The 72,089-nt window shown below is 41.5% G+C and overlaps 1 protein-coding gene and 2 pseudogenes across 1 annotated transcript; 2 read left to right on the top strand and 1 right to left on the bottom strand.

Annotated features, from left to right (window-relative positions):
- The first annotated feature begins 6,284 nt into the window (after positions 1-6,284).
- Positions 6,285-7,104, top strand: LOC137937296 (3-ketoacyl-CoA thiolase 2, peroxisomal-like; annotated as a pseudogene).
- A 23,385-nt stretch (positions 7,105-30,489) lies between these two features.
- LOC137937295 (nucleosome assembly protein 1;3-like) lies at positions 30,490-34,917 on the top strand (annotated as a pseudogene).
- Positions 34,918-41,783: 6,866 nt separating this feature from the next.
- LOC137937294 (serine carboxypeptidase-like 42) lies at positions 41,784-42,326 on the bottom strand. The gene has a single exon (XM_068782374.1). The coding sequence runs from the start codon at positions 42,324-42,326 to the stop codon at positions 41,784-41,786; it is 543 nt and encodes a 180-aa protein (XP_068638475.1).
- Positions 42,327-72,089: the final 29,763 nt, after the last annotated feature.

The raw sequence follows: 72,089 nt of genomic DNA, 5'->3' as shown, positions 1-72,089 counted from the left end.
ATCAAATACGAGTTCACCCGACGGATATGGAGAAGACTGCCTTCCGCACACATCACGGTCATTTTGAGTTCCTCGTCATGCCCTTCGGTCTCTCCAATGCACCATCCACCTTTCAGGCCCTCATGAATGAGGTCTTTTCATCACTTATGCGTCACTATGTGTTAGTCTTTTTTTATGACATTCTGGTCTACAGCAAAAATTGGGAAGAACATCTCCACCACCTCCATCAGGTATTTACCATTCTACGCTCTCATCATTTGGTTTTGAATAAATCGAAATGTTTTATGGGTACATCTGAGGTGGCATATTTGGGCCACATCATATCAGTTGTGGGCGTGAAAGTTGACCAGAGCAAGATACAGGCAGTTACAGATTGGCCGATTCCCACCTCCACCATAGCATTAAATGGAGTTTTGGGCTTAGCGGGATATTATAGAAAATTTATCCAATCTTATGGCCAGATAGCAGCACCACTCAACAACCTGCTAAAAAAAAATGCCTTCCACTGGTCTTCTTCAGCAGAACAGGCCATTAACCTGTTAAAGAAGGCCTTAGCCTCAGCGCCAGTCCTACAATTACTAGATTTTGAGGCAGAATTTGTGGTGGAATGTGATGCCTCCGGGGGAGATATAGGGTCAGTGTTACAACAATTGGGACACCCCATTGCTTATTTCAGCCATCAGTTGGGACAACATCACCATAAGTTAGCTGCATATGAGAGGGAATTGATTGGTTTGCCAAGGTTGTCCAACATTGGCAACCTTATCTTTGGGGACGACCGTTTCTCATTCGTACAGATCATTGCAGCCTCAAGTATCTTCTTGAGCAGCGCCTCACCACTTCCCGACAGCAGCATTGGTTAACTAAACTCATGGGCTTCGATTTTACGGTTCATTATAAGCCTGGTAGTTCGAATTTGGGGGTTGATGCCTTGTCACGTCGGGATATTTCCGCCACACAAATTTATGCTATCAGTCACCCACGTGCACTGCTATTAGATTCTATTCGTGAGGAAGTACATCAATATCCGGATCTCATGTCATTATATCAGGATATTCAACAGGGGACAGCTGCTCCTCATTGGACGATTCAGGATCGTCTCATTCTCTACAAAAATAGGATCTTTTTGCATAATACATCCCCCCTTCTTCACACCATCCTGTCCTCTATCCATGATAGCACACATGAGGGTCGACAGAAAACATATTTCCGAATCAGTCGGGACTTTTACTGGAAGGGCATGAAGAGCACAATTGCTGATTATGTAGCTGCTTGTCAGAATTGTCAAAGAAACAAGGCCAAATCTTTAAGTCCGGCCGGCCTACTGCAACCTCTGCAACTACCATCTCAAATCTGGTAGGATATTTCCATGGACTTCATTGCTGGACTTCCCATTTCATCAGGTAAATCGGTGATATTCGTCGTCGTTGATCGGTTTTCAAAATATGGGCACTTCATTGCTTTGGCGCATCCATATACTGCTGCTCAGGTCGCTCAATTATTTATGGATAACATTGTCCGATTACATGGAATTCCCTCATCCATTATCAGTGACAGGGATGCCATTTTTACCAATATCTTTTGGAAGGAATTATTCAAATTACAGGGCACCCAATTGGCATTTTCGTCTGCCTATCATCCACAAACGGACGGCCAAACAGAGGTTGTCAATCGCACGATTGAAATGTATCTTCGTTGTTTTGTGGGGGACGCACCTAGAAGATGGGTGAAATGGCTTTCATGGGCAGAATTTTGCTATAACACATCTTACCACACAGCACTAGGCACTACTCCTTTCAGGGTAGTTTATGGCAGAGATCCACCTCGTCTGTTACCATATGAACCTGGGGCATCCAAAGTAGTCACTTTGGACCAAGCATTAGCTGAAAGAGACGCTATGCTCACTGAGGTACGTACACATCTACAGGAGGCCCAACACTCTATGAAACGCTTTTATGATAAGAAGCATCGAGAGGCATCTTATTTCCCTAGAGACTATGTGTGGTTAAAGCTTCAACACTACCGCCAGCTGTCCCTGACTGCATCAAAGCGCCATAAGTTGTCTCCTAAATATTATGGTCCATTTCAGATATTGGACAAAATTGGGCCCGTGGCATACCGCTTGCAGCTACCACCGGAATCAAAGATCCGCAATGTCTTTCACGTCTCCCAGTTGAAGCCCTTCCAGGGTGACTCGCCCCTACTGCACACTCCACTGCCGCCACTACATGAGGGCAGAGTCCTTTCTATTCCGACTCAGGTAATACAAGCACGCCACATTCAAGGTGATTGGGAAATTCTTGTCCAGTGGGCAGATGTCGATCCCAGTGACACCACATGGGAGCCGTTATCAGCATTTCAACTTTTATATCCTTCATTCGAGCTTGAGGACAAGCTCTTTCTCCAAGAGGGGGGTGATGTTATGGACTCTATAGCATCACGAGTTACCAATAGGCGTAGGAATTAATGAATGTGTTTTTCAATTTCCATGTAATTGTTTCTTGGTTTGGTTTTGTCTTTGGTTTGGGTTGGTTTAGCATTTATGGGTTTGAACCATTGACCCAAGAGGTCTTTAGGGTTTTGGACGTCCTCAACCCTATTTAAGGGGACGGTTAGGGTAATGAGAATTATGAATTGAGTTCACTTTAGCTAACGTAATTTAGATAAACAGGTCAAGAGCTCCTTCAAGTTCTCTTCCGTTTTTCCCCCAATTCTCCTTTTCGAAATTCAATTCCCTTCAACCCCTCATTCCATCTCAACGTCAAACATGGTAATGGAAGGAAGAGAAGAGAGGAGGGTGACAAGATCCATGGCTCGTGAGGATCCTAACAAGCTCCAGGAAGAGGATTGGTGTATAAAAAACATGGGCACTTCAACATAGAAGGCTTCTCAGATGCAGATTGGGTTGGATCTCCTGATGATAGAAAATCTACATAAAGATATTGTACTCTGGTAGGGGGAAACTTGATTACATGGAAAAGTAAGAAGCAAAATGTGGTTGCAAGATCTAGCGCCGAAGCAGAATATAGAGCTATGGCCCATACCGTTAGTGAACTTTTATGGGTCAGGACCCTTCTTACCGAACTAGGTTTTTATAAAAAGGGGTCCATGAATCTGCATTGTGATAATCAAGCAGCCATTCATATAACTTCAAATCCAGTTTTTCATAAAAGAACTAAACATATTGAGGTGGATTGTCATTTTATACGGGAGAATTTTCAAGCAGAAATAATCTCTCTCACACATGTGTCATCTCAAGAGCAAGTAACTGATATTCTCACTAAACCCATTACATCTAAAATCTTATCGTATATATGTGACAAGCTGGGTATTTATGATGTCTTTTCTCCTCCAGCTTGAGGGGAAGTGTTGGAAGATGGGCTCAAGCCCACAAGCTCAAGACAAGAAGCCCACACGTCAAAGGAGTGTAAAATATGGTACTTTTCATAAAGATGGCATAGAAGTGTAAATATGTGTTCCTTTTATGTCTTTTGTTTTATCAAGTTGTAGCCCTAAGGGCATTGTAAAACTATAAATAAAGGCATTGGCTAAGAGGTAGAGCATTGAAGCACTCTCCTCTCTTTCCACAAATTCTTCCAGCCCTCATTTTTCTTTTTAACGCAACCCTCTTCTCCCTTAATCCAAACTCTCTCCTTTCAAGTTCTTCTTCTTCTCTTCTCCTTCTCTCTTCTTCTTCTTTCTTGTTAATCTAAAGTTTCTTTCATGAGATCCTAAATTCTACATGATCATATGATAAAGATGCCAACTCGTGGTTATCATTGTGAGTCCCACTTAATCTTCTAACTCATGTGATAAGGATACCAGCTCGTGGTTATCTTTATGGGTCCCACTTGATCTTCAAATATTCCAACTAATTCCAGCTTGTGGTTCACATATTCCAACTCATGCTAGCTCGTGTGATGACTCATCATGTCATCTCACGTTCTCATGGTGGGTCCCAGTTATCCACGCAATAACATTGCTAAGTTATTTAGTGTCTAATTATTTTTTTTTTTACTTTATTTTATTTCAGCTAAAGAAGTAATAGGCTATAGGGGTATTTTTGTATTATTTTATCTTAAACTTTGTAAGGGTGAACCCTATTTAAGAGATAAGAGTAATGAGAAAAATACAAGAATATATCTTGGGAGATATATGGGCAATGTGTTTAGCATTGGAAATAGCATGGCGTGAATCTTCCATTAAAATTTCTGCAAGGAGAAAAGAAGATCATACACTGTCTCAGACGGAAAGAAAGCCACGGGCTAAAAAAATTCAAAATCTCCAAGCAGGGAAGTCTAGAGCTAATATCCCGAGCATGGAAATCAGACATCGGGGACTCAGAAATTCCAAAAATTGGAGGGGTATCCAGCACAACCCTCGTCGGTAAGCCTGATTTGAGTTCTGCATCAACAATCCCCTTCTCACGGGAAGCAAAACGTCTCCCAGAAAAGGAGACGAAAAAAATCCGAGAGACTTCTATCTCGTAAAATCTCCAAACGGAGAAGCCCCAAAGGGCTGCTGTTCACCATTGGAAAAAGGTGAGGCTCCATCGAAAAAAGGTCAGGTGGGCTTTGGCTTCAGGATTCTCCCTCTCAATCTCGCTCTTGGTAGCCCAGCGGGAAACCGAATTCAACGATTGTTGGAGTAAGCTTCTCCGACGACTTTCTTTGATTTTTGTCAAGCTTATTTTCAAGTCCCTCAATTTTTTTAGAACACATTCTCGAATTGCGTTGAGGGGGTGCCGTTAGACGGAGAAACAGAAAGGTTACTCCAATTTTGATGGAGCTCCAATTTTTCTGTTTGCAATTCGAGATGAAATTTTTTTGGCTATTCTGAATGGTCGAGAAATTTCTATGGGGGAAGAATTAATTTTCTGTGGCTGGGTTGAACAGTATGACAAATTGTCAACTTGCTGCTGCTATTGCAATGCAGATAGGAAAATGGGTTCATGGTTATATTATTAAGAATAGAGTTTCCTTGAATTCATTACAAGGAATTTCTTTGTTGGATATGTATGTGCAATGTGAGGACCTTAGACTGACCAATGGAGGCAGCTTCACAATCCACACTTCTCCAGGGCAATACTAATGGAGGCAGCTTTACAATCCACACTTCTCCAGGGCAATACTGCATCGTAGACTCATCCTCTGCAACTGGTAGCTATAATGTGTATAACTCTTCTTCATCTCTCAGTTTCTCAACTAGGGGAAGGCCGACATCACAACAAGAGTCTCAATCATATCCATTAGACCAACATCACTCACTAGACATTAATTACGGTTCACCTGTTAGTGGGTCTTGTGTTATTGAGGATGTACATGGTTTGCAGCACAAGCTAAGAGAATTAGAAGCTGTCATGTTGGGTCCTGATTCTAACATAGTTGACAACTTTGAGAGCACCTCTCCTGGTCCTAACACAATGGTACCCAACAAGTTGAAACAATTGTTGGAGATAATTAGAGGAGATCTAAGAGAGCTGCTTATTTCTTGTGGAAAAGCTGCCTCTGATAATGACATGGTTAGTGCCGAATGGTTCATGGCTGAATTCAGACCGATGGTTTCGGTTTCAGAGGAGACCCTTCAGTGGCTTGGTGCCTATATGCTGGAAGGTTTTGTTGCAAGGTTGTCCTACTCAGGAAGTTCGATTTACAAATCACTAAAATGCAAGGAGCCTGCAAGTATTGAACTTCTCTCTTACATGCACATACTTTATGAACTTTGCCCATACTTCAAATTTGGGTATATGTCAGCCAATGGTGCCATTGCTGAAGCTTTGAAGGATGAAGATCGAGTCCACATAATCAACTTTCAGATTGTTCAAGTGCCAGACAGCCAAGAAAAGAGTGTTGTTGTGGCAATGCAGAAGATAGTGACAGACCTAGGTTTAAAGCCTCCTCAAATTACTGTAATGGCTGGACTCTTGATTAGGAAGACATGGCCAGCACTTGACCTTCCAAGGGAATGGAAACACTCACTCCCACCCGTTGACAATGGGGCTGGTGTGCAGAAGTTAAACAAGCAAAGTTCAGCACCCCGTTATGTGGATATGGAATTGGATTTTTGTAACAAGAAGTACTGTGCCTTTTTACGATTATACAGTGACGACAGTGCTTACTAGAAGCTATTGTTTATATATTATGTATGCAGCATGCTGGCCAATGTGGTGAACTTGGATGGGCTTCAACGACTGAAAAATGTGACTATAGGGTGGTTGTTCTCAGTACAGCAGGGTATGCACCTAACAGGCCACCTGAAGAGGCTCATGGTTCTTCCACAATATGATGTCTGCAGCCATAGTTTTGGGGTTGGATCATCATGGATCCTTAGACGATGCTGCTGGTTTTCCAGCCCATGTTGGCATGCAGGTTTGCAGGATGCAATCATTCTAAGCTGGTTTTCCAAAAACTGTGCCAATCAGAACTGGGAACCAGCAGGATTCTTCTAGCCTTCAGGCTATTACAGCTGTTGCTGCAGGTATACAAGCTGGCTTTGATGACATAGGAATTGGAGCTGGATTTGAATTGATGACTACAAATCCTATGGCATGGGAAGGCTCAATACACCCTAAGATAAAGAATTTCTAGCAAGCTCCAGATTTTCTTCCTCTGGGTATTCCTTTTGAATCTGTTGCTCATCGAATTGGTGTCACCAGGCAGGAGCAAGACCACACTACTGTTCTCTTACCATAAGAAAACTGCTGCAATGACTACAAATATCATTGACACTACAAATCAGGAGGAGCAAAATGTTGTGATTTCTATGGATGATGGTTGTCGACATAATGCATTTGTGTCCGACCGGGCCAAGCTGAAGCCTGTTTTCAGGAAGGATGGCACGACCACTGCTGGTAACTCAAGCCAAGTAAGTGATGGTGCAGGTAAAATCCTCCGTATGAGCAGATCAGTAGTAGAGCAAACAACATTACCAATTCTTCATGTATCCAGGAATTTAGTTGTTGTTGGTGTGGACCCTTCAGTAATAGGGATAGGTCTACCTGTTGCTATTCCTACTGCAGTGATGGTGGTGGATGAGGAAACAGTTCCTGCTTTCTATTTGGAGGAGGTGGTAATGGAGCTAAAAGGAAGCTTGTGGTCAACATGATAATGGGTAGTATGATGAATGCTTTGTCTGAAAATGGAGCACACATTTCTCTATATCCATGGGTGGTCTTTTCACCAACTTCTCAGCCCAATTCCAGCAACATTGCTGCTACCAAGTCAGACCTCCAATATACTTTGGTTGATATGCTAAATGATCATCCACAATGCCAATTGGCCAACAAGACTAGTGTACACTCTGCATTGCTTTTGATTTTTTGTAGTGCCATAGCAGCAATGCATGCACAGACAAGTGAAGGACCACTGGATGAACTTGGGCAGCTAGCCGTAATTAGGAATCAACACAATCCAGTTATTGAGGTTACCAGGGACATGCTGCCTTTTGGCCATGAGCAACCGTTGGGGCATATCACACAAGGGTTGTTAATGTAGAAGCCAAAGTTGCCAGAATGGAGCCGGTGATAGTTCAACTTGTTGTTTGGTTGCTTAACCGTATTGGGGTGTGCTACAACAAGTGATGCTAGCAAAAAATAAAATAAAATATAAATAATAAATAATTTTGGTTCTCAGGTGGAATGCTCCAGTTTTGTCGTTCAAAGGGCTGACACAGATACCGCGAATGCTACTTGGGAAGAGGTGGAGACGTCGGCAAGCAGACCCTACCTTCGAGCTTGAGGACAAGCTCTTTCTCCAAGGGGGGTGTAATGTTATGCATGCAATAACATTACTAAGTTATTTAGAATATAATTAATTGTTTTTTCTTTACTTTATTTTATTTCGGTTAAAGAAGTAATAGGCCACAGGGGCATTTTTGTAATATTTTATTTTGAACCTTGTAAGGGTGAACCCTATTTAAGGGGTAAGAGTAACGAGAAAAAAAAATTGATTTAGAGTAAACAAGGGTTTTGAGTTCTCCTCAACGAGCTCAGAGGTGTGCATTCTATTCAAAGAACCTAGGGTTTTCAAGTTTCCCTTCGGCTTAATTTTTCGTCTTTCTCTTCTTCCTCCCTACGAATCTTTGTGTCAGATTTGGGATCATAACAGTCTCACAAATTCGTGTAACCATGGTGGGTCCCACATTGTAACAAAAATATACTTTTATTGAGATATATAATCTGATAGATTTCGGTCTTTGTAATCTGGCCGAACTAAGTACTCATTCTCCTTTTGCCAGCATGACCATTGACTCTTCCAAGATCAATATAAAAACTCAGATCGAGAATTGGTTGAATAGGTAAGAAAATAGACTCATAGATATTTCTTGTGATATATAATTCTCCATATAAAGTCTTATTCTTTATAGTATAAAATAGCTCGGAAGTTGAAGTTTTTTGCTGCTGCTTGAACCTCTTTTGCAATCTGACCTTCACTACTTCAAATATCGATTTCTCTTTGTAGATAACTCCGATTGGAAAAAAAAAACGTTTTTCCTTAGAAAGTAGACTCGAATATATTTTTATCGAAATATAATTTGCAATATGAAAATATTTGTATAGAGATGAAAATTTAAAGCAAATATCGGGTATAGGGATTGAAAAAAAGATAAATATGAATCTAAACTGCTAGAGATAATAAATTAGAAAAGATCACATTATCTCTGTGGGTTGATCGAGTCAATTCATAGAACCTACTCTAATACCATGTTGAATTTATGGAAAAGAGAAATACTTCATTGACTTTTTTGTAATCTGAGTACATGAAGCTCTATTTATAATAGAGGACGGTAGTAGACTCCAATTACAATTAAATTACATTTGTCCCAATTACACCCAAACTCTGACACTTAAAGATAAGTCCTATTATAATTAAATAACCCAATATAAATAGAAAACTAACATGACTAAAAAACCTTTAAATTGAAACTCTTCTGTGAGACCTCCTTCCATAATAATTGTGGCTCTGTAAGACTTCTTGTGTAAAACTCCTTAGGCCACCTCATGTGATCATGGTGGGTCCCATATCTTATGGGTTTAAGCCTATCTTCCAACACTCTTGGATATGTGGGCCTTCCTTGATCTTATGGGTTTGGGCCTATCTTCGAACACACTTGGATATGTGGGCCTTCCTTGGTCGTGTGGGCTTGGGTCGATCTTCCAACAAAGATGATAGATTAGAAAAGGATGACATTATCTTTGTGGGTTGACAAAGTCAACTCACAAAACCCGCTCTAATATCTTGTTAAATTTCTAAAAAAAAAGAGAAACTTCAGTGACTTATTGTGATCTATGTACACGAGCCTTTATTTATAATAGAGGAAGTATGTAGAATCAAATTACAATTAAACTACCCTTATCCTAGTTACACCTAAAGTTAAACACTAAAAGATGAAGTCCTAGAACAATTAAATAAGTAAACATAAATAGAAGACTAACATAACTATAACACTTTTAACTGAGACTCTTCTATGAGACCTTTTCCTATGAGATTTCTTTTAGAGTCTACCATATTAATTCTAGCCTTGTGAAACTTCTTATTGCGAGAGTCATGTAAGACTCTTCCATATATATTCTTCAATAATAATTATTAATTACCATTGACCCCTTGGCACGGGTAGGGACTTGAGTCACTAGGGGGGTTAGTCAACATTGAAGTTGAAGTTGAAGTTAGAGTTCAAATTCAAGACAATGATTTAATTCAACTTCAACTTCAAGTTGTGTGTTAGTGCCTCAAAATGAAAACAGAGTTCAAGTGCACTGGAAAACAGATTCCAGTGTTAGTGCCCCAAAATGAAAAATATGTTGTATACAAGAGAATGAGTAAATTTTTATAATATATTTAAATAGAACATATACCTAAATAGATAATTAACCAAAATAAACATGGTTTCTACACTAATAAGTAATTTAGTGTAGTATTTTGATGTTGGTCTGATCCATACAAATACCAGATCCTCTTTTTGAACTGATTATCTCTTGGTCCTAATTTTTAAACATTTAAATTGGTTGTAGTTCAACCTGGCCAACTAGTTGCCCAAGGCCAAGACTCCATGCCTTGTATGTACTACCCATAGTCTCGTGCCCAAGCGTCTCCACCGACGCCTTCAACAGGTTTTCCAGGGGGCGGGGGTGGGGGGGTTATTCCACAATGAACTTGAAATGAAATGAAGATTTCAATTTATCTTAAATGAATTGATTCAACTTCAACTCATCCTTGGGTGTTAGTATAATAGATGAGTTCAAGTGCACTGGAAAACAAATTCCAGTGCTAGTGGCCCAAAATGAAAAATATGATATAAACAAAAGAATGTATAACTTTTTGTAATATACTTAAATATAAAATATGCCTAAAAAGATAATTAACCAAAATAAGCATGGTTACTACCCTTAAAAGTGATATAATATGTAGTATTAAAATATATTAATTAAGTAACTCATTAAAGACGATATTATATGACTTAATGATTACTGTTTATTATAAATTAATATAAAAATTATGTGTAATTAGAATAAATTATAAAAAAAGTAAATAAAAGTAAAAAATAACATAAGCGAATATAAAAAAGAAATATATTATTTTTTAAAAACATAAGATATATTTTAACATTAGAAACCACTAATTTAATAAAATAATAAAAAAATTAATATAATAAATAAATAAATATATTATTTTATCGATAACATAATATATATTTTTACGTGTTATTAATTAATAATATATTGTCACAAAATTTAAAACCATTGGTTTAATTAATTATAGAATTGTGATAATTAAACCAAAACAATTAATCAAATATTTATTTTAAAAATATTTTAATTATGACTATTAAATCACTAATTTAATAAAAAAATTATAAAATGAATATATTGAATACATAAAAATAATTATTTTATAAAACAATATGGATTATTTTTTAATAACATAAGACATATTTCAAAATTAAAGACCACTAATTTAATAAAGTAATAAAAATTAAATTAATAAATAATGTTATTAATAATATAATATATATTTTTACGTATTATTAATTAATAATATATTATCAAAAAATTTAAAACCATTGGTTTAATTAATTATAGATATGGCATAATTAAACCAAAACAATTCATCAAATATTTATTTTAACAATATTTTAATTATGACTATTAAATCACTAATTTTATACAATAATTATAAAATGAATATATTGAATAAATAAAAACAATTATTTTATAAAACAATATGGATTATTTTTTTAATATCATAAGCCATATTTCAAAATTAAAAACCACTTTTTTAATAAAGTAATAAAAATTAAATTAATAAATAATGTTATTAATAATATAATATATATTTTTACGTATTATTAATTAATAATATATTATCACAAAATATAAAACCATTGGTTTAATTAATTATAGAAATGGCATAATTAAACCAAAACAATTCATCAAATATTTATTTTAACAATATTTTAATTATGACTATTAAATCACTAATTTTATACAATAATTATAAAATGAATATAATGAATAAATAAAAACAATTATTTTATAAATAAAAAATATAAATTATTATTTTTATGACATTGTTTAATTTTTCCTTACTAGGAAAAATTAAACCACTTCGTCTTCCTCATGGCTCATGTCATCTTCCTCAGCTCCGATAATGGCGGGAGACTATGGGGGCCAGCGAGCAACGGCAACGGAGGCGGCGCTCCGACGGTACGCTGAGAGGGAAAGAGAAGTCGGGAGGGCGAGAGGCTTTGCGATAGAAACTCAGCCTCCCGTGCTCTGCAACGGAGGTTGAGAGGGAGAAGATAGAGGGGAAATTTTGGGGGAAGGAAAACCGAGCGAGAGAAAAATTTTCGGGGGGATTCCTTCGCGGTGGGGGGGGGAGGTGTTGTTGAGGACTCAATAGCTAACGAAGTCATACAACGGAGGCGCTCTGAGTTATAGAGTTTATAGCTTTCTTTCCATATTATTTTAAATTCGTTTTTCATGCATTATTTAAGTTAAATTGCCATAGGGGCAAAATTGTAATATTTAATCCTAAAACTACGGGTGTCGTCAAGCCTACTTAGGGGGCAAAGGAATGAGAAAAGGGCAAGTCTAGAATTAGGTAAACAGGGTTTGGAGTCTCCCTTGACGAGCTCTAGGGTTTGGAGTTTCCCTTGACGAGCTCTAGGACGAGCTCTAGGGTTTGGAGGTCTCCTTGATGAGCTCTAGGTCCAAGTTCCCTCAAGAATCTGAATATCTTTCTATCATCTTTTGATTGTTGTTTCCATTGATATATACCGAAGAAGAGAGGGGAGTTGCTATCCCTTTATCGAGTTCAAACAGAAGTTTCAGCCTCCTTTTCATCATCAATAGCAAGAGAGGGACTCTACCCTCCTTTTCGAGTAAGAATTCATGGTTCTCAATCCTCTTATCATGAATAGCACTAGTACCAGTTAAATGCAGCATCAAGGCCAAGAAGAAGAAGGTAAGGAAACCCTAATACTTGAGCCAAAAGTTATACAAGTTAGAGGCTTTTTAGCCCTATCACGAGCAGCAGCCAAGAGGGTTCCAAACTCTCTTTTCCGTGATAAAAAAAGGGGAGACTTTCTCCTCCTGTCCGAGCAGCAGCAGTAAGGGCTCTCTGCCCTTACCCTAAATAGCAACATAGACTCACAAAGAGAGTTTCTTTTCTCCTATCCGAGATCAGCACAAAGAAAGGGTTTTTCTTCTTCCTTACCAAGACCAGCCATTCACTTACTGTGCTGGATTCACAAATCCCATGCCGAGTTACTCAATCCTTGACTAGGGACCATAACAACTTGGTATCTGAGCAGGGTAACATGGGGGATACATCCAGCAATGAAAAACTTCAAATTAGGATAAAAAAGATAGAAGATGACCACGCTTAAGCACGAGTACATTTGGAAAAAACTTCTTGTATTGAATTGCAACTCCATCAGATGACTAGCATGATGTCTGATCTAATGGCAGAGAGACACTCTATTCCAGACCCAAGGGGGGAGAATCATTCGTACAGTAGAAGAGAGGAGCAGTTGGTTGGGTGTACTGATGTTCAGGCACCACAGAGTGGAGGTACAATACCCAGGTACTAGATTTTCCTACCTTTACTGGGTTAGTCAACCCCTTAATTTGGTTGCATAGATGAGAGAAATTTTTTTCAAACGAAGGGACTACTGAGTTTGACAAGGTGGGACTAGCCGCCTTCCACATGCTAGACGAGGCACAACTATGGTTTCACCAGGTGGAACTCGAAAGATTGGTGCTGGATTGGGATGAATTTAAAGAATTATGCACCATTCGATTTGTCCCCTCCCGCCCACAGCAACCCCTTGGGAGATTTGGTCCTGTTGAGACAAACCGGGTCAGTTGAACTGTATCAAAAATAGTTCCAAGAAAAATTGGCGCGCACTGGTCGTTTGGTACGAGTCAACCAGCAGGTCCACTTATTTATAGCAGGCCTCACTAAATCTCTGAGGTTAGAGGTGGAACTTCATTCACCTTCAGATTTGGCACAGGCAATGAATTTACCTCGTGCAATGGAACAACGGCAACGACTTCAGCATCGTAGACCTATTTGGCAAGGGGAACGGAACACTTCCTCCATTTGGTAAGGGCGAAGAAATACTACTCCTCAGATGCCTCATCCAGCATTACCACCTCCCAAAAACAATTCTATTACTACTCTGACAACGGTCACACACTCTAGTAATCCTCCACCTCAGAATATAAAAAAATTAATAAGTTCTGAGATGGCGGAACGGATGTCAAGAATCTGTGCTACAACTGTGATGAACCATACAAGGCAGGCCACCAATGTAAAAGGTTGTTTTGGATCGAAGTGGATGAAACATAGGATACAAAATATAATGACGATATTATTGAGAAGGAACCACCAACAATTTATTTGCATGCTATTACTGGGCTGAAATCTGCTAAAACTATGCAAGTCAGAGCTCAAGTCCTTGACCAGGAACTTGTGGGACTAGTGGATTCGGGAAGTACACAATTTTCCTAGCTTAACAATTGCTCAGCATCTTCTGTTACAGATCCTTCCACACCCTACAAACACGGTTTCAGTGGCCAATGGGGAGAAAGTCCCTAGCTAAAAGAGCAGCAAAGCTATAAAATTTTCCATTGGTACTACTTTATTTCATTTAGAATTTTTTGTCATACCTTTGGCAGGATTTGATATGGTGTTAGTCATCAAATGGTTGCAAACATTGGGACCCATACTGTGGGACTTCTTTGGTTTAACTATGACCTTTGTATTGAGCGGTCGCCAAGTGCTATTACAGGGCAGTCAGGTGGACAAACCCCACCACCTTCATACCATACACGCACAGGACCAACCGGACCGCACTATTGAAAATCTTCTAGACAAGTTCTCTGACTTCTTCCATGAGCCTTCCTGATTGGCTCCCTTGAGACACTGTGACCATAGGATCTGTTTAAAACCAGGTTCTAATGTGGTGGTAGTTCGACCGTACCGGTATCCACACCTATAGAAGGATGAAATCAAGCGATAGTGCCAGGCCATGTTACAACAGGGCCTTATTCGCAGTAGTCGGTCCTCCTTTCTCTTCACCCGTATTGCTCGTGAAGAAATATGATGGCACATGGTGATTTTGTATTGATTGTAGGGAGTTAAATGCTTAGACATTGAAGGATAAATTTCCTATTCCGGTAGTGGAGGAGCTCTTGGATGAATTACATGGATCGTGGGTCTTTACTAAACTGGATTTACACTCTGGATATCATCAGCTTCGTATGCACCCCTCCGACATAGAGAAGACAACCTTCCGCACACATCATGGCCATTTTGAATTTGTGGTCATGTTGTTCGGCTTATCAAATGCACCATCCACTTTTCTGGCATTGATGAATGAGATATTTAGCAACTATCTTCGAAAATTCGTAATTATTTTTTTTATGATATACTCATATACAGAAAGTCTAGAGAAGAGCATTTAGCGCATTTACAGATTGTTTTTGAATTGTTACGAGCCCATTAGCTCTATTTGAAAAAATCCAAATGCTCTTTTGAAGTATCACATGTCGCCAATCTCAGCCATATTATTTCACATGAGGGGGTAACTGTTGATCCCGAGAAGATTCAAGTAATTCATGATTGGCCACAACCTCAGTCTTGCTCAGCTTTGAAAGGACTTGTGGGTCTAGCCGGATACCATCGCAAATTCATTCAGAATTATAGTTCTTTGGCAGCACCATTGACCAATCTCCTTAAGAAGAATTCGTTTACTTGGAATGAGGACACCTCACAGTCCTTTGAGGATCTCAAAAGAGCTCTCGCCTCCACCCTTTTCTTACAGCTTCCAAATTTTGGGGACTTATTTGTTGTTGAGTGTGATGCTTCTGGTGGGGGCATTGGGCCCGTCTTACAGTAGCAGTCATACCCCATTGCATATTTCAGTAGGCAGTTGGCAGCTCGTCATCACAAATTGGCAGCGTATGAACGAGAATTAATCGGGTTGGCCAAGGTTGACCAACATTGGCATCCTTACTTATGGGGTCGTGCATTTCTCATCCGTACTGATCATTATAGCCTTAAATTCTTACTTGAACAACACATCACGACTTCACCTCAGCAGCATTGGATCAGTAAGTTGATGGGATTTGATTTTTCAGTTGAGTACCATTCGGGGAGATTAAACAAGGCAGTGGATGCCTTGTCAAGGCGTTTTGAGCACCAGCAGCTCATATATGCGATCAGCCAGCCTCGTTTCCTCATCCTAGACTTGGTGAGAGAAGCCAATGCCACTCTTCCTGTCCTACATGAGCTACACAGAAAAATTACAAAGGGGACAATGGATTCTAAGTGGTCTATCTAGGATTCACTTATTTGCTACAACCGACGGATTTATCTTCCCCACACTTCCAAGTTGATTCCAACCATCCTCTCTTCCTACCATGACAACACACATGAAGGTATTCAAAAAACTTTGCAGCTTATTCGAGCAGATTTTTATTGGCAAGCCATGATGACCTCCATTGCAACATATGTCTCAGCATGTCAAGTATGTCAACGCAACAAAGCCGACCACATAAGTCCAGCAGGTCTTCTACAACCTCTCACCCTCCCTACACAGGTATGGGCCGATATTTCGATGGACTGTGTTGAAGGTCTTTCATAGTCAGCCGAAAAATCAGTATTATTTGTGGTGGTCGATCGGTTCTCCAAATATGCACATTTTATTCCTATGGCTCATCCATATACAACATCACGAGTGGCACAAACTTTCCTTGAGCATATTGTCTAATTACATGACATTCCAAAATCTTCTGCCAGTGATCGGGTCACGGTATTCACCAACACTTTTGGCAGGAACTTTTTCATCTGAGCGACACAAAATTGAAAATTTCCTCGTCATATCATCCCCAGACAAATGGCCAAACTGAGGTGGTTAACCTCACTGTCGAAATGTATCTACGGTGCCTTGTGAGCGATTGTCTGAAGCACTGGGTTCAATGGCTACCGTGGGCTGAATATTGTTACAACACTTTCTTCCACTCCGCCTTCCAATCCACTCCTTTCAAGGTTCTTTATGGTAGGGATCCCCCTCGGCTACTATCTTATACTCGAGCCCGCGAGGATGCCATTGATCAGGCACTCATGGATCCCGACTAGGTGTTACAGACTATTGTAGAACGCCTACGGCGAGCTCAGGTTTGCATGAAAGATGTCTACGACAAGGGACACCAAGACGTCTCATACGAGGTAGGGGACTATGTTTAGTTACGCCTACAACCGTATTGCTAGTAGTCCATTGCGGGACTACCACACCATAAGCTTTCCCCCAAGTATTTTGGGCCTTTCTCCATTATTCGACGCATGGGACCGGTGACCTATCAACTACAACTTCCAACGATGGCCAAGCTGCATGATGTGTTTCATGTATCCTTCCTGAAACCATCTACAGGGTCACCGCCTACATCCACTCCATTCCTTCCTCCAGTGGGCAACTGCCACATCATTCTTACACAAGTCGCGGTGTTACGTTCCCGTTTGGCCAATGACCAATGGGAGATTCTAGTCCAGTGGACAGCTACAGAACCTGACGCAGCTACATGGGAGCGGTTGGACACTTTCAAACAGGTTTACCCAGCTTACAAGCTTGAGGACAAACTCTTTCTCCAAGGGGAGGCAGATGTTGTGGACTCAATAGCTAATCGAGTCATACAATGGAGGAGCACTGAGTTACTGAGTTAATAGCTTTCTTTCATATTGTTTTAAATTCGTTTTTCATGTATTTTTTAAGTTAAATTGCCATAGGGGCAGAATTTTAATATTTAACCCAAAAACTAGGGGGGACGTCAAGCCTACTTAGGGGGCAAAGGAATGAGAAAAGGGCAAGTCTTGAATTAGGTAAACAGTGTTTGGAGTTCTGCTTGACAAGCTCTAGGGTTTGGAGGTCTCCTTGATGAGCGCTAGGTCCAGGTTCCCTCTAGAATCTAAATATCTTTCTATCATCTTTTGATTGTTGTTGCCATTGTTCTATACCAAAGAAGAGAAGGGAGTTGTTGTCCCTTTTCCGAGTTCAAACAGAGGCTTCAACCTCCTTTTCATCATCAGCAGCAAGAGAGGGACTCTACCCTCCTTTCCGAGCAAGAATTGAGGGTTCTCAATCCTCTTATCACAAGCAGCACCAGTACCAGTTAATTGCAGCATCAAGGCCAACAAGAAGAAGGTAAGGAAACCCTAATACTTGAGCCAAAAGTTATACAAGTTCCACTTTTCAGCCCTATCACAAGCAGCAGCCAAGAGGGTTCCAAACCCTCTTTTCCGTAATAAAAAAGGGGAGTCTTTCTCCTCCTGTCCGAGCAACAGCAGTAAGGGCTCGCTGCCCTTGCCCTAAAACAAAAACATAGACTCACAAAGAGAGCTGCTTTTCTCCTATCCGAGATCAGCACAAAGAAATGGTTTTTCTTCTTCCTTACCGAGACCAACCACTCACTTACAGTGTTGGATTCGCAAATCCCACGCCGAGTTACTCGATCCACTAGGGGCCATAACAGGGGAGTGAGGATGGGTGGAGAGGGGAGAATCCCGCGTGCGATTCATGTGGATGATTCACAAAATAGGTGTGAAACCTAATTCTCCCGTTTTTGCCTGAGCAAATTACATGACGTGATTCAAATGAAGATGAAATCATTTTGGACCAAGGGTCTAATCGAATGAAATAAGTAATGCTGGAGTAATTCATGTCTGATTCATTTTGGACTAACCCCCCCTAAGTGTGATCCCCCTAGACAATAAAATATGTTGACATAGAAGGAGAAGGAGACGATGCCGAGATGGAGAAGAGAGTGCAAGAGAATTCGACAGAGGAGGAAATACGTGTCCCGTGGCACTGGTGCACCACTAATGGCCTAATTGAATGAACTACGTATTGCACTTGAACTTTATTGTTGACTAACCCCCCCAAAAGTGGGTAAGAATGCATTACTATTCTCCAAGAAAGGTTATTCTTTTCTAGAGAATAGTTAACTTCTATTTTTAAATAATGTCTTAAATATTAGTATTATCATTTCAAATGTAATTTTTAGAAATATAATTACAATAATTAAATATAATTATTTTTTATTAAAAAATGTATTAATTTTACTGAATAATGTTTTTGTCATATATTAATTATAACATAGTCATTTTATTTTACTAAATTAGTAAATTTAATCAATTATTATTATGTAGATATAATCATCTTTGATATATTCTCAAATAAATTATAAATTATTAAATATTATTTAGTAAATATTATATTTTTCCTTTAAAAAAACTTCATCAAAATTGCAAAAAAAAATTGCTTATTTAGAAAAATAAAACTAATATTACCAATGCTTATCTTTACGAAGGGAATGATGTTTCAGATACCCGCGAATTTCCTATACGCCTGCCCAACTACAGCCAACTTGAACAAACTCGCAAAAGTTAAAACGGTAATCTTATTGAATATTGATCTTTCAGTAAATTTTTTTGTCGCGCACGCTCTCTGCAACAGCCCGACGCAAAATCCGTGTTCCGTCTTATCTGGAGTCTTCATGGATGATTTGCAGAGGAGCCGCACCAATTTCAGAGATCTTTTTACATTCAGTTTCGAGAGAACAGTGTCGATCCTAGAATTTATCCAAGTTGTGTATCGCTGATTTCAAGGGAAAATGAAATGAAAAAGAACAGAAAAGCCCCTTTAGTTTAATGAAAGAACATCATCAATACCCTCTATAACTGCGACGAGTTTTATACACGAAAGAACAAAAGAATCTAGTAAAAGAAAGTATACAGACACAGACGCAGAATTTATGTATAGATCAGAAACTGTAGAAACCAGAAAAGAGAAGGAAAAAACATGCAGAGAGCCAATTAATGTTTCTGGGTCCTCTTCTGATACTTGTCCTTGATCCAGTGGAAACCCGTAAATGTCCCTTCCTTGACCTTCCTCATCCCTGTAGCAGCGACCGCCTTCGTCTTTCCGAAGCCCTCAATAACCTTCTTCCCATACTTCTCTTTCGCAGATTGCTTCTTCTCCGAACGAGGGTATGGGCTGCCGTAATCCCACTGATCCGCCCATGCAGTCTCGTATGAGCTGTTCCCGTTCATCTTTCTCACAGAAAGCTAGAAAACCAGACGCCAAGGAAGTCAAGACTCAGTACAAAGGGAAATTCGTATGAGAATACAGAAGTTGCCAATTGGTTGTGGCTAGGCACATATTTATAATGGATTAGGTCGGTGAAGCAATATGCTTGGTTTCAACACGGTAACACATACTATTTGCATGTGTAGACTCTCCGATGTCCAAAAGACTAAATTAGCCTTGATTCTTTCTCAAATTAGAAAGAATAGTCATTTTATACGGGGTTATTTTAGGAAAATAAAGCAGACAGAAAAGAAAGACTTCGATGAAGAGCGAGGCGGACGGACGAATCTTCGGAGAAGAAGACGGTTTCGGTCTTCGCCTTCTGGAAGCGCATCTTCGACAATTCTTCGACGATTCACAGGTCGCACGCCTCTGAAATTATATCGGATTTACCCCTACGCCTCTTAAAGATTACACTGTTGAGTGCCGGAACATCAAGGGTGAATTCGGAAAGATAGTCCAAAATTCTCTCGTCAAAAGCGAGATATGTGCAAATATCCCTGACCCGTTGCCACATTTTACTCCGTCAAAAACCCCATGAAGCTTCTTATTATAAAAAAAACAACTATAAATTGTTTCCAGATAACGGAGACAGGCCGCCCTGAGGCTGTTGACACCATCTTCGTGTTATTAGTTAGCAACCAAAGAGGCAAAGACTAGTTGGCCTAATCTTCAATTCTACACTCTTCTAAAGCTGGCTTTTGGAGTTAACTCTTATAAAATCAGATTGTGGCGGATCGTCCTAATTGGCATACTTTCAGTATGCACGGATTGATGGATACTCGAATAGCTACCCGACATTTTGTTATAATTTTTACAGTTTTACCCGCATTAATTGGCTCAGATGGGCAGAAAAATTGGGTAATTTTTTTATGGAACTTGATTCTTCAATGAATTTCTAAAGAATCAGTTTTGAAACTTGGCATCAAATTCGACCAATTTGAGTTAACAAGAAAAAATTCTTCTTATCCATTTCATCATCAACAATTGTTTATTATTTATTTTTATTTTTTATCTCATCCTTTTGGGAGACAATTTTATGGTAATAAAATTTATATAAAAAATGATAATATTTGGGTATTTTATAAATACATCCTTCTCTTAGACGATATATTTTTAATACCGCATAGGAAGTTACCAAAGATAACATATAATTATAGTCTAATATGTTGGAAGACACCTCAAGTGGCATTAAGGTAATAACCTTACCCATGTTAAGGAGGTGGCACAAAGGGTAATTTAGTGATATTCTCATAAGGATGACACAAGGGTGTAATTATGTAAGATGATGTATGTCTACTTTTCTTTTTTCTTTTTGGAAGATTGTTGCCCTAAGGGTATTGTAGTTATTGTAACCTTCCTTAATAAACTATATATAGAGATTCAAAGCAAGGGGAAGATCATTAAGTCTCCCCTTTTCTCTCAAATTCATCTCTAGCCTTTCTCTCTTCTCCCAAGCTCTCTAGAGCTCCATCTCTCTCTTGTCGTCTCTCTCTTTCTCTCTTTTCTTCTTTCTTCCTCTCTTTTCTTCTCCTCTTCTTCCTCTCCTCCTCATCCTCTACTTGAGGACTTTATCATGGGATGCTAAATCCAACATGGTATTTGACCATTGGGTTTAGAATATCGACATTAAGGTGGTAATTAAGTAAGCTTTTATCAAGCTTCATGTATTGTTTTCTATGAAACATGGCTCGACAAGCAAGATAAGTGTCTTTTGTTTTTTCACCCTTCATGAGATGATTTTGATAATGTCTTGATCTCGGCAAAAGCTTTACTGATTGTTTCTCCTATGGATAAATGGTAAGTGTTTCATCTCATGCATGATGACGTCTTGTGCTCAATTTATTTTTCATGCAAGAGAATGCTCGATTTAATCTTATGTTGGATTATCATAATTTTGATTTTCTCTCCTATAAAAACATATGTTCGATGCAATTTTTTTTCTCTTGATGTATATGAGTATTATCTAGATCAAAACATGATTAAATTCGTTCAAGACTGGTTTATGGTGTTGTTTGTATGTTTTACTCTCTAAAGTGCTCGTTGAAGGCTGATTTTCTGGTTACAAAGAGGATAATTTTTTTAAAGGTGTTGGTATTTTTTGCACGATTTTTTATCTTCCATTGGCTGTTTTATACTTTGGATTATCTTACCCAAATAAATCAAGGAGAAAAGTGTAATATCAAGTTGTGATTTATCTTGAAAAAAAAGGAAGGTTGAAAAAAAGAAAATGTTGTCATTTATCTATGTAAAGGCTTCCTATATTAGATTATTCTCTTGAATTTATTTCCTAAATCATTTAGGAAAGAAGAAAGTCAAAGATTGAGATCTTATCCTCATAGTTGGAGCAAGAGTCATAGAAGGAAAGCTGCCTTCTTTAAGAAGATCTTCTAAGTTGTCCAAGATTCCTTGAGATTTCACTTGACTTTATAATTCTTTCTTAATTGAGGAAGATTTTGAATCAATCATATATGATTTGGATTAGCAAGTGGAGTCATAATTTTCTTGATTATATGCATGATTAAGGCTTTGGTTTTGTTTGGCTTAAGTGTGAATTATTAATTGACACAGTTTGGCTAGATTGGTTTCCTTTCCTCTATTATTGGTTGGTTGATGTAGTGCATTGAATATACATTGGTGATGGGTGAAGATTATGTGAATATGAGTGGTAAAAGTGACTTACTTAAGATTACCACTATACCCTTGAGATGGTTATCAAATTACTTAAGTTGGGCCCAGTCGGTTAAGAGATTCCTTATCACTAGAGTTCTCTTAGGACATTTGACCAAACCAACACCACCCATAGATGAAGATGATAGTTCCTATATCAAATGGCTCAATAATGACACACTTGTCATTAGTTGACTAATTAACAACATGGAGGAACATGTGACAAATAATATTGTCCACCTTGAAATTGAAAAGCATATATGGCACACTTGCTCCAAGGTGTACTCTAGCACCGAGAATTTACAGATATTATATGATGTGTTTTAGAACATGTTTATAGCAAACACAAGGAGAGAACCTGCATGCGTTCTTGGCTAGATTTAGAGGGATGATTCAAGAGTGGAAACTTGTTCAACCTATTCAACTGATATATCGGCTCAAGAAAAGAAATGGGAGGCCTTAGCAGTTGCTATCCACTTGTCCAATATCAAGCCATGTCTTGAAGTGGCCAAAATCTATCTCCTTGGCTCCTCCACACTTCCATTATTTGATAACATCAATGCAACATTACTTTGAATACTTGATCCTTCCTCCATCTCTAATACTGAAGTATCATATGCTATGTACTCAGGAAATAAAGGTACATCTTCTACCACTAGAGGGCGTGGTAGAAATTATAGAAAAGGTCGAGCAAGAGGTGGTAGAAATGGCTCTGGTCCTTCAAGGTCAGACAATAGGGCATGCACTCACTATGGTGGACTGAACCATCTAGTGGATACCTGTTGGAAGCTTCATGGCAAATGTAACTGGGTCCCTGCCAAGCAAGCCTCAGTTCAAAATGAAAAGAATGCTGCCCGATCCGAGTCACAACGAGGAAAGTAGAATCTCACTAATGATGATAATGATCTCTTCCAGAGAATGAAAACTTTGATGGTATCTTCTCGATCTTCTCTAGCACCTTCAACTACTACTGCTGCCACCATTGCTTCAGGTATGGTTTCTGCCACTTCGTCCTCTTAATTCTAGATCATCAACTCAAGGGCCTTCAAGCATCTTACACGTCATAAGAGTTTGTTACATTCCCAATCTCCATGTCTACCAAGTAAGTTTGTTACCATTGTCGACAGATCCCAAACCAAAGTTCTTGGGAAGGGATCCTCCCTTGTTAAACCATCTCTTCCGCTTACCGAAGCCTTGTTTGTCCCTCAATTTCCTTTAAATTTGTTATATGTTTGCCAGTTAACCAAAGGTTTTAATTGCTCCATCACCTTCTCAACTTCTTCTTGTGTCTTCCAGGATCTCACAAAGAAGCAAGTCATTGGTGGCGGCCATGAACAGGGGGCCTTTATTACTTGCTAGTCACTGCGATTGTGACTTCTCAGATAGAGGCAAGGTTATGGCACAACTGGTTTGGCCATCCATCTACAACATCGGTTCGACACTTATTTCCACCCTTAAAAACTTTACCAACTTTTAACTATGAAGTGTGTCAGTTAAGCAAACACCGAAGGACATTGTTACAATGTGGGGTCCACCATGGTGCACGAGCTTGTGGGACGATGCCGAGAAGAGTCCTCACCCAAGATAGCACGAGTTAAGAAGATAAGAAGCACAAACTGAAATGAGTTAGAAGACTTGAAGATCAAGTGGGACCCACAAAGATACCACAAGCTGGAATCTTATCAATATGAGGTGGAAGATCATGTGGGACCCACAAGGATAAGGCCATGAGTGTTATGGACTCTATAGCATCACGAGTTGCCAGCAGGCGTAGGAATTAATTAATGTGATTTTCAATTTCCATGTAATTGTCTTTGGTTTGGATTGGTTTAGCATTTATTGGTTTGAACCATTGACCCAAGGGGTCTAAAGTATTTTGGGTGTCCTCAACCCTATTTAAAGGGATGGCTAGGGTAATGAAGAGGTAGTAATTGAGTCTTCTCTAGCTTAGATTAAATTAGATAAACAGGTCGAGAGCTCCTTCAAGCTCTCTCCCGTTTTTCCCCAATTCCTTTTCCAAAATTCTGTCTTCACCATTCCATCATTCTATCTCAACGTCAAGCAAGGTAATGGAAGGAAGAGAAGAGAGGAGGGTGACAAGATCCATGTCGTGATGATCCTAACAACGAGCTGGCCCCCTCCCTTATCTCCACGTTCTTGAAGAAGAGTTATAGTTCAACTTATATTAGAACTCTATTAGATTGTGTTATCCTTTCATGACAGACTTATCTTAGACAGTTAGAATTGGAATGTAAGTAAAGGTTAATTGTATAAGGACTCTATCACTTTCTCTACTATAAATAGAGGTGTTGTAATTCAGAATTAATCAAGTTCTACAAATCTCTCTTGAGTAAATATCTCTCTCTTTGCTTGGCGCACACCTTGTTCCTTTTCTCTTCTTCTCTCTACCCGAAAGCCTTCTTCTGCTTTTGTCCTTTTTCTTCCTTTCTTCCCTTGCTCGAAATATTGAAAAAGGGATCCTAAATTCAACTTGGTATCAGAGCAATAAATTTAGGATCCCTACATCAAAAGGAATGCTCTAAGAAGATATGATCAACACCATTCATTGAAGGCTCCTTGTGAAGGAAAATAAAAAAGTGTGAGATAAGTTCCTTCATTATTTTTTTTTATTACTTCATATTACTGGTTTCCAGTTTTAGAGGATGATTTAAAGATGAGTATTTGAATGTTTTTCATCTTATGAGATTGTGGATATGATCGCCTCTCGATCTAGAAGAAGCTATCAAAGCAGTTTTGTCAGTTTGGAATTTCTGTTAACCAAGACCAGTCCACGATCAGATTGTTGATTTTTTTTTTTCGTGGGAACAAGATTCCCATGATATAGAATATTGATATTGAGTCTAATATGAGTGGTTATTTACTCATAAAAAAATCAGAATAATGATTGTTTAGCGTCAATGCTAAATTTCACAATGCACCAAGTTGTTTGAAGAATACTACATGGATATTTTGATTAGAAGTTTTTGAAGAATTATTTTCATTGAAGTGCCTATTATGGCTAAAGAAAATATGAGTAGCAAAGGTGGTATGCTCAGAATTACCACAATACCCTTACGAAGGGCATTGAATTTTATGAGTTGGTCCACATCGGTTCGGAGGTTTATAATAACAAAGGACCTGCTTGGTCATCTCACCAACCGTGGACCACCTATTGATCAAGAAGACATTTTTTATAAAAAATAGTTAAAAAATGATACCATTGTGATTAGTTGGCTAATCAAAAGCATGGAAAAATTGTGGAAAGAATGCACTCATTGTGGGAGATATGGCCACACTATCAATATATGCTATTACAAGGAAAGGATTTGCTGTGGAAAAAAATGATCATTATGGAGAAATATGTTATAATGCCAATGACAACTCAGACTTGACAAGGCTAATCAAGCCTTGGTAGGTGATAAGGATCTGCCCACAAAATCAACTGAAAAGAAAATTTTTACTGATGAAGAATATGAGTTGTTTTAGAAAATGATGGGTTCTTCTCCAAGTTCCTCATTAAATACCGCTACCACCACTGATTCAGGTATGCTATCTGCCTCATCTTCAACCTGGCTAATTGACTCAGGTGCCTCTGAGCATCTTACAGGTAATGGACATTTATTACATTCTGTATCTCTGTGCCTTTCACATAAGTTTGTTACCATAGCTGACGGTTCTCAAACCAAGGTTCAAGGGAAAGGAACCACTTCTGTTACACCATCACTTCCACTCACTGATATTCTATTTGTTCCTACCTTCCCTTTGAATTTATTATCTGTTAGTTAGCTGACAAAGTATTTTAATTGCTCTATCACCTTCTCACCCACTTCGTGTGTATTTCAGGATCTTATAACGAAGCAAGTGATTGGTGGAGGCCGTGAACAAGGGGGACTATACTACCTAGATGTGCCTAAAATAAATACTGTTTCCACCAATGCAAATGAGACAAGACTTGGCACAACCGGTTGGGACATCCATCTTCACAATCTCTTCATTATATGTTTCCTATTCTTAAAGTCAGGTCCTAGTTTAATTGTGAAGTTTGTCTACTGAGTAAACATCAAAGGAGTACATACTCACCTCGTCCAGAAGTCACAAGTATTACTCCATTTTCATTAATTCATACCAATGTATGGGAACCCTTGAGTATCTCAAATATTTCTCAAGTCAGGTATTGTTATGCACACAATAAAATTATTATTTTAATTATTTTTCTTTTAATTTACTTTATTTTATTTCAGCTTTAAGCCACATGGTATTTTTGGAATATTTTATTTATAGGAGTATTTTTGTAATAATTTATCTTAAACCTTTAAGGGTGAATCCTACTTAAGGGGTAAGAGTAATGAGAAAGACAAACATTGATTTTAGGTTAATTTTAGGTTCAACAGGCTTAGAGCTCTCCTTGACGAGTTCTAGGGTTTTCAAGCTTCCCTTTGGCTTGATCTTCGTCTCCTCTTCCTCCTCCCTACGAATCCATGTGTCAGATTCGAGACCATAACAACTGGTATCAGAGCTGGAATACAATGAGTGATTCTTCGTCCCAAGAAAAATTGATTGCCTCGCTTGAATTATTGGAAGAAATATGTGCAGGACTTATAGAACGAAAAGAATATTTGCGGGATGGAATGCATAGATTTTCCATTGAACGTTCTACAAGGAAGCAACTGGCTCCCGCAGAAAGGGTCATACGACCTAAAATCTCTGAGCACGAAATAAGCACTGAACGAGAGGCAATCGATCGAGATGCTATCTCAGACGGGCAGGAGAAGCAAGAAATCAGAGAGCCCTCTGTATCTCCAGCGACGGCAACATCCGAATTTGAGGATTTAGAAATTCCGAAATCAGAAGGGTACTCAGAAATTCCGAAATCGGAAAATTCGAAATGGGGTTCGACATCAAATCCGAAATCGGCCACAACATTACCAAAATTGGAAGGCGGGAACCCAGATTTTGGGAAATTGGAAGGGGATTCGGCCAAAACCTCGTCGGTAATGGCTGATGTGGGTTCGACCTCAAAAAAACCCTCCTCACGGCCAGCAGAATGTCTACAGATGGAAGCATTCCTATCTGACTCTATTTCGACAAATCTCCAAGAGGCTATGGTCCAAGGGGCTGCTATTTGCCACCAGAAATTAAGAAAGAGGCTCCATCGGTGCTGTCGAAAACAACTACAGGGGGCTTTGGCTTTCGGATTCTCCCTCTCCCTCACAATCTCTCTCTTAGCAGTCCAGTGGGGAACTATCTTCAACAAAATTGGGGGTAAGCTTCGGAAACACCCTCAAATATTAGGTCAAAACAAGTCTTTCATGGTGTTGATATGGCTAAAAAGGATTGAGCAGTAGCAACGCAGCTCAAAAATTTGGGATGAAGGTTCTCTGTTTCGTGAAACAGAGAAACAATGCCCAAGTGATGGAATTTAGGCTTGGGTGTATGCTAATCAAGATGAAATTTTTCGAAGGATGCCAGTGTTGGGATCTTCCTAGGCCATGGATCTCGTCACCCTTCTTCCCTCTCTTCCCTCCAGATTGGCTGTTGACGCTGGAAGAGAACTCCTATTCTTGGAACGTGTAATGGTGGAAATGGATTGAGCCTTGAGGAGGCTCAACTTGGACCTCTAAGGGAGAATCCGACCTAGACCTTTGAGAGAGAATTCGACCTGGCTAAAACTAAATGATTCAATGCTTAATCTTCATTTAGCTCTTTGTCCCAATAAATAGGTTTGGGGACAAAATTACAACTCAGACCCATAGGTCACATTGTTCACGCAAAATTACATTCAAACCAAACCAAACCAAACCAAATTCAACATACATGAAAAGGGAAATAGCATAATTTAATTCCTAAGTTTATTGATAACTCGGGATGCTATGGAGTCCATAACATCACCCCCCTCTTGGAGAAAGAGCTTGTCCTCAAGCTCGAAAGAGGGGTAGAGAGCCCTGAAAGCGGCTAAGGGCTCCCATGTAGTGTCAATGGGGTCAGTATCAGCCCACTACACTAGAATCTCCCAATCGCCCTAATGCGGCAAGCCTACAACACCTGTGCTGGAATAGAAAGGACCTGACCCTCATGTAGCGATGGCAGAGGTGTGTGTAGGAATGGGGAGTCTCCCTGGAAGGCCTTCATTTGGGAGACTTGAAACACATTATGGATCTTGGATTTTGGTGGAAGCTGCAAGCGCGACTTTGTCAATGCGGTCTAGTACCTAAAAGGGCCCATAATATTTCAGGGAGAGTTTGTGACGTTTGGAGGCTGTCAGTGAAAGCTGCCAGTAATGTTGGAGACATAGCCACACATAATCCCCTGGAGAGAAGAAGACGTCTCGGTGCTTGTTATCATAATAGAGTTTCATAGCCTGTTGGGCTTCCTGGAGATGAGTACGTACCTCATGGAGCATGGCGTCCCTTTCGGCTAAAGCTTGGTCCAAGGTGGCGACCTTGGATGCACCTGGTTCATACGATAAAAGCCGAGGTGGATCTCTGCCAAACACTACCTTGAATGGAGTAGTGCTGAGTGTGTTGTGGTATGATGTGTTATAACAGAATTTGGCCCATGCCAGCCACTGAACCCACCATTTAGGTTAGTCCCCCACAAAACAACGAAGATACATCTCAAGCATCATGTTGACCACTTCGGTCTGTCCATCAGTCTGCGGGTGGTAGTCAGAAGAGAACACCAATTTGGTGCCTTGCAGCTTAAAGTGTTCTTTCCAGAATATACTGGAGAAGATGGCATCCCTGTCACTGGTAATGGACGCAGGCACCCCATGTAACCAGAAAATATTATCCATGAAGATCTGAGCCACATGAGCTGTTGTGTAGGGATGCGCCAAAGGGAGGAAATGGCCATACTTGGAGAAGCGATCAACCACTACAAATATAACGGGTTTGCCTGAAGAGGTGGGAAGGCCATCAATGAAGTCCATAGAAATATCTGACCATACCTGTGATGGTAGTTGAAGAGGTTGGAGCAACCCTTCTAGACTTAATGATTTGGCCTTGTTCCGTTGACAAGTCTGACAAGCTGCCACATACGTTGTAACACTTCTCTTCATACCCTTCCAAAAAAATTCACGACTGAGGCAGAAATATGTTTTCTGTCTGCCCTCATGTGTACTATCATGGAAAGAGGTTAAGATGCTGGTAAGTGGCAAGGTGGGGTGCAGAAAAATCCTATTTTTGAACAGGATAAGATGATCCTGGATCGTCCAAAGGCTATCCGAGGTCCCCTACTAAATATCATGATATAAGGCAATGAGTTCGGGATGCTGATGTGTCTCCTCCCTAATAGAGTCCAACAAAAGACTTCTGGGCTGACTGATAGCATGCAATTGTGGCTCTAGAATATCCCAGTGAGACAAGGCATCAGCCTTCACATTCAGACTGCCAGGTTTATACTCAATGGTAAAGTCAAACCCCATCAGTTTACTCAACCAGTTCTGCTGAGGAGAGGTCGTGAGACGCTGCTCAAGAAGATACTTCAGGCTTGAATGATCGGTCCAAATAAGAAATAGGCACCCCTAGAGATAAGGCCTCCAATGTTGGATGGCTTTAGATAAACCAATCAATTCCCTTTCATAAGCCGCAAGTTTGTGATGGTGTTGGCCAAGTTGTCGGCTGAAATAAGCGATCGGGTGGCCTTGTTGCTGTAACACTGCACCTATACCCCCGCCTGAAGCATCACATTCCACTACAAATAACTCATCAAAGTCCGGTAGCTGCAAAACAAACCCTGAAGACAAGGCTGCCTTCAATTGCTGAAAAGAATGATCCGTTGGCTCGGACCAGCTGAAAGTATTTTTCTTGAGGAGATTGTTGAGCAGCGCTGCAATCTGTCTGTAGCTGCGGATAAATTTTTTGTAATAACCAGCGAGGCCCAAAAATCCCTGTAGCGCTGTGATGGATATGGGAGGTGTCCAGTCTGTGACGGCCTGAATCTTGCTCATGTCAACCTTTACCCCAACGGCGGAAATAACGTGGTCCAAGTATGCCACCTCGGTTGTGCCCATAGAATATTTAGACTTGTTTAAAACCAAATGATGTGAACGGAGGAGAGTAAATACCTGGTGAAGGTGCTGAAGGTGCTCGTCCCAATGTTTGCTATACACCAATATATCATAAAAAAAAGACTAGAACATATTTCCGTAAGAGAGAGCTAAATACCTCATTCATGAGGGCTAGGAAAGTGGAGGGCGCATTTGAGAGACCAAAGGGCATCACTAGGAACTCGAAATGCCCATGGTGCGTGTGGAATGCGATCTTCTCCACATATGAAGGATGACCTCTAATCTGATGATAACCTGACTTTAAGTCCAACTTTTTAAATATAGTGGTGCCATGTAACGCATCTAACAGCTTGTCCACCACGGGAATGGGAAATTTGTCTTTAATTGTGTTAGCATTGAGCTGCCTGTAGTCCACACAAAATCTCCAGGACTTGTCATGTTTTTTAACCAATAACACCGGGGATGAGAAAGGAGACTTGCTAGGCTGAAAAATTCCCTGGGCCAGCATATTTCTGTAAGTGGGGGTAACGGTAAGGTCGAACCACCACAGGTTATGTCCCCAGTTTCAATCTGATGCGGTGATCACAGTGGCGAATAGGCGAAAGAGCAGTAGGTTCCTGAAATAAATCTTCAAAGTCTGTAAGTAATTGAGATAACTTACAGTGCTTGGCGCTCTGGACCTGAACTGCCTGAAGTGTGCAGGGCACAGTAGCATGTGTGCCATGCACGGTGATCTGACGCTAGCCCTCTGTGAAAGTCATGGTCAAGGCCTGAAAATCCCACAAGATAGGCACCAACATCTGGATCCATTTAACTCCGAGTACCAAATCAAATCCTGCTAGTAGAATCACCAAGAAATCGGCAATAAAGGAGTAGCCCTCAATACAAAAGGGGGTGGTTGTAGAGATACCCACACTGGTGTTTTTGGCCCCATTGGCCACTGCGACTGAGAGGCCTATTTTCTGCTTGATTACCAACCCAAGCTATTCTGCTGCTGGCTGACTTATGAAGTTGTGCGTGTTGCCAAAGTCAACTAAGGCTAGTAACTGTAGAGGGTGAAACTTGGCCTGAACTTGCATTGTGTTGGAACTGTGCATGCCAGTCATGGCATGGAGTGAAATAGCTGGGGCATCATGTTCTCTCTCAACATTATCTACTTCTTGGAGTATTTCTTCAGTATCCTTACAGAGAAGCACACTGAATAATATCTTGCATATGTGACTCTGGACATATTGTTCATCACAATTAAAACAAAGACCCTTCGCCCTTCTCTGTTCCATCTCTTGTCTATTCAATTTTTTTTATGTATGGTACTGGCGGTGTGGAGGAAGAACTCTCTGCACATGGAGCTGCACTGTGTCCAGTACGTGGAGGCCCTGAATAGGGTGAGGGTGCAGTGGTAGTCGCCCTGCTTGGCCAAGCTGGTCTTGGAAGTAGGGATTCCTTCAGAACTCGCTGTTTAGAATCAATGGTCCTGGCCAAGTTCATAGTGTGGTCCAAATGTCTAGGTTTGTGTAATTCAACCTCCAGACACAGGGCCTCTGTCAAGCCAGCAGTAAAAAGGTTAACATACTAGGAAGGCTTGACATTGGTACTGGCTCTAGCCAAGCATTCCTGGAAGGTCTTTTGGTACACTTCAATTGTACCCATCTGTTTCAAATTCACCAATTCCCCCAACAGATTGCTACTGGCTAGAGGACCAAACCTCAGCATGCAAGATTGTTTATATACATCCCAATCCAGAACCAAATGTTCATTTGTGAATTGGTGGAACCATAGAAGCGCTTCATCGAGCATGTGAAATGTGGCCAATTGGACCCGATCATCCGCCGATGTTTTTTTATGGTAAAAGAACTAGTCATATCGATGTAACCAGATCAAGGGGTCCTTAGACCCATCAAATGTAGGAAAGTCCAATTTCACATACTTGGGAACCAAATTAGGGGCAGTAGCATGAGGTCCCAATGGGGGATGTGGGTGGCACAACTGTGGTGGGTGGTTCACTGCCGGTGTGTATAGCTTCCCGGCGGCGGTGCTTGAAGCCCATTGTCCTCATGTCGCCAGAGGAGGAGTTGGATTGATGCATCCATGGCTGCATGGCCGAATGCAGGGCAGTCATGGTCTGCAAACCTCATCAATGGATTCCTCTGTCCATTGACGATTTTCATCAGTCAATTGACGCAAATCCTCTGGGGAAGAGGAATCCACAAGGTTGGACCTATCTGATACCAAGATGTTGGGATCTTCCCGGGCCATGGATCTCGTCACTCTTCTTCCCTCTCTTCCTTCCAGATTTGTTGTTGACGCTGGAAGAGAACTCCTATTCTTGGAACGTGTAATGGTGGAAATGGATTGAGCCTTGAGGTGGCTCGACCTGGACCTCTAAGGGAGAATCCGAGCTAGGCCTTTGAGGGAGAATCTGACCTGGCTTAAAACTAAATGGTTCAATGCTTAATCTTCATTAAGCTCTTTGTCCCAATAAGTAGGTTTGGGGACAAAATTACAACTCAGACCCATGGGTCACATGGTTCACGCAAAATTACATTCAAACCAAACCAAACCAAATTCAACATACATGAAAAGGGAAATAGAATAATTAATTCCTACGTCTATTGATAACTCGGGATGTTATGGAGTCCATAACAGTCGGGATCCATAAAATTAATTTTTTGGGGTCGTCTGAATTTTTTTTCTGTGGATGAACACAGTACTTGTGCGAATGTGAGTTATCAAATTGAAGATGTGAGGTTTAATTTTCTAGATCCCATGTATGCTGTTCGGCCATGAACCTCAAATTTGAATTTTTGGCCTGGAGGGTTTCTGTTCTGGGAAGTAGAGAAACATAACCATTTTGAAGAAATTCCGGCTTGTGTTTATGCATTCCAAGATGGAATTTTTTTGTGGATGCCGGGAGTGATAGAAATTTTTTTTTGGATGTGGTTTTCTGTTTCTACTGTTGAGAACAGCAGTAGTGAGCCTCTTCAAATTTTTGCTGCACGCATGGATGAAGGACTGGTTTCATATTCTTTTCTATCTAATCTGTATAAACCAACTGATCACATTCATTATGAAGAAGATTTCCCTCCTTCTGTGTGGACTGCCTCTGGAGGAAAGGGTTCTTGTGCCTCAGGGCCAATGCCTTTCATGCAAGTGTTCACTTATCAATTGTCTTTGAAGTTAGATCTTCTTGATGGAGGAAATGAGTCACGCGAGGATTCTCAGATTTCTACTCAACAATTTCAGAGACCTCCTGAAGTGAACTTGAGAAATATGTTGAATGGTATATAAGCTATCATAACAGGTAGTTCTAAGGGCCCTGCTATGATAGAAGATTCATGGGATAGTAAGTCCAATTGGTCATTTCTGGGTTCTAAAAAGAATAGTGATGCAACTTTTTTGGGTATTCAGGATAGGGGTGAAGATTTTATGACAATATTTGGCGAGTATGGAAACATTACAAGCGTTGTAGTAATGAGAGAAGGAGATGCGAAATCCAAATATTTTGGATTTGTTAACTTTGAGAATGCGGAAGATGCTGCTCTAGCTGTTGAGGAGCTTAATGGGAAAATATTGATGACAAGGAGTGGTATGTTGGGAAGGCCCAAAAGAAATCAGAAAGGTAGATGGAATTGAAGGGACTGGTTGAGCAACTGCTATCTCATATGGCTGCTGCTATTGTAGTGCAGATAAGGGCAACACAGTAGAACCTACAAACTGAAAAATATAATGCAGCCAAGTACCAGAAACTTTATGAATCAATTTATACCAAGAGATATGAGATAGTAAATGGAGTAATTGCAATCGAAGAATCTACAACACCCGTTGAGGAGGTTTCTGGAGAAGAAAATGCAGTTGAGGAGAAAGGTGTTCTTACAGTGATGCAAACTAATGAAGTGCTTGCAGAGGAGATACAAGAGCGTGATGAAGGGGTTCTTAACTATTTGAAAGATATCAAGTGGTCTAGGATTGATAATCCCAAGGGCTACAAGTTAGAGTTCTGTTTTTTTATCTCAATCCATATTTTACAAATACTGTCTTGGTCAAAATTTATCACATGACCGATGAGGATGTACCCTTTTTTGGAGAAAGCAACAGGGACAAAGATTCAGTGGCTTCCAGGAAAGAACTTCACACAGAAGGTTTTGGAGAAGCCTAAAAAGGGATCAACGAACACCAAACCCATCTCAAAACCTGAAAAGTGTGAAAGTTTCTTTAATTTCTTTAGTCCTCCACAATTCTCTAATGATGATGATGATATTGATGCAGAAACTGCTGCACAACTTCAGAATCATATGGAACAAGATTCTAATATTGGATCCACCATTAGAAACAAAACTATCCCACATTTTGTCTCATGGTTTACGGGAGAGGCTACTCAGGGTGGCGAGTTTGATGATATAGAAGGGGATGCGAATGAAGATGATGAAGATGTTGATGAAGATGATGATGATGAAGAGGACACTGCTGCCAAAAACAGGCCAAAGAAGGTATCTGCTAGACGGAAGGTGAAGAGAGGAGTACCCCATGGGGTAGGCCAAGAGAGGCCTCCAGAGTGCAAGCAGCAGCAGAGACAATGGTCCAAGTGGGATTGACGAGAGAGGATGGTATAGAGGCTTCAGGCCAAAAAAAATAAAAAATAAAAAATAAAAAATAAAAAATAAAACTGCTACTAGGGTGGAAAGCTCCAGTTTTGGGAGTCTAGAGGGCAGACACAACTACCGTGGATGCTACCAGGTGGAGACGTCGGCATACAGACCCCACCTTCGAGCTTGATGACAAGCTCTTTTTCCCAGGGACTGTAATGTTATGCACACAGTAAAATTATTATTTTAATTGTTTTTATTTAATTTACATTATTTTATTTTAGTTTTAAGCCACATGGGTATTTTTGGAATATTTCATTTATAGGGGTATTTTTGTAATAATTTATCTTAAACCTTATAAGGGTGAACCCTATTTAAGGGGTAAGAGTAATGAGAAAGACAAGTATTGATTTTAGGTTAATTTTAGGTTAAACAGGCTTGCAGCTCTCCTTGACGAGTTCTAGGGTTTTTAAGCTTCGTCTTCCTCTTCCTCCTCCCTACGAATCCATGTGTCAGATCCGGGACCGTAATAGGTATTTTATTACATTTATTGATGACTTCACTCGTACCACTTGGTTGTTTCTATTTAAGGAGTGTTCTGAGATACCATTGATTTGTAAATCTTTTCATGCTATGGTGCTCACTCAGTTTGGTCAGAACATAAAAATACTTCGGGCTGATATTGCCAAAGAATACATTTCCAAAGAACTTGACTCTTTTTGTCAAGAAAATTTCATTATCAATGAAACATCATCTGCCTACACTCCTCAAAAAAATGGTGTAGCCAAACGGAAAAATCGTCATATTTTAGAGGTAGCTCGAGTTTTATTATATGCCATGAAAGTTCCATATTTTTATTGGCCTCATACAGTCCTTACCACATGCTTTCTTATAAATCGTCTACCATCTTCCGTTCTTGGTAATAAATCTCCGTACTCTATATTGTTACCAAATGATGATCCATTTTCACTGGCCTTGAAAATCTTCGGGTGTCAATGTTTTGTCCATATTTGCTCCCCAAAACACAGTAAACTTGATCCTAAATCTATCAAGTGTATATTTCTAGGATACTCTCATACACAAAAGGGTTATGTTTGTTATAATCCCACTCTTCAGTGTTTACTTGTGTCCAGGGATGTCACATTTTTTGAAGACTCCATATTATTCTAACAATGTTCCTCCAGGTTTATCTTCAATACCAGGTTCTCCTCGACTGGTTGTGCCCCATGCTATAGAAACTTCTCAACCCCCAGAAACACCGGCTGACACCACACCTATTGAGTTTACTGATCCCACCGAGGTAAGTCCATCTTCTCCAGTTGTTTTTGGCCCACAATATGATACTCGTCCTATCGCACAAAGAAAATAACCTAGATCATGCACCATACCCTCTACGTCTCATCCCATATCAAATTTTGTGTCTCATCATTATTTGTCCCCTACATGTTGTCAATTTCTCTCTGCTATGTCTTCCATATCTGTACCACTGTCCTATCAGGAGGCTCTCAAACATCCAGGGTGGAAGGCAACAATGGATGAAGAAATATAGGCACTTTATGAAAATCAAACATGGGCTCTAGTCCCACTTCCATCAGATAAGAAACCCGTCAGTTGCAAATGGGTGCTTACTATGAAACACAATCCGGATGGGTCTTTGGCTCAACTGAAGACTCGAATCGTGGCTATGAGCTATACACAATGTTATGAAATTTATTATGAGGAAACCTTCTCTCCAGTGGCAAAAATGAACTCGGTATGTGTGTTATTATCTCTGGCAGCTAACTCTTCCTGGCAAGTATACCAACTTGATGTGAGAAATGCCTTTATGAATGGGGACATCAAAGAAGAAATTTATATGGAACAACCATCTGGGTATATGGTTGAGGGGGAGTCAGTATGTCAACTAAAAAAATCTCTGTATGGTCTAAAACAGTTCGCTCGTGCTTGGTTTGAGAAAATTTTCCAATCCCTCATACGGGATGGATTTTACAGATGCTCTGGAGATCACTCAGTTTTTTTATTAAAAACACACCTAGAGGCAAGGTAATTCTGGCAGTATATGTTTATAATATCATTTTAACTTGTAGCGACTTCGAGGGCATCCAGGAAACAAAAGAAAAAATATGTGTTGAATTCAAGACAAAGGATCTTGGACTACTCAAATATTTTTTGGGTATTGAAGTATTACAATCCAGACATGGGATTGTGCTATCCCAAAGGAAGTATGCCCATGATCTACTGGATGAGACAGGAATGCTGGGATGCAAACTAGCAAACACTCCTATGGACTCAAATACAAAATTATGTGCAGGTATTGGAGAAGATATAGATATCAGGAAGTGGGAAGACTTATGTACCTGTGTGTTACAAGGCCAACTATATCATATGCAGTAAGTGTGGTGAGTCAATACATGCACAAACCACAACTTAGTCATTGGCAAGAACTTGAAAGGGTATTATGATATCTGAAAGGGGCTCCAAGAAGAGGGCTTCTCTACAAAAATCATGGTAACTTCAACATCGAAGGATTCTCAGATGCAGACTGGGCCGAATCCCCGGATGACGAGAAAACTACTTCGTGATTTTGTATGATGGTTGGAGGGAATTTGGTTACATGTAGAAGTAAGAAGCAAAATGTAATAGCACGGTCTAGTGCAGAAGCAGAATACAGAGCCATGGCACACACTGTTAGTGGCCTCCTATGGATAAGATATCTTTTCACTGAATTGGGATTCTACAAAGAGGCTTTGATGGATTTATATATTGATAATCAAGCAGCAATACACATTACATCGAATCCAGTCTTCCATGAAAAAACAAAACATGTTCAACTGGACTGCCATTTTATAGGAGAAAAGTTCCAAACGGGTCTTTTATCTCTAAAGCATATATCATCACAAAGTTAAGTTGCAGATATTCTCACCAAGCTGGTGACTCACAAGATTATGTCTACCATCTGCAGCAAGTTGGGCTTCTACAATGTTTTCTTACCCCCAGTTTGAGGGGGAGTGTTACAATGCGGGACCCACCATGAGGACATGGGATGCCAATAAGAGTCCTCAACCAAGCTAGTACAAGTTAAGAAGATAAGAACACAAGCTAAAATGAGTTAGAAGACTGAAAGATCAAGTGGGACTCACAAAGATACCACGAGCTGGAATCTTATCAATATGAGCTGGAAGATCACGTGGGTCCCACAAGGATAAGGCCATGAGCTAGCCTCCTCCCTTTTCTGCACGTTCTTGAAGAGGAGTTATAGTTCAACTTATATTAGAACTCTATTAGATTGTGTTATCCTTTCATGACAGACTTATCTTAGATAGTTAGAGTTGGAATGTAAGTAAAGGTTAATTGTATAAGAACTCTAACACTTTCTCTACTATAAATAGAGGTGTTGTAATTCAGAATTAATCAAGTTCTACAATTCTCTCTTGAGTAAATCTCTCTCTTTCTCTTTGTTTGGCGCACACCTTGTTCCTCTCCTCTTCTTCTCTCTACCCAAAAGCTTTCTTCCACTTTTCTCCTTTTTATTCCTCTCTTCCCTTGCTCGGAATATTGGAAAAGGGATCCTAAATTCAACAGACATCATATTCTCCTCAAATAGAACTTAAAGGTGTCGCTCCTTTTTCTATTAATTCATTCGGATGTATGGGGACCCTAAAATGTCTCGAACATATCTCAAGTCAAGTATTTTGTTACCTTTGTTGATGACTTTACTCGAGTCACATTGATATTTCTGTTTAAAGATTGGTTTGAATTTTTTTTCCATATTTAAATCCTTTCATGCTATGGTTTCCACTCGGTTTGGAAAAAAAAATATGAGTGTTTCGATTAGATAATTCCAAATAGTACCTATCAAGTGAATTTTATTCCTTTAGTCATGATAATGACATTATTCATCAAACATCACATGCCTACACCCCTCAAAAAAATGGGGCAGCTGAAAGAAAAAACTGACATCTCCTAGAGGTAGCACATGGCCTACTCTACTCTATGAAGGTGTCGTACTTTTATTGGCCTCATGCCATTCTTGCAGCCTACTACCTTATTAATAGGCTACCTTCTTCAGTCCTTAGCCATAAATCCCCAAATACATATTTTTATTTCCAAATGAAGACTCCTTCTCCCTTCCTTTGAAAGTTTTTGGTTGCACATGTTTGGTTCATATCACATCTCTTCAAAAGAGTAAACTTGAGCTGAAACCAATCTATTGGGAAGTTAATTGTCTCTAAGGATGTCATCTTTTTTTAGGACACATATTTTTATTCCTCAAAAGATGGAACCCGGGTATTTCTTCAGTTTAGCCAACTTCGAAGCTCATTGTGCCACTTGATGTTGTTCTACTTCAGCCTCCATGAAGACTCGACCAACACCACACCTGTAAAGTTTATGAATTCCTATATTACGATCTCGAATCTCACACGACGATTCACAGGGAGATGAAGGAGAAGAAAATCAAGCTCTAAGGAGAACTTGTAACGCTAGGTTCATTGAGGAGAACTCACATCCATAGGTTCGTTGAGGAGAACGCACATCCAACAGCTCATTGAGGAGAACTCCTAATCCATTGTTTAACCAAAAATCCAGACTTCCCCTTTCTCATTTCCTTTCCCCCTTAAGTAGGGCTCACAAATACAAGAGTTCATGAGGAAGAAATTACAGTTATGCCACTACGACTACACTTAATAATTTAAATAAAAGCAAATAGCTCAATAACTCAATGACTCGGCTTGCTATTGAGTCCACAACATTACTCCCCCTGGAGAAAGAGCTTGTCCTCAAGCTCAAAGGTAGGGTATGTTTGCCGAAATGTCTCCACATCATCCCAAGCAGCATCCATGGCAACTGCGTCAGCCCATTGGATGACACAATCGGTGTAAGCGCTCCAATGTAGCACCATGGATGGAGAGTTTGTGGGATCTGAAATCCTCCTCTAGGTCTCCTCGTTGGCCGTATGTTCCACTTGAAATTTGTTTTTTTTGTCAGCACCACTCGCTGCAGCAAAAAAAAAAAAAAAAAGCCATACGGTTTAGCATCAAAACACAGGGTTGGTCAACCCACAGTCTGAACCTAGCACCTATTCCACTTTGGCAACCGGCAGGTTTTTATGGTCGGAAGTAGACCATGACTGGCCAACAAGTTGTTTCACCATAATCTTCTGAAACTAATGTGAGAATAAACTCACAATTGAGAAAAGTGAACAAAATGGAGGACTGAAATGTTTTGACTCTGCAATGCACAAAAGAATGGCCAGCTCCCTGCTGCAATTTTCAGATGATGATTTGGTCTGAGTGAGCCGCTGCTGCGGTCTCTTTACCACTTGAAGCTCTTCCTTCATGTCAGGACACACAACAGATTTTGATGAAGAAGACATACTCACTCCATCACGATAGGTAGGGGAATGCATAGGTACAGAATGAATACAAGGCATGTTAGTTGCAATCCTATGAATATGGTTTTTGAGTGCAGACATAGCTTCAGATGTATGCAGGCCATGCAAATCCAATTGCCATTGGTAATATTTGTTGTTCCGAATACATAAAATTTCTTTTGCTCCATTTCCATTCAACTCCTCTGCAACTAACAATTCCTCTAGGGCCTTGAGTGAAAGCTGCTGAGCAGAGAAATGATCACCTCTTATATAGGCATTATTAGCAGTTTGAGAGTGTTGGGTTGCTGACCTCATTATCCTCAGTGCATCATTCCAATGGTTCAAATAAACATCATCCTCCTCCCAGTCAGGTTCAATTGGTACTGAAAATAGTTAGCCTGAAATTATTTGCACCTAGTTTCCATTTTCTGTATTGTTTATCCCATAATAGAGATCAGCAACATGAGCCTCATAAGCATATTCATTCAAGTAAGCCATCAACAGCTGTGCAAAAATTTTAATGAGAACCTCTGCTTCTGAAAAGCAGCTTGAATGCGGACTGTTAAAATCTATCTTGATGTAAGCCTGCAATAGTTTCCCTTGATGTAATGCACCTAGATTGGAGCAAGTTGTGAGTAAACCCACTACAATAAATTTATTGTATGTTCATCACTGGTTTGTAGGCTGCAGTAAAAACTCAAGATTAAACAACTCTAAAATTTGCAAGTGGTCATCAAACCTAGAAAGTGCAGCACTATGGAAACAGAAATAATTCTAGCACTTAACCCAACCACTCTCTCTATGGCAGCATCACCATAAGAAATTTGGGCAATCCTCTCTGCCAATTCGTCATAAGCATATGCAGAATTAATGTTAATAGTAACTCTCCAAATTGCCTCTCTATCGTCCATATTAATTGTCATGATTCCTATCATGCACCTGGTTTCTTCTCTAAACCGTATTCTCTCAGGAGTGTCCTGACCAGTGAGCTATCATCCCATGAATACATTGATGCATACAAGTTAGATAAGATGGAATGATAAAGCAACTTGAAAATCTGCAATTGCACATCCAACTCAAAAATGGTAATTACCTGCTTATGAATAATGCAAAACAGGGACTCACTAATACGTGCTCCAAGCTCCACTGTTCCATGGTTATTGCATCCCGTAAGTAGAGCTCCTAAAATGGAGGTATTGGCTCTACTGGCATTGTGTCAATAAACTCAAGCACCTCATGTGACTGACCTGCTTGACTGAGAACAACAACCATGCAGGCATAGTGTTCAGTCCCTGGAGCTAGTCCATGTTCATCAAGAGACTTGAAGTTGTGCCACATCCTGTACTAAACCATCATGAGCTCAAGCACTGAACAGACCCAGGTAAGTTATCTCATCTAGCACAATGCCATGGGATTGCTTTTCACCAAACAAATCAAGTGAATCTCTGCATAACCAATGTGCTGCAAAACCAGTAGTCATGGCATTCCATGTCAATACGTTGGTTTAATCAAGTGAGGCACCACAAAACACTCTTGCAGCTTCCTCTATGGATCCACACTTAGAATACATGTAAATCATGAAGTTTCTCAAGGCCAAACGCAACTGCAAGACATTGTAGACAACAGAATCTTGATCTCCTCTGAAACCCAGAACTGGTATATCATATTGAATAATGGTCTTAAGCAATGGAAGGATGTTGATGTTACCATATGTATCATTGTAGTTCAAAACACCGCTGCACATTGACCAGATATATGGTAAGTTTGTCCTGTTTGCATGTAGAGATTTCTGAACCTCAGAAAGATTGAGGTAGAAATGCCTTCCATAAGTCATGCACACATCAGCACCTGCACTTTTCTGGGTTGCATATTGTTTTAATCTCAGCTCTTGCCCCACAATTGATGGGTAGAAAACATCAAGTTTGATATCATATGGATTTATGTACTCACCAACCACCTGATTTGCCTCAACAATTGCATTGTTGCACTTAGTGGGTACGTTATGAGAATTGCTAAAGAAATAATCAGCAAAATCGCATTCATTCATTATGACAAGGCCAGTTTAGTCAGAAATCATTCCATGTGACCAAAAGTATTCATAAGTTGCAGGATATCTCTGTCAAGCTTGAGAAGTGGGTTTCCAATAGCTACTCCCTTAATGTTGAACTTGAAGCTAGTTGAATATTTATTGTGGTTCAGCAAAGCTATAGCCAACTGGAGTATATAATGACCTACATAGCTTTCTCCTGTTAGAAACGGGTCTGTGGATTTCAACTTGGGAAATTTTGCATACCATCTCATAAAAAAAACAGATAGCAGAGAGTTCTAAGTGACAATACTCCTATCTGACATTCTCTCAAACAGCCTACGGGCTATGTCAACCTTACCACAACCCGCATACAATCGAATTAAATTGTTCCCTTCACTTTCGTATATCCCAAACTCAAATTTCTCCAGAAGGCCATGAAGTTGTTCCCCTTCTTTGAGCGCCTGAACTCTAGAGCAGGACTTCAATGCACAGGGAAAAGTGTACTTGTCGCGGTTGGCTAAATCTACTATTCCTGAATTTTCATCTTCCGCCAAGGCAACAATTTCCACTTCAAAATCGAAGTCTCTAGAATTTTTTGCTTCTTGTTCCCATATGTGTACACTCCCCTTCGATTTACCAAGGAGATCCTTCCAGCACCGTTGTCGTTGAGAATAATGACCTTAGGAAGCTTTCCGCGACGGCGAATAGTAGAGGCATCTGGCCAAAATTTGTCGTGGAGCTTCTCAGCACGGAAATTTCTAGTCTCCACAACTTTGAATTTCCAGATTCTAGGCTTTGGTTCTAGATTTCCAAGCTTGGTGATTTGAAGTCGAACGACTTCGGGACGACCAAAATTATTCACCAAGACAAAGGCTGCACCATCTTCTTCCAGAATGGCTACTTTCCCCTCTGAGGCCTTAACAATATGTGTTTCGATTTCAGCCAATCTCTCAGACATTTCAATGTAACCATGATGTATATCATCACGTATTGCTGAAATTAACTCTTTGCGCCTTGTTCCACCTTGTGTGGGGAAACCTGTGCGCCCTGTAGACTGCTCCCCCTGTGCGAGTTGTCCTACCAAACACCCCCCCCCCCCCCCCCCCCCCCATGGTTCTCAACTCGATATTGCTAGATGAATCACTCTTGTTACCTTGCTCTGATACCAAGTTGTTACGGTCCCGAATCTCACACGGCGATTCACAGGGAAGAAGATGAAGGAGAAGAAAATCAATCTCTAACGGGAACTTGTAACCCTAGGTTCATTGAAGAGAACGCACATCCTTAGGTTCATTGAAAATAATGCACATTCTAGAGCTCGTTGAGGAGAACTCCAAATCCCTTGTCTAACCTAAAATTCATACTTTCCTTTTCTCATTTCCTTTCCCCCTTAAGTAGGGCTCACGACTACAAGATTTCATGAGGAAAAAATTACACTTATGCCACTATGACTACACTAAATAATAAATTGAAATAAAATAAAATAACTCAATGACTCGGCCTGTTATTGAGTCCACGACACCCTATGAGGTAAGTCCATCTTCTTTGGCCCACAATTTGACACTCGACCCATTGGTCTACAAAAGGAGCCTCAGACTTGCACTAGGCCCTCCACTTCTCATCCTTTTTCAAACTTTGTTTATCATCATTGATTGTCTTCTTCATGCTATCAGTTTCTTGCATCTATTTCTTCCATCTCTGTTCCACATTCCTATCAGGAGGCTCTAAGACATCCAAGATGGAAAGCTGCCATGGAAGAAGAAATGCATGCCTTACATGAAAATCAGACTTGGGCCCTTGTTCCACTGCATCCAGACAAGAAACCTGTGGGATGTAGATGGGCTTTTACTATCAAACATAATCCAGATGGTTATGTTACTCGTCTCAAAGCCCGACTAGTTGCCAAGGGATACACTCAGTGTTATGGAGTGGATTATGAGGAAACTTTTTTCCCAAGGCTTAATTAATCTTGGTACGCATCTTATTATCTCTAGCTACTAATTCCTCTTGGCCGGTATTTCAATTGGATGCCAAAAATGCTTTTTTGAATGGGGACATAAAAGAAGATATATATATATGCATCAACCACTTGGTTTTGTGGTTGAGGGGGAGTCTGTATGCAAATTGAGAAAGTCTCTATATGGGCTTAAACAGTCTCCTCGGTCTTGGTTTGATAAATTTAGCCAAGCAATGTTACAGTTTGGATTCAGTCGTTGCTCAGTAGATCATTCTATTTTTATCAAGAATACATTAAAGGGAAATGTATTACTAGCAGTTTATGTGGACATATCATTTTAACTAGTTGTGATGCGGATATCATAAAAGAAGTCAAAGAAAAGATATGCCCAGAATTTATAACAAAAGATCTGAACTTATAAAATATTTTATAGGAATTGAGGTATTCCAATCAAAGCATGGGATTATATTATCTCAAAGAATGTATGTCTTGGATCTACTAGAGGACAAAAGGATGATGGGGAGTCGACCTACAAATACTGATATGGATGCTAATGTAAAGCTATGTGCAAGCTTTTGAGAAGATGTTGATATAGGTAAATATCAGAGACTTTTCGGAAAGCTTATTTAGCTCACAATGACCAGACCAAATATATCATATGCAGTAAGTGTGGTAGATCAATATATGCACAAACAACAACTTACCCATTGCAAGCCTTGGAGAGGATACTTAGATATTTAAAAGGAACTTTGGGGAAAAGGATTCTCTTTAAGAATCAAGGCCACTACAACATAGAAGTTGTTATGCACCTAGCCAATACCACCCAAAAGACCGGCCTGTTAGGAGCGGAAGGCATAGGTACTTAACCCAGGACCACAAAAATACATCCCACCTTCATGAGCTGATGACCACAATGGCTTAACACATAGCAACGAGGGGCGCTGTTACATTATCATAGTATGACTTGCGCCTGGGTTTCACGATCACCCGCGCCTGTTGGGAGTAGAACTCGCAACATAGCGCCTGCTTTGATACCAAATGTTACGCACCTAGCCAATACTACCCAAAAGACCGGCATGTTAGGAGCGAAAGGCATAGGTACTTAACCCAGGACCACAACAGAAGGTTTCTTAGATCCATAATGGGTTGGTTCAACTGATGACAGGAAGTCCACTTCAAGGCATTGTACCACAGTTGGAGGTAACCTGATTACATGGAGAAGCAAAAAACATAATATTGTTGCAATGTCGACTTTAGAAGAAGAGTACAGAGCTATGACACACATAGTCAGTGAGCTTCTATGGATCAGATCCTTTTTTACTGAATTGGGATTCTATAAAGGAGCGTCTATGGAATAATATTGTGACAACCAGGTGGCCATTCATATCACTTCAAATCGTTAGGAATTAGACGTACTAATTCAAAACTTACGAGAGAAATAATAATAATCATGGAAGAAAGGAAAAGCAAGCACGAGAACAAAACAAGATTTATACAGGTTCGCCTCAAGGTAAGATTGAGTCTTGTCTTTCGCCACTGTAGTAATCCACTATGGAGATGAAAACGTCTACAAGATATATCACACACACTTACAAGTGTTTTTCTCTGACCTCTCGGGCTACAACATATGATGCTCCTTGGATGATAAAGCCCTTATAGTGGCGCCCCCATATATAAAAGAAAATTAGGGCAAGCGCCATACAAAAGCAAAATCCCCAAAATACCCTTAAAGAAATAGTAGTCAATATATCATGGATCTGGGAGGGGGGCTCCCTACCCCCGTTCCAACCCCAATGACGACCTTACCATGAAGGTTGATCCGCATACCGACTTAGAGTAAGGAATTAATTAGGCTCCACAACATAACAATCTCCCACTTGGAGACTAATCCATCATCAATATTTCTATGTAGTAGTAACAACTACTCAATCCTCAGAGAGAAGTCCAACTGAAGTTTCACACAACTTTAGTTTCTCAATCGTAACAGTCTTTCTCAACATATCATCTGGATTCTGACTCCCTTGAATCTTCTCAAGTGCTGATACTCCATCCTCAAGAGTTGATCTAATGAAGTGGTAATGCACTTGTAAGTGCTTTTGTTCTGGCATGATAAACAAGTTTCTTTGCTAAATGAACAACACTTTGACTATCACAATACAACACATTCTTCTCATGCTTCAGACCTAATTCTTCCCAGAAAGACTGCAACCATACTATCTCTTTGTTAGCTTTGTTCATTGTGACATATTCTACCTCAGAAGTGGAAAGAGTTTATGGAATATATGATGTAATTAGGGTGGCACTGATGTAATTAGTTTACACTTTTGTCTCTTCTTCACTCTTATTAAGGTGAAGGGTATACTTGTAATATTGGTAGTTTTGATACTTATAAATATATCTTATAGGGAGAGTTTGGATAAGTCCAAGACCCTAATTTCCTATCCTCTCTTTGGACTTGTACCATATTTCTATCTTCTCTTTCTCTTCTCTCTTCTTCCTTCTTCTTTTCTCTTTTTCCTAAAGTTATCATTAGTGGAATCTTGAAAATCAACATGGAATCAAAGCTGTGATTTTTAGGATTCAAATTATTTTTGTTTACTGCTGCTCGGTGATTTTTGCTTCAAGAGTATAGCGACTTATTAATTTCTAGAAACTTATCGGTATCTTAAATTTAACCTGCTCTCCCAAGCAATGTTGCACTATTGTTAATAATCTCTCAGTTTTTTATTTATTTCTAGATAGCATACTGAGATGGTTCTTAGCTGGCCTTTCCATTACATCCCAAGCTTACTTTTGTCAATATTTCTATTCTTAGTTGATTTGCCAGATGTCTTCATTTGGTTTGGCATCTTATTATTCTGTAACTATATCCCGAGCATTACATTGCATCTGGTATATCATTCTGAAAATAGAATCAATGCGGCTGTTTTTGGGCTGCTGGAGGACGACGACTCTACTGTTTCTACCGAGTTAATCTGATGGATCTTTTATTACCGAAAGTTGCTGATCAAGCCTAACTTGAAGTATTAAACTCGGATTTACTATTGTTAAATTCTAGAAGAGACTTTGATATTAATCAGAGTCATATAACCGTTATTGGTTGGAAGATTTTCTACTGAAAAAATAGTTGTTGATCTTGAATTTAATATGCCGGAGAAGATGACTCTGTTGAGTCCATTTTCTATTTTGGCTCACTGGATTATGTCCTCCGCCGAGAACTGTTTTCACTGAGCTATTTTTTTTTACCAGCTGTCAACATCTTCTGAAGTCGCTCTCTGGTTCTATTGGTTCTTTCGCTATTATTTCACTACTGGCATTTTCTCGATTCTTGCTGTTGCTCGGACTCAATCTCGGTATCATCACTGCTGCTACTTAGCTATCCATTCCAAGTTACTGATATCCATTCCGAGTTAGCAAAGATTGTAGACTGAGCTAGTTCTTTGCTCTGCTCTAACATTGTGTTATGGAGTCCACAACATCAAGAGTGGCGAACCGGAGAAGAGGATAGATGGAGTAAACTTGTATTTCAGTATCTTAGGGGTTTAATTGTAATTCGAAGTTCAATAAGGGTCTATTTGTAATTATGGAACCTTTGACGTTTTCCCTAATTCCCTATATAGGGCATCAAGTGAATGAAATGAAACAAGCATTTGTCAATTAGTTTAAACGAGATCAGGTACTCTCTCCAATGAGGCCTAAGGGTGGAGCTCCTTCAAAAGCTCACGTTCCTACACCATTGGGCGTTCTAAAACCCCCAAATCATTCCCTTCTTCGTCAGCCAATCTGGAAGCCAGAGGAGATCGCTGGGTGACTCGATCCATGGTGCGAGAACCTAACATTGTGGTATCAGACAGGACCACCATAGGTGATTCCTCTTCCCCTGCAGAAATTCGGCATTTTGTGGAAGAGAACCATGCTGATCTACAATCTCAAATCAATGGCCTTGATGGAAAATTCCAGATGTTGATGTCTCGAGTGGAGGAGGGCTTTGCTCAGCTTTCCGCCCAGATGGCTTCTTCATCACATACGACAGACCATCCCCAACCTCAGCCCCCATCACCACCTCCTCCCCTACGCCAAACACCTCCACCTCGTGGGGGTGTCAATCCAGCACCTTCTACTGTGCCCAGGTACACATAGCTTGGTTTTCCAACGTATGATGGGTCTTCCGACTCTTTGATTTGGTTACACAGGTGTGATCATTTCTTTTCCAATCAAGGAACTTTGCCCGAGGGCAGGGTTCAATTAGCTGCTTTCCACATGCTCGATGAAGCACTTCTGTGGTTTCATCAATTCAAAAACGAGTTTGTGGTCTAGGATTGGGAATTTTTCAAGGAGAATTGCATGCTACAGTTTGGTCCTCCGCTTCCCAGCAACCCAGTTGGTGATTTGGTTAGTTTAAAGCAGCTTGGAATTATAGAACAATATCAGAAATTGTTCCAGGAAAAGCTTGTCTGTGCAAGCCATTTGGTGTGCCCTGAACTTTATGTAAGTCTTTTCACTACTGGCCTTGTGGCATCACTTCGCCTAGAGGTGGAATTGGAAGCCCCACCCTCCCTAGCCAACACCATGAATTGGCAAGAGCATTGAACACCAAGCAGCGCCTCTTCCGAGATTCATTAAACAAACGTTCCCCATGGCAACCTTGCCCACAACCCAATGCCCCTTTTACCACTCCCCCAAGGCCCCACCCCCACACCACCTCTGCCCCACCACCCCCTACACCACCACCTAGATTTATCAAACATCTTACTAAAGCAGAAATTGACCAGAGAAGGGCTCAAGGACTATGTTTCAATAGTGATGAAAAACAAAAGACTCTTTTGGGTGGAAATAGCAATTTTCGGAGGATGTGGACCAAACCAAGGAGGAACCAGCTATCTCCCTCCACGTAATGACAGGCCTGCACAACACACATACCATGCAGGTCCACGCCACCATCAATCATCTTATTCTGCTAGCACTGGTGGACTCAGGCAGTACCCATAATTTTATCAGCAGACATGCAGTACAACAATTGGGTTTATCCCTCCAGACGAATTCAGTAATATCATTCTCAGTGGCTAACGGTGACAAGGTCACCACTATCGTCTTCTGTTCAGCAGTGCCCTTTACTATTGAGGGTCACTCCTTTGTGGGGGATTTTTTGGTCATACCACTGGCTGGTTTTGACCTGGTGTTGGGCATTAAATGGCTACAATGATTGGGTCCGATCTTATGGGATTTCCAATCCCTTACCATGAGCTTTACACAGGACAGCCATCAGCTCACCCTCTAGGAGACTAATGCCCAACGCTCATGCACCATCCAGACACTTTCAGTGGGTCCTTCAGAGCAGGATCACTTAGCTTCATTATTGGCAGAATATGTCGATTTATTTCAGGAACCTGTAGCCCTCCCTCCTATACGAGTTTGTGATCACATAATTTATTTGAAGATGGGCACAAAACCAGTGGTAGTGCGTCCCTACCGCTATCCACATGTGCAAAAAGATGAAATAGAAAGGCAATGTCAGTAAATGCTCCAACAGGGTATTATTCAGCCTAGCCATTCTCCCTTCTCGTCCCCAGTATTGCTGGTGAAAAAGTCAAATAACTCTTGGCGCTTTTGTGTGGATTACCGTGAACTCAATGTTCGCACCATCAAAGATAAATTTCCAATTCCGGTGGTAGATGAATTATTGGATGAGCTACACGGATCTCAATTATTTACCAAGCTGGACTTGAAATCTGGGTACCATCAGATTCGGGTTCACTCGGAGGATGTCAAAAAAACTGCATTCCGCACCCACCATGGTCACTATGAGTTCCTGGTGATGCCATTTGGGCTATCCAACACCCCGTCCACCTTTCAAGCACTTATGAACGAGGTATTTAACCCTTTCTAATGAAAGAATGTCTTAGTTTTTTTTTACGATATATTGGTTTATAGAAAAACTTGGGAAGCACATTTGCAAAAATTGAGACAGGTTTTCACACTTCTCCGAGCACACCATTTATTTCTCAACAGAGCCAAGTGTGACTTTGCCACTTCCGAAGTAGCTTATTTGGGGCATGTGATCTCTGCCTCTGGTGTGAAACCTGATTTTAGCAAGATACAGGCTATCATTGAATGGCCCACACCTCACTCCATCACAGCTTTGAAAGAGTTCCTTGGTCTAGCAAGGTATTATAGAAAATTTATCAAATAATATGGTCAGCTGGCAGCACTGTTGCACAATTTTTTGAAGAAGCATGCCTTTCAGTGGTCTTAGTTGGCTGAATCATCTTTTCACCAATTGAAACAAGCATTAGTGTAAACTCCAGTTCTTCAATTGCCCAACTTTTCAAAAGTTTTCATAATTGAATGTGATGCATCCGGGGGAGGCATAGGCGTAGTCTTGCAGCAACAGGGATACCCCATCGCTTATTTCAGCTGCCACCTCGTTCTCCACCATCACAAGTTAGCCACTTACAAAAGGGAACTCATCAGCTTGGCCAAAGCAGTTCAGCAATGGAGGCCGTATCTGTGGGGCATACCTTTTGTGATCACGACAGACCACTGTAGCCTCAAATACTTATTGAAGCAGCGCTTTACTACCTCCCCACAACAACATTGGCTCAGCAAAATAATGGGATTCGATTTTCAGGTGGAATACAAACCGGGTAATCTCAACCAGGGGCCAAACGCCTTGTCACGCAGAGAAATGGGGGATTCACACCTGCACGCACTGAGCCACCCCAGGTCTCTATTGTTGGACTCCATCCATGAGGATACTCGGCATCATCCAGATCTCCTTGCCTTATAGGCTCAAATCGAGAACCATTCCAAGGACACTAACTGGACACTATAGGAAGGTCTCATTCTCTATAATGGATGCATATATCTTCATCCTTCTTTGGCACTCCTTCCCAACATTATTGCCTCCTGTCATGATAGTACACATGAGGGCCAGAAGAAGACATACTTCCGCCTTATCCTGGAGTTTTATTGGAGGGGTATGAAGAGGGTCATTGTTGATTATGTTGCCGCATGCCAGGTCTATCAGCGGAATAACTCTGAATCTTTACAACCCGCCGGCTTGCTCCAGCCCCTTCACCTTCCTTCACAAGTATGGGCAGATCTCTCAATGGATTTTATCAATGGGCTTCCTCCTTCTGCAGGGAAATCTGTTATTCTTGTTGTGGTAGACCAGTTCTCAAAATATGCACACTTTATGGCCCTCAGCCATCCTTATGTAGCCACACAAGTCACTCAACTCTTTGTGGATCATATTGTCTGGTTCCATGGCCTTCTGGTGACCATCACTAGCGACCGTGATGCTATATTCACTAGTAAATTCTGGGGGGAACTATTTAAGCTCCACGGCTCCAAGTTAGCCTTTTCTTCAGCATACCACCCTTAGACAGACGGCCAAACAGAGGTGGTCAACCGCACACTAGAGATGTATTTGAGGTGCTTTTTGGGGGACACTCCCCAGCAGTGGGTTCATTGGTTAGCATGGGAAGAGTATTGTTATAATACGTCCTACCACACTGCATTGGGTACTACCTCCTTTCTAGTCATTTATGGAAGAGACCCCCCGCGTCTACTATCTTATGAACCGGGGTCTTCTCGAGTAGCAGCACTGGACCAAGCTTTAGCAGACAGAGATGAAATGCTTGCTCAGGTTCAACTTCAGTTACAACATTCCCAATCAACTATGAAGCACACTTATGACAAAGGGCATCGTCCCCTTTCCTTTGCACCCGGAGATTTTGTTTGGCTCAAGCTTCAACCATACCACCAACTCTCTCTTGCAGCCATCAAACACCATAAGCTCTCTCCAAAATTTTGTGGCCCATTCCAGGTTCTTCACCGTATTGGCACTGTGGCTTATTACTTGAAGCTTCCACCAGACGCCAAGCTACATGACGTCTTCCACGTCTGCCTCCTCAAGCCATTCAAGGGAGACTCTCCACTGCTGCATACCCCTCTGCCTCCACTCCAAGAGGGCCGGTCTATGCCAACTCCAGCACAGATACTTCAAGCCAGGCGTGTTAACAACTCATGGGAAGTGCTCGTTCAGTGGACTGATGCAGAATTGGTGGAAGCCTCTTGGGAGACACTCGAGTCCTTCCAAGCTCTATACCCCACTTTCGAGCTTGAGGACAAGCTCTTTCTTCAGGAGGGGGGTGATGTTATGGACTCCATAGTATCAAGAGTGGCAAACCGGAGAAGAGGATAGATGGAGTAAACTTGTATTTCAGTATTTTAGGGGTTTAATTGTAATTCGAAGTTCAGTAAGGGTCTAATTGTAATTATGGAACCTTTGACGTTTTCCCGAATTCCCTATAAAGGGCGTTAGGTGAATGAAATGAGACAAGCATTTGTCAATTAGTTTAAACGAGATCGGGTACTCTCTCCAACGAGGCCTAAGGGTGTAGCTTCTTCAAAAGCTAACGTTCCTACACCATTAGGCGTTCTAAAACCCCCAAATCATTCCCTTCTTTGTTAGCCAATCTGGAAGCCAGAGGAGATCACCGGGTGACTCGATCCATGACATAAGAACCTAACACATTGTTGCTGATATATATTTTTTTTTTTGAAGTCATAGAGCTATCTCTGTCGTGGTTGCCATTTGGAAGCTGCTCTCCCACTCTATTCGGCATCAGGGAAGAAGACGACTGCCGATTTAATTTTTGTTAAGTTAGGAAAAATTAAACCAGTGTTGGTTCATCACCAGCAATCCTCTTTGTTCGCTGATTGATTCCTGTTGCTGATGTCGGAGAAAATGACACTGTTCTAGTCTTTTGAACCTCTTTTGTGGCATCAACAGTGGGAGTTTGATCTTGCTGGTTTGTCACCATGCTATTCGGAAACCAGAGCTCCATGGGGAAGAAGACACATTGTCTTGTTCCTACTCTTTCCCTGATGGCTATATTCAGAAATATTTTGGCTCCTCGTATTGATTTTCCAGTCTCTCTGCCATCTTGTGCCATTTCTAAACGTCATTGCTGTCCCGAACTCTGCTTGGCACCACGGGGAAGAAGAGCATTGTGTTAGGAAACTGGTTTTAATTGATCGCTAACCGAACCCGGACCAGATCTTACTGGGTCAACCCAGCGAACCGGGCTCCCCATCTAGCTGCTATTGAGCAACACAGGTCTTCCAAGCCGCACCAGTTATGCTGAGTTAACTCAGACCGAGTCAGCCTTGTCCAGATCAACCCGACTTGGCCCACATATTTTTCTGCCTCAGTTATACGGGTCACAAGGTTTATAACTATTTTTCCTGTGACTCGGCTATATTGGTTTGATATCTTACTCGGTTCGACTCGGTTCTCTATCTCTGGATGGATTATTATCTTGGATCATTACTGACGCCGGACACAGAATAGTGATTATCCTGCCGGCAATGTCACCGGTAATCTGTGGGAAAATTTGGCAAGAGGTCGCCCTAAACAGAGAGAAAAATCTCCTGTTGCTGTTCAAGTCATAGACATCAATAATAATGCCTCATCTGTACACAAAAATGGTTTTAACAACCAAAAGGCAAAGCCCCCGACAAGCCCGGGCTACAGCTCAAAGCAACAACCCAAACCGGGTTTAGAAAGACGGATCCCATTATTTACCCGCCTCACGCTTCTTCTGCATCAGTCACCTCGGGTTTGAAAGAACTCGTCCTCGAGTTCACACTAGCTACATCGGAATCCAAAAAATAAGGACTCAAGTGTTTGACATTAAAGACATCAGAAGTCCGCAAATGACTGGGGAGGCGCAGTCTGTAGGCATTATTACTGATCTTCTGCAGGACCTCACAGGGGCCAATCTTCCGCGCCTTAAGCTTAGTATACTCTCCAACAGGAAAACGATCACGAGTTAAAATTGCCCAAACAAAATCACCAACATCGAAAAGTACCTGACGACGGCGACGGTCTGTCTGAAACTTGTACTTGGCATTACTCTCGTGAATGGCTTGCTTCACCTGCGCATGGACATCTCGAAGAGACGCTGCCATCTCATCTGCCTGGGGACTCAGACGACCCACATGTGGAATAGGGGCCAAGTCAAGCACCCCGGAGGGATTCTGACCACAGACAACCTCAAAAGGGCTCATACCGGTGGTTTTGTGTTTTGACCTATTATATGCAAATTCTGCCTGAGGTAATGCCAAATCCCACTGCTTCGGTTTAGTACCGACCAAACTTCTCAAAAGGTTGCCCAAACTCCGGTTCACCACCTCAGTCTGACCATCCGTTTGAGGGTGGTAGGCGCTGCTAAAGTTCAACTTCGTCCCTAGTTTCTCCCATAAGCTTCTCCAGAACTGACTCAAAAACTTGGTGTCATGATCAGAAGTAATGGAGCGAGGAACGCCATGTAAACATACAATCTCCCGAAAGTAAAGATTAGCGATCCTGGCAGCATCCATTGTTCTTCGGCAAGCAACAAAATGGGCCATTTTGGAAAACCTGTCGACCACAACCAAAATAGAATCCACAGTCCGCTGGGTACGGGGTAAGGCCAACACGAAGTCCATACTGACATCAATCCACGGGGCTTCCGGTACTGGTAACGGGGTGTACATGCCCGCATTAGTGAGAACTCCCTTGGACCGCTGGCACACATAACAATGCTCCACATAATGAGCCACGTCACTAGGCAGTTTGGGCCAGTAATAGCGAGAAGATATCAAAGCCAATGTCTTATCTCGCCCAAAGTGACCCTCGTTATGAAGTTCACGAATAATCAACTGCCGTAGGGAACACTCCGAAATGCACTACTATAATCCGGGAAACAAATAACCATGATGTAAAAGAAAATCATGGTGGTAACGCTCAGTTACCTCACGAAGTATCCGATCGAATGAAGGATTTGTAGCATACATAGGAGAGAAGGCCTCAAAGCCTGCAACTCTAGCGCTCATGGTGGTAAGGAGTAATATACGACGGCTCAAAGCATTTGCGACACGATTCAGATTCCCTGCTTGGTGTTTCAGTGCAAATGTGAACTCCTGTAAGTACGCCACCCACTTGGCATGTCGGCGGCTCAGTTTGTGTTGGCCATTGATGTACTTCAAGGCTTCATGATCAGTGAACAGAATGAACTCCTTCTGGACGAGGTAGTGACGCCAATGCTTCAGGGACTGAACTATGGCATAAAACTCCAGATCATAGGTGGAATAATTCTTCTTGGAACCGGATAACTTCTCACTGAAAAAGGTGATGGGTCGCCCCTCCTGACTCAAAACACCACCAATGCCAACCCCAAAGGCATCACAGTTAACCTCAAACATCTTCTCAAAATCAGGAAGTGCCAAAACTGGGGCCTCTATCATTTGTTGTTTGACCAGTTGAAAACTGGCCTCCGCCTCCTTGGTCCACCGGAACTCACGTTCCTTGAGGCACTCTGTGAGAGGAGCAATCAGAGTGCTGAAGTGTCGGATGAACCGATGGTAGAAGGACGCCAAGCCGTGAAAACTGCGGACATCGTGCAAGGTCTTTGGTGTGGGCCACTCCAGGACCGCATCTATCGTTGACTGATTTGCATGAACACCATCAGTAGACACAACAAACCCAAGAAAATTTACAGAGGTGGTGAAGAAAGAACACTTTAGCCGAGCCACAAATAGGCGTTCCGTCCGCAACATCGCAAAAACAGCACGGAGGTGATCAAAATGGGATGCCCACGTCGGACTATAAATGAGGATATCGTCAAAGTACACGACCACGAGTCTCCCCATAAATGGTCGTAGGATCTGATGCATAAACCTCATAAAGGTGATGGGTGCATTGGACAGCCCAAATGGCATGACCATCCACTCATACAACCCATGTTGCGTCTTAAACGCTGTCTTCCACTCATCTCCAGGCCTTATTCTGATCTGGTGGTATCTGCTCTTAAGGTCAATTTTGGAGAAGACCTTAGAACCGGACAACTGGTCTAACATATCATCCAGGCGAGGAATGAGAAATCTGTACTTCACTGTAATCCTGTTGATTGCTCAGCTATCAACACACATACGCCACGAGCCATCCTTCTTTGGCACTAGTAGGGCAGGAACTGCACATGGGCTCATACTCTCACGGATGTAACCCCTATCAAACAACTCTATCACCTGTCGATGCAACTCTTCGGACTCCTTGGGGTTGAGGCGATACGCGGGCCGATTTGGCAAACTGGACCCCGACACAAAGTCAATCTGATGCTAAATATCCCTCATAGGCGGTAATCCAGGAGGAAGGTCCTCTGGCATCAAGTCAGAAAACTCTGCTAGGAGCTGATGCACCTCGGCTGGTAAATCAGGAGGCATATCTATGATACTCTTCCCACAAGGAAGTAGAGCATAGACGAGATCTTCCTTCTCTATCTCTACAACAAACCTGGACATGGAAAGTAGGTTAGAGGGGTCGTCTATCGGGGTAGGAGTGGGGCCTTCCCGGCAAGGGGCTAACACAATCTTCTTCCCTTTAATGCTCAGGAAATAGGTATTCTTTCGCCCGTCATGAATAACGCTGCGATCATACTGCCAAGGGCGGCCTAACAATACATGACAAGCATCCATAGATACCACATCGCACCACGCATTATCAAAATATTTCATGCCGATGGAAAAAGACACGAGGCATCGTCTATTTACTGCTACCTCACTGCCTTTAGTCAACCACGTCAATTTGTACGATTTGGGATGAAGATTTGTCTGCAACTGCAATTTTTTTACAACCTCTTCAGAAACGACATTCTCATAATTGCCACTGTCAATGATCATCTTGCAGACTTTATCTGCGACTGTGCAGGTCGTGTGAAACACATTGGTTCGCAACCAATCATCCCCTGAATCCCCCTTGGGAGTCAACAGACTCTTACAAACAACTAGAGTCTCATGGCCATCACCGTACAATACCTCTCCATCCTCAGCATCATCATACATAGGTTCACCAAGTTCCTCAGGCTCATCTACCACGTCTTCCTCAATCAGAAGATTTTTGCCCTTCTGACTAGCATGTTTCCTACATTCAGTAGCTTTATGTCCCGACTCACCACAACGAAAACATCAAAATGTGAGGTAGAAGGACCTTGAGGAGGCTGCTGAGCAGGACGAGATTCCTGAGGGCGAACTGGTCGGCTACTGGGATCGCTTCTAACCATTGGCCTTCTGTTCTGCTGTTTCTCCATAGTCAATGCACGTTGGTATGCTTCCGAAACGGTCCACAGCGAGTGAAGACCGAGAACATCCTATAGGGGTTGTCGTAACCCCCCCCAAATATCGTGCCACCATCTGCTCTTCTGTCTCAGATAAGTCATTCCGGGCGATCAACTGATAGAACTGCTCCGTGTAATCATCCACTGATCTCGAGCCTTGCCGCAACAAATGAAGTCGCTGAAACAAGGTTTGAGTGTAGCCGAAAGGAAGGAATTGACCCTTCATCTTCTTCTTCATTTTCTCCCAATCAGTGATTTTGACCTTGCCTTGCCGGTCTCGTGATCGCCTCAACTATTCCCACCACGCAGATGCTGTACCCTTGAGTTTGATGGCAACCAATTTCACCTTGACATTATCGGGGACTTCCTTATACTCAAAGATACACTCTATCTCCTGCAACCAGTCGATGAATCCCTTGGCCTGTAACGTGCCAGAAAACTCAGGTAACGTCACTCTGAAACCGAGGTCTATTGGTCGGTCCCCCTGACCACGATGCTCCCCAAATCGAGGGTGATTGCGATATGGATTTTCAAAGCTGGTATCGGGATCGTGACTTCCCATCTCACGATCACCAAAATCCTGTGCTGCTAGACGCTGAGTCAACTCTGCAACTTGCCATTGTAAGTCTTCAATCACCACATTCTGAAGATTATGGCCACGGTATGGAGCTTCCTCATTCTGGTGCTGCCCACGACAACCACGACCACGACCACCAACAATAATTTTTTTTTAATAATAATAAAAAAATAATATAATTTCCCCAAATGTAAAATACCTCGATGGCGAAGAAACTCCCGAAATCGGGATTTCGGAGCCCCTTTTTTTGAAATCGAGACCTCTCCGGCGGTCCTCTCCGGCTGTCGTCTCCGACAGCTCGTTGCCGCCTATGACGCTAGCTCGTTCCGGTAATGAGGGTCTCCTGTCTCAGAACCCCCTTTCTCGGCACCACGAAACTTTGTTTCGGTGCTTGATTTTCCGTCAATCCCGAACCGTAGTTGTTCGTCGAGCTCTGTCGACGGCAGATGCGACCACGGCGACGGAAACGGCAACGTCGCACGACAGTTCCGGCGGTGACGACGTCGATGCCGAACTCTTTCCCTGCCAAATCCTTATCTTTTGGCAAATCTCGAGCCTTTGCTCTGTTTCTGTCCTTGCTCGGTCGAATCCCGAGTTTTATTTTTTTGGGCAACAACGTTGAGCGGTAGCTCAACGGCGACGGCATCGTCGTCGTCGACCCTTCTGCTCGCTGAGTGTCTTTGGGGAGATCTGCTTCTTCCCGAGCCTGAAGCTCTGATACCAATTGACGCCGGACACAGAATAGTGATTATCCTGCCGGCAATGTCACCGGTAATCTATGGGAAAATTTGGCAAGAGGTCACCCTAAACAGAGAGAAAAATCTCCTGTTGCTTTTCAAGTCATACACATCAATAATAATGCCTCATCTGTACGCAAAACTGGTTTTAACAACCAAAAGGCAAAGCCCCCGACAAGCCCGGGCTATAGCTCAAAGCAACAACCCAAACCGGGTTCAGAAAGACAGATCCGATTATTTACCTGCCTCACGCTTCTCCTGCATCTATTACTCGGTTCCAACATACTATTTGGTGCAACTTTCTTATTTATTGATGGACTTGCAACAGATTATTTCATGTATCTTTATTACTCTTAAGGACTTTCATTATTTACCGGTTATCCGCTCCTGTACAACTGAACATGTGATGCATGTTATTTGGGCATTGATCCATTTCCTCTATTGCTATTGTGTCTCTTTGATTGAGACATTTTTTTTTTCTAAAGAAGAACTCCTTGGTTGTTTGCCTTGGGTTCATTATTTGGTGATTGTTGTCGGCATTCGTTCGTCTGATGCAAAATTTGAATTTCTTAGAAAAATAAAACACATAATGGCCTCAACATCTAGTCTTCCTCTTCACCCATTACCCATTGGTTATTTGGCAACCTTTCTCTTACCATCCATTATTTGACTCTCACATACCCCTTTGGCCAAACCCTTTTGAAGCATGTTTGTGGTTGGTCCCTTTTATTCATATGGGTGTTTTAAGTCCATTGAGACTTTTTATTGGTACATGTGAGTCTTTATCATCATATTGTGAATGACAGACATTAACCACTTTAGTGATTATTTTCACTATATTTGTTTGAAATCCTTTGAGTTTGGTTTTAACTTATGTTTTATAACCCATTTCTACCCTTTGAGAGTTTGTACCTAGTATCGCGCCCCCACAAGGTACATCTCGAGCCTATGGGCCGCTATAACTATCCAAGAAGACACTCGAAACTGGAAGGATCCTTGGGACACCGTGATGGAGGAGCTTATTACTACATCTATGTTACTTGGTTCAAGCTGGGATCACTGCCATTACCTCCCAGCTTGAGGGGGAGTGTTGGAAGATACGATGTAATTAGGGTGGCACTGATGTAATTAGTTTACACTTTTTGTCTCTTCTTCACTCTTATTAGGGTGAAGGGTATACTTGTAATATTGATAGTTTTGATACCTATAAATATATCTTATGGGGTAGGGTTTGGATAACTCCAAGACCCTAATTTCCTATCCTCTCTTTGGATGAGTACCATATTTCTATCCGCTCTTTCTCTTATCTCTTTTTCCTAAAGTTATCATCTATGGAATCCTGAAAATCAACAAGAACAACTATCTTCTGCAACTTAGAGACCCAACTAACTACTATACCACCCAATGTGTATACATATCCAATGGTATGTTTCTTGCCATCAATTTCTCTAGCTATGTTAGCCTCTACATAACCTTGTAATCCCAAGTCTGGCTTTCAAAAATATAAGGCCAAGTCTGTTGTGCCTCTCAAATATCTGAGAATCACTTAACTACTTCCCAATGTTGTTTACCCGGATTACTCATATATCTTCTTACAAGTCCCACTACATGAGCTATGTCTGTTCTAATGCAAACCATGGCATGCATGAGACGACCAATAGTAGAAGCATAAGGCACATTGGCCATATGGGCTCGCTCTTGCTCTGTAGAAGGTTACTGCTTCTTAGATAGCCTAAAGTGACTAGCCAAAGAAGTACTTACTAGTTTTGCATCATTCATGTTGAATCTGCTTAACACCTTCTTAACATATTCTTCTTGTGACAGTTTCAAGAAATCAATATCCCGAGTAATCCTCATCCTAAGGATTTGTTTTACAGCACCCAAATCATTCATTGCAAACTTCTTGGACAACTCCCTATTCATCTTATCTATTTCTTTTTTGCAAGCACCTGCTATCAACATGTCATCAACATATAGCAGTAGAATGATGTAGGAGTCATCAAACTTCTTCACATAACAACGATGATCTGACTGCCACCTCAAGAAATAATTACTACTCATAAAGGTGTCAAACTTCTTATACCATTGTCTTGGAGCATGTTTAAGACCATACAGGCTCTTTTGAAGTTTGTACACCATTTTCTCCTTTCCATGTGCTTTGAAACCTTGTGCCTGCATCATGTAAATTTCTTCCTCCAAATCACCATGAAGAAAGGTTGTCTTTACATCCAACAACTCTAAGTGCAAGTCTTCATTTTCCACTAGTCCAAGCATTGTTCTAATAGAAGTATATTTCACTACTGTAGAGAAAATCTCAATGTAGTCAATGCCTTCTTTTTGTTGAAAACCCTTTACCACCAGTCTTGCTTTGTACCACTTGCTCCCTTCATGTTCATCTTTTATTCGGTACACCCACTTATTTTGCAAGGCCATCTTCTCTTTTGGTAACTTGGTCAACTGCCATGTTTGATTGGATAACAGTGAATCCATCTCATCCTGCATGGCCACTCCAGACCTCTTCTAGTATTTTTTAATCCAATAGTGTTGAGAGACCTTTGTTGATTAAATAAGCAGCGGTGCTAATAGCTTTAGACCAAAACATCTCTAGAAATCCTGCATGTAATCTCATGCTCCTAGCACGCTCATTCAAAGTTCTGTTGATCCTCTCAGTCACACCATTCTATTGAGGTTTTCCAGGAATAATTTTCATCATCTAGATTCCATTATCAGCACAATACCGCTTGAAATCATCATCTATGTATTCTTCCCCATTATCTGACTGTGTTGAGGACTCAATAGCTCATTGAGTCACCCAAAGAAGGTGTCAATGACTCACTAAGTTAATTAATTTTCATATTTTATATTTCTTTTAAGTATAGTTTTTCATTATGTAAGAGTACATGTCGCATGGGCAGAATTGTCATTTTTAAGCCCTAAACCCTAATGACGTCAAACCCTATTTAGAGGGTAAAGGAATAGAAGAAAGGCAAACATTGAATTAGGTTAAATAGGGTTTGGAGTTCTCCTTGATGAGCTCTAGGGTTTCAGAGGTCTCCTTGATGAGCTCCAGGTATAGGTTCTCTCTTGACTTTGATTTTATTCTTTCCCTCTTGAATTCTGTTTTGCATTGTTCTTACTGAGACAAAGGGGCAAGGTTTGTTCCCTTTTTACGAGCTCTATCAGAGGCTATAGCCTTTCCTCCGTCCACAGCAGCAAGAGTGGGCTTCTCTCCCTCTTTTCGAGCAAGGGTAGGGGCTTTCCAGCCCTATATCGAGAGCAACCCATAAGAGAGGTGCTTCAGCTTCTAATCCAGCAAGGAGCAGGGTTAGGGACACCTAACCTCTCTCAGCCATGAGCAGCAGCAATAAGCCAAGAGGGTCCTAACCCCTCTCAGTAGTGAGCAACCAGGGTCCACTGATGTAAAATTTAGTTACATCGGCTTTTATACCTCGCAAGCGTACGAATCGTTCATGTAATTTAGCGGGAAGCGAGGGTCATATCCACAGGGAGGACTGAATTTTGTGTATTCTTCAGTCAACTAGTCTAACCAAATATGATGAATTAATCTGAACTAAACACTAATTATATCCTAAATTATCAAGCAATCATCTGGTTAACTACTTGCACAACAGGAAACGTCAACTCTGGATTTTACGGGGATTCGTGCCTCTCTCGAGCGCCATGTAACCACGGATCCGATTTCTCAATCCTTGCGTCTAGCCCCTCTCGGGCGCATAGATTGAAAAACAGAAATCATATTAAAATACCAAAATCCAACCTAAATTATAATCCTGCCCTAACTAGCTAATTTAATCAAATATCCGAAAAAAAATATTCAATAAACATTAATTATCAAATCACATTTAATAAACATTCAAAACATAAGTTCAAACTATAGAAAAAATTAAATTCCAAAATGACAAATTACTCCCCTTCTCCTTCCTCTCGCTTGAGCAGCAACTCGTTCTCATGGGTGCTGCAATTTCCCGAAATTGATGGCTTCGGGTAGCAAGAGTGAGTGGCCGGAGGTAGAGACGACGCTGGCGACGAAGGTTAGAAGCCAACGGACGGAGGTGACGTCTGGCGAAGAACGAAACAAAGTTGAAGTTCTCTAACTGGCTCTCTCGAGTCTCGATCGGAGTCGGAATAGCTCCGGGAATGGTCGGAAATATGTAATAGACGCCGGAGGATGGTCAAAATGCGGAATTGGCACCGGAGAAGCCCTCTCGAATCACCTCCCGGCCCGGCGAGCAGAAACTAGCACTGTCGAACTCACCTCGACGGAGACTCTCTCGAGCTCTCCTCGGGTTTGTTCTCAGTTGCTGGACGGCTGTGGACGACGGTGGCGCGGCGAAAGACAATGGCACAACGAACGACGGTGGGAAACTCCTCTCGGGTCTTCCCCTGTTTTCGGTCCTCTGTTTTGGTCGACGCCCCTGTTTTCTCTTGAAGCTTTCCTCTCTCCCCCCGACGCTCCTCTTTTTTTTCCCTTTTATACGATTTTTCTTTGTTTTAAAATGATTTGCCCTAAAAATCACCTCCATTTCACTAATGGCATTTTGGTAAATATCTCCTTCTCCACCAAAATTCTCTTGAAATTCCATAATTGAATCCATAAAAAGCATTTCAGAAAGAAATAAACATTAAAAACAATGAAATATAATTCAGGAGAGAAAAATATGCAATATATACAGTGATTAATGCCAAATTCAATAAATACACGTTTCATTTGAAAACCGATAAATAACCACCTATAACACAATTATAAAGGTTATTCTATTATAATTAACCTAGTTCTCATGTCAGAATATGGCATCTATCATCCACCCCTTCTTGTCCGAGAGCAGAAATAGTTTCTCAACACTTACAGAGAACAACAAGGGTTTCTCAACCCTTACCGAGAACAACAATCTAGCTGTAAAAAGGAGACTCTTTTACTCCTTACCAAGAGGAGCAACTTTCCTATAGCGCTGGATTCATCAATCCCATGCCGAGTTACTCGATCCATGGCTAGGGACCATAACAACATGGTATTAGACTAGGGTAACATGGGGGAGCCCAACAATGGTGAGTTAAAAGAATTGATGATCAGAGGGCAGCAGGTGCAGGTAGAAAATAAAAGAAAGTTTGCCCTAATCATGGAGAAGTTGGAACAACTTCCAAATATGAACCTCCAGATTGATAGACTTTCTAGAATGATGGGAAATATTATTGTTGGAAGGAACTCAACCCCGGAACAAAGAGGAGAAAACAACTCGCACAACAAAGGGGGAGACTAGTTTGCAGGGTTAACTGCTTTGCCTGCCCAGACGGGAAATTTCAACCAAGGAGGAGGCACCGTACCAAGGTATACAAAACTTTATTTCCCTACTTTTAATGGGTCAAACGACCCCTTGATTTGGTTACATAGGTGCAAAATTTTTTGTACCCATCAAAGAAAATCAAAAATTGATAAGGTGGGATTGGCCGACTTCCACATGATCGATGAAGCACATCTCTGGTTTCATCAAGTTGAGTTGGATAGATTGGGAAGAGTTTAAAGAATTATGTGTTGCTTTTCAGGACTCCATGAATTTAGCTCATGGAGAAAAAGGGAGAGAAACTCATTGGGAGAAAACTGGAGGAAGAAGGGTTATGGAATTGATTATTCCTAACCCTCCCCCTGAAGCTCTATTTATAGAATAATACCCCTGAACTTAAGGCTTAGGGTTTAGGGTTTTAACCCTAGAACTTTAACTTAATTACATCAATGTTATCTCTATGTGATGACAATTTATTTACCATTCTGCCATCAATGTATGTGGGCCTATGGGTCTTCTCTTTGATCTGTGGGCCTTGAGCCCATCTTTTATATCTCTTGGATCCATGGGTCTTCCTTGGTCTTATGGGCTTGGCCCCATCTTCTAATACACTTGGATATGTGAGCCTTCCTTGGTCATGTTGGCTTGGGCCCTGTCTTCCAACACTCCCCCTCAATCTGGGGGGTGAGAGAACAACATGAACTCCCAGCTTGCTGCAAATGATGTATAAAATCTTTCTTGTATAATATGCATTCATCTTCCAACACTCCCCCTCATGCTGGTGCTCTCGTTCATGAGGCCCAACTGGTATAATATTAGAGAGAGTAAATCACTCCTAGCCGCTAAGACATTGCTCTGAAGTGTCCACCTCCACCACCGTGTCCCTCCACAGGACAACGACTCTCAAGTGGTAGAGTAATATATGATATTAATGGGGGGAAGTAACATAAATATAATAATAAGTTCCTTTGTCATGAACTTCCAACTACAAAAATGTGATATTTTTTACAGGGATGAAGTTCATCTATCAAGGACTTCCAACTACAAAACTTTTGATATTTTTGGCAGGGATGAAGTTCCTCCATCATGGACTCCTAACCACAAATAATTTAGATATTTTTTACGGGGATGAAGTTCCTCCATCATGGACTCCCAACCACAAAAAAATTTGATATTTTTGACGGGGACATAAATAAATAATGGTATGAGGCTACCTCTTCTTCAATAATAATGTCTCATGAAAAGAGACATAATAACAACATTTGAAATGGGCTTGGCTTGGGCCCATTTAACACAGCCCAAAATAATCCTTATAAAATGATCCATGAAATAGTCCAATGCACATATCTAGACCAAATAATATGCTGACCAAAGAATAATTTGTCAATTCTTCAAAAATAATAATCCAACATGAGAAAAAAATTTATCGAGTCACGATGAAATCTTGGGCATGTATACCAAGGTAGAAAAATAAGTGGCCCAAGTCAAGTTGACTCGGACCCGAGTTGACCCGAACCGAGTTGACTTGGTTTGAGTTGGTCTTGGTTGACTCAGTCGACTGGGAAGGCTGGCGCACTGGTCTGAGTTGACTTGGGCGAGTCGAGTCTGGGTCTTGGAAGGCATTGATCCATTGATGATTTAAATTTCCTAACTTAGGAAATCTAAATTTGTCTACAGTATCTTCTTCCTCAGCATCTTCGGCGGAAACAGTGCTCAGCGAGAGGAAACTTTCCCACAGAGGCCTAAAGGACCTCAACGGAAACTCGGAAGGAAAGTTTCCAACCCTCTTCTTCCCCGACGCAGAGCTAAAACTTAGAAGGAAAGTTTCCAACCCAACTTCATCTTCTTCGGCAGTGGTGGATTGTCTTTCCCCGCAGCCAAATAGAGAACGACGAAAAAAACTGCAGCAACAATACATCTTCCCGGACGCCGACGCTGTAATGGATTTGGTGATGAAGACAACTAGCAGGAAACGGTATTCAGGATGGAGTAAGCGGCTCGGGCAAAGAAGTTTTTTTTTTCGTAAGCTGTCATCTTTTTCGAACATCATAGAGTTGTCTTCTCTGACAACGGCAAACAGAGCATGGCCGACTTCTTTCTTCTTCTTCGGCAACGATGGCGAACACTCCTCCCTCTTTGGAAACGACATGAACAGAGAAGCAACTAAACTCCTCCTTCTCTTTCGCGAGCCTCAACAACAATGTCTTCTCTCTTTCATTTTTTTTCTTTTTCTTTGGCAACGACAACGTTATCTTCGACAAAAACCAGAGCCTCGGCATCACGACAACAACCAGAGAGCATAGATGGTGTTGAACCAGCAGAAAATATTCACGCTATAAAGCATGGCAATGAAAACTAAGGCTTCAAGATGTAAAACTAGACTTAACGAAGCAGAGAAAACAACAACAATAATAATATGACAGGTAAAACAAAACTAACAAAAATATGAGCAAAGAAAAAAAATAACGGTTTCTTTGAATCTAAAAACCATAGATGGGAGTCTTGAAAATCAAAGCTCTGATACCATGTTGATTTTCAGGACTCCATGAATTTAGCTCATGGAGAAAAAGGGAGAGAAAGTCATTGGGAGAAAATTGGAGGAAGAAGGGTTATGGAATTGATTATTCCTAACCCTCCCTCTGAAGCTCTATTTATAGATTAATAAAACTACTATATTACAATAATACCCCTGAACTTAGGGTTTAGGGTTTTAACCCTTGAACTTTAGCTTAATTACATCAATACTATCTCTATGAGATGACCCTTTATTTATCCTCCTACCATCAGTGTATGTGGGCCTATGGGCCTTGAGCCCATCTTCTATATCTCTTGGATCTATGGGTCTGCCACGGTCTTATGGGCTTTGGCCCATTTTTTAATACAATTGGATATGTGAGCCTTCCTTGGTCATGTGGGCTTGGGCGCTATCTTCCCACATTATGCACTATATACTTTGGTCCTCCTACCCACAGTAACCCCTTGGGGAATTTGGTGTTGTTACAACAAACTAGCCCAGTGGAACTATTTCAAAAACAGTTCCAAGAAAAACTGGCACAAGCCAGTTGGATGGTTAGTGCAGAGCAGCATGTCAATTTATTTATAGTAGGCCTTAATGAGTTATTAAGGTTAGAGGTGGAGCTCCATGCACTTGCTAACTTAGCTTGAGCAATGACTCTAGCTCGCGCATTGGAAACTTGACAAAAAGTTCAAAACAAGAGGACACCTTGGCAAGGGGATCGGAACACTCCCAATAGTTGGCAAGGTGATAAGCCCCATTTCCATGGATGAACCACCATATGATCTCTTCCTGGTTTTGGATCGGAAGACGTGAGGATAACCAAGCTTTCGAAGGAAGCTTGCACCTTAGGCCTCGTGAGAGAGATAACCAGACCTCGTTTAATCTACTGTTTCACCTACTGAATTTTCTTCCCATTTCATTTTATTCATGCCCTTTTAAAACCAGGACGTCCGTTACGCAGCAAACGTAAAAGACCTAGACTTTCAGAAAAATTACATTAAGATGCCACTAAGTATGAAATCAGAAAATTACATAAGTCACCCTCTACGTCTATCTGTTACTCTAGATGCTATGGAGTCCATAACATCACCCCCCCTCCCTCCTGGAGAAAGAGTTTGTCTTCAAGTTCAAAGGGGTGATAGACAGCATGGAAGGCTGTAACGGGTCCCATGAGGCTTCAACAGTGGCAGGCTCCACCCTAGGAACTATGAGTACTGTTGGCAGCAGTGCCGTTGTGGGCAGTGCTGGTGGCAGCAGTGCCATAGCAGCAACACTGAAACTCTAATATTTTTCTCATCAAGAGCCAGAAAAATCATACCCCAGAGCATAACATGCAAATGCTGGTCAAGAGAAGCTTCATCTGTGAGAGATGCGCTATCTGCCAACAACGTCTAAGAAGCGAGGGGAGGAAGACAATCTTTAGCAAGGACAACCCCTCTGCCACCGATGATTGGGTCAAAGTCAAAATATCCCAAGTGGAGCTCAGATGCATCAGGTGTGTGAGGTTGTAGGTGCTGCGGGGGTGCGCTGATTTGTACTGTGAGAGCAGCAGCAATGGTAAATATCTGCACTCTCTTGGGCTCATGAGCTCGACTAAGGGGGCATGCAGCCAGGACAGAAATTAATGGTGTTGCTGTCCCGGTCTGGCTCGAATGAGGGACCTCCTGTAGAGGAGTATCTGTGGTGTGCACCACAGCAGATAATTGTGGAAGAGGTTCCTGCTGTGAGTACTCCTGTTGGCAGCAAGTTGCTGGCCGTATCAACACAGCGTTACACATGCCCGCTATGCATTGGATGGAGCTGGAACAAAAGGGAGAACTGCTAGTCTTCCAATAAATACGGCTATGCTGCAGGCCTATGGAGAGACCTATCAGCGGTCTGGTGGTCAGCTTGTTTACAAAGACCTGAACAGCAGTAATCACTGCAGCATGTCCTTGATGCCCATGAGCTATAGATGCAACCCAGTGCTGCAAAGTCACAGCAGCAGCAACTAAAGTCCAGACCAATCTATGAACTTGAGCCCTAGTCCTCTGCCACTTATCGCACATACGTTGGATGACAAATGGAGCTTCTTCTGTTTGCTGTTCAACCAACCCCATATAAGTAACAAGTGGTGAATGCCCAGCCTTCAACATCTCCAGGCAAAACCGAATCACCTCTTCCCGCTGCTGCCCGTGACACAATCGTTGAACAAAAACAGTATTGCTGAAAGCACCGGAAGATACAGCAAATTTCTTGAGTTGCCTGAAGACCTTTTTCATCAGAAAATGTTAGTGCAATGAAGTAGCCGTCTGCGCAGCGGTCATGTCGTATGGCAACGGCCTTGGGTAGGAGCCCCATGGCTGTCGTGGGGCGGAAATTTATATCAGCATCTGAAATAGGACAGACGTATAGCCCAGAGCAAGTCTGACGTGACATTGGTGGCAGCGCCTGGCCAATAGGAACTAGCAGCATCATGGACAGGGTTTTAAGCATTGCTAGTGTTATACCGCGTCCATGAAGGTTCACAGCGAACGAGAAGCAGTTCATCAACTGTGGGAATTGCATACTGCTCTAGATCTGCGTTAGCATAGTCCCTAAACCATTTTACTTCTGCATAATTTTCTGGTGGCCTCCTTACACGCCCAGCTAGATAATAGGCAGGTAGGGGGTGGTATAGGTCCCCAGATCAGCAGGGGCATTTATGATCTGCCGTTGATTGTGGCTGTGCAGTGTATAGGGCAAAAGAGGTCCATGTGAAATAGCTGTAGCAGCAGTTAATTTTGTGTTCGTGGCTTCAGCTAGTTGAAGCCTGCCCAAGGAAATAGAGGGCGAAATTGCCGTTGCAGCTCCCGCCGTAATTGGCATGATGGCAACCCTGCACCCAACTCTTGGCTGAATACTTCTGAGCATCCCTCCATATATCGGGGCAAGCACTAAGAGCAGTCCAGAACAGATCCTCTGTTGTCCATCCTCTTGTGAGAACGAAGCCAGGACAAGACTGCCCACTTTGAGTGTCCCCTATCTGAAAAGCACAAGATGACACATCGGGTTGAAGACCATTTGCTGTCACCCTACTGAAAATTTCTGGTTCAGCGATAGGGTCATCTTGTTGTTCATGTGCAAGGAGCATATAGTTCCATGGTATCAGGTCGTTGCGTGCCTTGTGATTACATACTGGGTAGGCCTCTGCTGCTCAACCCAACATTGCACCAATATGAATCAATGCATTGTACAACAGGTCTGTGGAAAACCAAGACGGGCAGTGCGTGGTTCTGGAAGAAACAGGTCTGTGGAGTGGAATGCCAGCAAGTTGGGATACCATTGCATCATAAAATCAGAGAACCTAGAGTTCCCAGAAGATATACTCGGAGCTGGCATTATTTTAAACACCTTCACTGCAGATTGGATAAACTGTGGGAATTTGAGACACTGAGCGGGCGTGGCAATCCCGTCCCTTCCAAACCCATTCAAATTTCGGTAATGGTAGAGCAATTCGGATGAGAGCTCTTTGGATTGGCACTTCATCTCTTCGGCGGTAGCTCCCTTGAAGCCATTACGTGTGGTACCCTTGGTATGTGTTACGGTCCTGGGTCATGGATCGAGTAACACGGCGTGGGATTTGTGAATCCAGCATAGGTACTGAATTGCTGGACTCGGTAAGGAGGGTTAAAGATCCCTTCTTTGGCTAATCTTCCACCAGTGATCAGTCTCCCTTTTTATGAACTCATTCTAGTGCTAAAGTTATAGCTAGAATGGAATTAATTCAAGTGGAGAGATAATGGAAGAATACCTGTTCTTGCTCACATAAATTAGGGTTTCAACCCTGATTTGATGCAGCTCGTGCTAGGATTTGAAGGCGTAGCTTAGGGGGCAGCCTTGGCTCATGTTGAAGGTTGTCCTTGCTCTGTTTCCATGATGAATTCCCAACAAAGGAAGTTGCTCTAATCCCTCACGTGGAAGAACCAAAACTCTTCGCTTTTTGCTGCTCGTCAAGAGGGAATTGAACCCTACTTGTGGTTGACGCTGATGAGGTTGGAAGACCCTCTTTGGGCTTGGAAAAGGGGCAGGAAGCTCCTCTTCCAACTAGGGATGATGGTAGATGAAGTTGGGTGAAGATGGATGGCAATGGAGGGTGAAAGATAGGTTGGATTTTTGGAGTAAACCCTAAACTCGAAATCAAGAGGTGATCTCAACCTGTTTACACTAGGTTATTCTAAAATCTCAAAGCTTACCTATTTCATTCATTCCTTTTCCTTAAATAGGTCACGTCATGGAGTTTTAGGGTTAGGGTTACAATAATTCCCCATAAAGCCCTTACATATAAAGTAATTAGAAATAACTCCTACTTAAAACAATATAAGAAATAAATCCTACTCAAAATAATATAAGAAATAAATCCTATTGAGTGAGTTGTTGTTGCCTCCTTCGTTGTGTGACTCGATGTGTTATTGAGTCCACAACATCTGCCTCCCCATGGAGAAAGAGCTGGTCCTCAAGCTCAAAAGCTAGGTAGACTTGTATGAAGATGTCCACACATTCCCATGTTGCAGCGTCGGGGTCAGTGTCCGTCCACTGAACGAGAATATCTCAATGGTCATTGGTCAGCCGCGATTGTAACACCGCAGTTGGGTTAAGAATAACCTCGCCATTATCAACTGGTGGTAGGAATGGAGTGGATGTAGGTTGTGCTCCGGAATGCGGCTTCAAAAGAGAGACATGAAACACATCATGAATTTTGGCTGTGTCCGGTAATTTGAGTTGATAGGCGACTGGTCCCACGCATCGAAGAATGGGAAATGGCCTGAAAAATCTGCGAGAGAGCTTATGACATGGAGATCCCGCAAGAGACTGCTGACGATAGGGCAGGAGCCGTAGCCACACATACTCCCCAACCTCAAAAGAGACCTTACGGTGGCCTTTGTCGTAGACATCCTTCATTCGAGCTTGGTGGAGTCGTAGCCGTTCTGTGATATTCTATAGTAGCAGATCCTGGTCTATGAGTGCCTGATCAATCGCTTCCATGTGGGTGGACCCAGGGTTGTACGAGAGAAGGCAAGGTGGATCCCGACCATATATAACCCGAAAAGGAGTGGATTGCAAGGCAGAGTGGATCGAAGTGTTGTAACAGTATTCGGCCCACGGAAGCTAGTGAACCCATTGCCGCAAACGATCCCCCACCAAGCAACTTAGATACATATCGATGGTGCGGTTCACCACCTCAGTCTGCCCGTCTGTCTGTGGATGATAGGCGGAGTAGAACTTCAATTTCGTCCCACTCAAGCGAAACAGTTCCCGCCAAAAGGTGCTCGTGAAAATTGCATCTCTATCACTCACAATGGATTCTGGAATGCCATGTAAGCTGACTATCTGCTCCAAGAAAGTCTGAGCAACCCGTGTTGCTGTATACGGATGAGCCAGTGGTATAAAATGTCCGTACTTGGAGAATCTATCAACCACCACGAAAAGTATGGATTTTTCGGAGGACAGGGTAGGCCTTCCATAAAATCCATCGAAATGTCGGCCCAAACCTGCATAGGAAGGGCCAGAGGC

The sequence above is a fragment of the Aristolochia californica genome, unplaced genomic scaffold, assembly GCF_029961685.1.
Source record: "Aristolochia californica isolate CCGP_79_NKW_82.1479 unplaced genomic scaffold, dmAriCali1.0.hap1 SCAF_7, whole genome shotgun sequence".
NCBI lineage: Eukaryota > Viridiplantae > Streptophyta > Magnoliopsida > Piperales > Aristolochiaceae > Aristolochia > Aristolochia californica.
Note: the sequence above shows the minus strand (reverse complement) of the source record. Positions and strands in the feature narration are given on the sequence as shown.

What these genes read in the sequence shown, in the direction of transcription:
- LOC137937294 (XM_068782374.1), bottom strand. Translation starts at nt 42,326, where the DNA reads ATGAATGAATGCGATTTTGCTGATTATTTCTTTAGCAATTCTCATAAC.